The sequence below is a fragment of the Pseudonaja textilis genome, unplaced genomic scaffold (assembly GCF_049901715.1).
Source record: "Pseudonaja textilis isolate UNSWEBS1 unplaced genomic scaffold, rPseTex1.2 PTEXSCF20, whole genome shotgun sequence".
Lineage (NCBI taxonomy): Eukaryota > Metazoa > Chordata > Lepidosauria > Squamata > Elapidae > Pseudonaja > Pseudonaja textilis.
In genome coordinates this window covers 3470948-3543036 of record NW_028262864.1, presented here as the reverse complement: position 1 = coordinate 3543036, position 72089 = coordinate 3470948, and the positions used below count along the sequence as shown (strand labels likewise).

General features: G+C 44.6%; 1 protein-coding gene across 1 annotated transcript; it reads left to right on the top strand.

Moving 5' to 3' along the window:
• Nucleotides 1-42668: 42668 nt before the first annotated feature.
• On the top strand, nt 42669-62609 carry LOC113451976 (serine/threonine-protein phosphatase 4 catalytic subunit-like). The gene is made up of 9 exons (XM_087918916.1): nt 42669-42752; nt 51768-51875; nt 51980-52031; nt 52136-52186; nt 52300-52401; nt 52540-52713; nt 53083-53209; nt 60243-60432; nt 60586-62609. The coding sequence occupies exons 2-9, from the start codon at nt 51778-51780 to the stop codon at nt 60713-60715; spliced, it is 924 nt and encodes a 307-aa protein (XP_087775042.1). The 5' UTR covers nt 42669-42752; nt 51768-51777; the 3' UTR covers nt 60716-62609.
• The last annotated feature ends 9480 nt before the right edge of the window (nt 62610-72089 follow it).

Here is a 72089-nt window from a genome sequence, read left to right as displayed (position 1 = left end):
CACCCCTCCTGCTGGCGATGGAGGACAAGACAGTACAGAAAAAAGGTTTAGCTGAGAATGAGCATTTGTTGAGGCTCAAAGAAGACAAATGGAGCAAGTTCCTGGACAAGGTACAGAACCAAAAACTCATGGTGGACTTTCTAGTGAGTAACCACATTTCTCCTGGCCTTCTACCTCTCTATGGCTGAAGGATTGACTGTGGAGACAAAAGTAAAATGGGGGGAATATGGTTTAGTATGCAATTACTGTTCTTATTTGAAAATATTTCATTTTTCAGGAACACAGTCCTAGAAGGGTCCAGAACTACAAAAATGAAACTGGAAGACCACAGACTGCACAGCTACAGTATGATGTCAGGATTTTTAGGCTGTTTTTCTCACTCACTCACTCACTGATTTTCATTCCTTCATGCTGAAAGCTTTGCCAGGGGAAAAGGAAAACACCAATAACTTATTATTATGAAATTAGTTTGAACACTGCATTAAATTAAGCTCAATAAACTACCTTGTTATAGTACAGTGTCTTCTTTTATAGGACATTTGCTTGTACTTACTGAGGGCCTGACACCCCAAACTCCAGCCTTGAAAGCACGTCATTAAAAAGGTACATATTCTTTTCAGTCTACTTTTGCTTCACCTTGTCTTGTCCGCATAGAACAGACATGTCAAACTCAAGGCCTGCAGGCCACATCTGGACCGCGATGTGGTTAGATCTGGTCTGTGGGGCTGCCCGGAAGACAGCAAGTGGCCAGCCCCCACCATCTCAGCCCACCCCAGCCAAGCACGGGCACAGGAGGTGGCAAACGCACAGGTGTCATGTGATGACCACTGTCTTGCCCCACAGGCAAGTTGTAATAGAGCAGAGCATAGAGCCCCAGCAGCAGCACTGTGCCCACCACCAGCACCTTCTGTCGCCTCCATGGCCCACTTGGAAGGAAGGAAGGAAGGAAGGAAGGAAGGAAGGAAGGAAGGAAGGAAGGAAGGAAGGAAGGAAGGAAGGAAGGAAGGAAGGAGATGGGAATGAGAAGGAGGAAGGGTCTGAGGGAAGTCCTGCCTTGGAACTCGGCCACCAGCAGCCCTGCTGCCCTCTCACCATCCCCTTGCCCCATCCTCCTGGTCTCTCCTGGTGATCTCCCATCCTATTGCTGAGGGTGCTTTGTGCTTACAAAGCCGGGTCTCCTTGCATGGAGAGGGAGTGGGCCTCCCTCTCAACCATGCACTTTGCTTTCTGCTGCTGCATGTCCCTTGGCTCTGCAACTAGCTCCTAAGGCCAGGGATGGGCAGGAGGCCAGCATTGGGTCAGCAGCCTCGAGGAGGAGGTAAGCATGGCTGGATGCCCCCTTGGGGAATCGGGGCTGGTCTGGGCTGCAGGGTCCCGGTGCCCTGGGAGCTTGAGGGCCAGGCTGGGCATTTGACCTCTGCTGCCCAGGGCTCCAGGCAGCCTGCACCACTGTCCGGGGGTCCTCTGCATGGCCTGAGGAGCAGTGAGGCTGCTCTGGTGGACAAGGCTTTGGCACTTGCCCTGGTCTTGCCTTCCTCCACTGGAGACCTCCAGATTCCCCCTCCCAGTCTTGCCTGGGCCCCCACAGGAGGTGGAGGACAACACTGCTGTATGTGGAAGTGCAGAGGAGAACATTTGCAGGATGCAGTTTGTGTACGTTTGTGCATGTGCACAGCACACCAAAGGAGGCAGTTTCCTCCGAGTCCAACTTCTGCCTTGACAGATCTCTGGAGAGGAGGATGGGGTGGTGGTGGCGGGGGGAAAATGCATGAGGGAAGGCTGCCCCAACAAGCCAGCATCCTTACCACACACAATTGGAAACGGGGATTCCCTTTCGAGAAGGGCCAGCCTTCCGCATGCAGGACTGGGGAGCACTGCTCCCCTGCTTCTTCCTCTTGCTCTCCAGAGATTTGTCAAGGCAGAAGTTGGACTCAGAGGAAATTGTCTCCTTTGGTGTTCTGTGCACATGTGCACACACACATGCACCTTTCCAAGCTTGGAGACTTATCCACATTTCAGCTTGCAAACTGCCAATCATGTCTGGGCTTGTGGAGGCCTTCTCCTTCCTCCATGGATAAAGGTCCGCAAAATCAGAATGTGATGTCTATGTGCATGTGCATGTACTTGGCTGCCAGCAGTTTGGGGAGGCGAGGAGATTGTGGGGCATTGAATTGTCCCCACGTTGAGTTAGCTGGTGCAATTTGTTCTGTCTCAACCCAGCCGTCCCAAGTCAGCTGCGCCCTGTGAGCGACGTAAAGCCAGCCATGCCCAGCCAGCCATGCCCACCTAGTTGGGGCAACCTGGTTGTGACCACCCAGCCATACCTACCCAGCCATGCCCACCTGGCCACTATGAGTCATCATAGTCTTACATGCTACTGGTCCTTTGAGGGCAACCATAATGCTGATGCAGCCCTCAATGAAATTGAGTTGGACACCCCTGGCATAGAAACTCAGAACAGGAAGCTGATAGCAGCTTCACTAGACCAGAACAAGGTCTACACACTTGATAAGAAATGCTGAAAGCAGATGCTACAGAGAAACTATAGCTAGATGCACAGGATGTGGTTAGGAAAATACCTAGAATTTTGTTGCAAGATGACCAATTGCTGGAAAAGAAGTGATAGCCAAATCTGACCCTAGGTTCTGCCTTGGTTTACCTTTCCCAATAAGCAACTGAGTCAGAAGATCATTTAAAAGCAAATTATTAGAGTACTCTGATAAGTGGGATCTCCTTATGAAAAGGGAGAACCCCAAGACTCATCTTACATTACCTTTTATAGTTAAGAGCTTAAACAAAAAGAGCTGTGGTGGTGCAATGGTTAGAATGCAGTACTGCAGGCTGCCAGCAGTTCGATTCTCACTGGCTCAAGGTTGATTCAGCCTTCTATCCTTCCGAGGTTGGTAAAATGAGGACCCAGATTGTTGGTGGCAGTATACTTGACTCTGTAAACCACTTAGAGAGGGCTGTAAAGCACTGTGAAGTGGTATATAAGTCTAAGTGCTATTGCTAAGACATCAAACAAAATGCAAGAGAAAATGCAAGATTGAGGACTTCCGGTGGTGACATCGTGGTGGAGCGGAGCAAGGAGAGCAGTCTCTGCTCCTTTGTATCCAAATTTTCGTGTTCGAGAGGCCATTAGGGCACCATGGATCTTGGAGATAAACGTGAATTAGAGGGGAAGCCCTGAGGGTAGCGAGGAGGAAAGCAACCTCCCTCTATAACAAAGGGAAACCCCTTGAAACCAGCGTGTTAGAAACCCAGCAATTATGGTGGGTCCGAAGCCGTGACAGCCAGCTGTGATTGGAAAGCAGAAGAGTGAAGATCAACATGAAGGCAACAGAGGAGAAACAGCGGACTTTGACAGCTTGGAGAGGTGAGAGAAGAGAGTCCTGTGAAATGTGACTAGCAGAGAATGTCGCTGGTGAAATAGACTGTGACAGCAGTGAATTGGTGGTGAGAGCAGAGCAGAGATTGACAGAAAGCGGGACATGTGACTTAGCAGTTGGAAAGAGGTGGTGGCTCAGAAGAACAGAAGAGGATTGAATTATATGATGTTCAAATCTTTAACAAACATTAAATATACGCTAAGGAGAAACACCAGATAAGAGTTCTTCTGAGGGGAGGAAATGGACAAGAGGAACCATTTTGGAATAGGACAGTGACTGTGCAAATTGATAGAGAAAGAGACTAAAGAGTTAAACACAGCTGACAAAGCAGAAGAAGTGCGGAGAGCAGTTTGACGACGAGTAAGGAAAGAAGAAGTGAGAACTGACTATATATTTGCAAATCAATTAAATATTTAAGTAAACCTCATAATTATTATATATTCTATGTCTTATATCTGATGAACTGATTAATATATTAACTACATATATTTATATCTATATATTTACTTATTTATATATTTATTCTATTTATATTACATATACTAAAATTATTAATTGCAATTTTTACTATTTATATAAGGTACTCATCCTATCTATATTAGCTATATTTTCCTGATAATTACTTGATAATTACCTACAGTTTTATATATATATGTACCTTAGATTCTTATTTAGCCTATTCTAGAACTATATAACCAAACAAAGATAAGGCAGCATACAGTGCATAGACTGACATATTATTGATATCATTTTGGATAATATTTTTATATTACTTATATTTATATAGATACTTTATATATACTTTTAATTAGTTTATATTAGAACTGTAGTGTTACATAGATAATACAACATAGACTGATGTTATTTAGATTGAGATATTTAATATAAATTGACACATTGTGGAGATTGACTGATGTAATTGATGATAGTATTGAAAGACATCTTTAGAAACTTCAAAATGTCATTCCGGTGGTGACGTCAGGACAAAGAGAGGAGACGAAGAATGGGTTCGTTTCTTCATCCCCTTTCCTTGGTGCTGGAGCGATCCTGTGGGGAACACAAATCCTGGAGAGAATCGTGATGGTGTGGGGATACTCTAGGAGCGAAGTGGCGGAGGGTGACTGCCCTCACGACAAAGAGGAAACCTTTGAGCCCAGCACGCAAGAGGCTGTCATCTGTGAATGGTGGTCCTGAGGTCCTGAAGTCCAGACAGCCCAGCTGTAAGGGAGACGGAATATAGGAGACAGGCTGTTGCAGAGATCAATTTGGACGGCACAGAGAGGGAATGTGGAGAACTAGAATAGTTTGGAAGGAAGTTCCTAAATTGCAGAGGCTGAAGGAGACAAGAAAAAGACGAATCAGAGTTCCAGAGGAAGTGAACAAGCAGAGGTGAGAGCGATTGGAGAGAAATGGAGCAACAGACTGTCCAAGAGAGGTATTAAAAATTGTGACAAACCAAAAAGGGGCAAAGAAAAGGAAAGCGAAGATCCGAGAAAATTTCTTTAACTTAAAAGAACAAAAGAACGTGATTGTGTTAAGTGTGGACAGTAATCATTGAACTCTGCTAAGGAAATGATGAACATAAAAGAAATGGCTGGAGTAAAAGAGACAGCAGACGTCCATTGAAAAGAATAGCTACTAGTCAGCATTTTGACTCTTATCTGGTGAACTGTTGGATTATTAACACGTTTTTTGTCTGCCTATGTTTTTCTTTTTCTCTTTTTCTCTTTTTCTTTCTTCTGATTACAAAAACTAGATTTAACCAGGAGATTTAATGAAATAAGTGTTTATATTTGTTAGGAATCTGTCCACCAATTAGTTGGGTTGGCAATATATAAACCAACAATGTATGTTTGTAGCTTTAAGACAAAAGCACCATATTGATTTATACTATATTCCAATTGGTTGATTATATTGCAAATTACCATAAGAGGGAGCTAGAGATCATAGCTTGCTCTCTCTGACATTCTGTCTCTCTGACATTCTGTTGCTATCTAAGATTCTCTGTTGTATTTATGCTGTACTTATACTTTGATATCTTTGTTTACTGTAAATGACAAAGGCAACCGGTAAGAAGACTTTGTAATTGGATATTTTTTGGACTGTTAAACGTATATGACCTGGACCGTTTATTGGACTATGCTATTTCTTAAAGTAAACTTTAACTCAATTTAGTGTATCTGTGTGTGGCTGGATAATTATTCATAACTATTCTCATAAATGTTTCCATGTGCATATCCATGTTACTCAAGGGTTATTCTGTACATATCATAACAATATTTATACAAATTGCTAGGAGAGTGGTTTTTACAAGTTATCCAAGAGAAATTAAGAGTAGATAAATTTAGTAAGATTTGATTATACTTGTATATAAAATTCTATATTAATTTAGATTGTATTCATTTAATTGTACTTAATTGTAGCCAATATAGCAAACTTATTAATACTTAGGAGATTGTACTCCTATCTAGTAGAGCTATAATTAATACCTATTGACACATATTATTATATATATTTGAACAGATAAATTAATTTTTTACTTAATTAAAAAGGGGGGATTGTCATATATCTATTTATTATATCTATTATACTTATAGTCAATATATTATTTATGTATATTTTTATATATCTATATACTGATTCATTTAGATAGTTATATATATTTATAGGGACAAGATAAATTGTGTATTTAAGATATTAATACAGGGTTGCTGATTGTGAAAGAACTGGAAAATCTATAATCACTCGAATAAGCATCCAAGAATTGGGAGAATTATATTGGTAATTATAAATCCTAATAATAATTTTAACAATCCATATTAGTTAATGCCAATTTGGGATAATGTGTATCATATTTTAGGAAAGCAGACTGAAATACTAAAAGAAATGACAAGCATCACTACTACAACTTTGAAGACTGGGAAAAAACCTACACCAGTAGCAACAACTTCAACGACAGTAGCTTCACCCGCGATACAAAAAACAATTGATGAGATGCTAATGGCCCCAAAACAGAATACTGCTTCTAACATCAGCATACAATCTACATTATTTACATTACAGGAAACGATGCTAAAGCTTCAAGAAACAATGATGAACAATCATACAGAAATGAGAGCGGATATAAATGAAGTCAAAGAAGCAATGGGAAAACTAAAAAATGAAATGAAATTGGACATATCTAAACTTGATGAGAAAGTTGGCTCAATCCAACAAGCCCTAGAAAAGAATGAACACACAATAAAAGAAGTCGGAACAAACTGAAAAAGGATTAGAAAGGGTCGGTCAACAATTGAAAATAATAAACAAAGAAATGGAAGACTCCTTGATTCATATTGAGATGGACCGGGCAGCATCATATGTTAGATTCCAAAATGTGGTGGAAACCAAGGAAGAAGATCTGGAAATGGTGATGGCCGAAATTTTAGCAGATACATTAGGAAGAGACAAAAATGAAATACTGAATGAATTGGATGATATGTATAGGGTAAGCACAAGTTATGCCAGGTGACATAAACTCCGAAAAGAAGTACACATAAGGTTTACAAGAAGAAAGGTACAAGACATTGTTTATAGAATATCGAGAGATGAACCTGCTGTCTATAAGGAAAAGGAGATTCAGATATTGAAACAGGTCCCAAGAAGGGTGAGGGAGCAGAGACGGGACTATAGATTTCTTGCTGCGCAATTGAACAAAAGAAACATTCTCTTTTGGTGGTTGATTCCTGAAGGGATGTTTATTATGTGGGAAGAAAAGAGAATTAAAATTGACACTCTAGAGAAGGCACAGGACTTTTATGACCAGCTAGTCGGCCCAGAAGATCAGAGCAGCAAGGAGGAGTTCTAATCAAATACCCAAGAGGAATATCAGCAACAAGAGAATAAAGAGGAAGAGCAAAGAATGGGAACGACAGTCCATCAACAACAGGAACAAGAAGACCAAACAACAACAACCAGAACACAAAAAGAGATATGGGAAACCAGAAGACAAGGAATTAGGTACAATTAAGAGAATGGGAGAAGAAATAAATCTACTATCAATTAATATAAATGGCTTAAATTCAGCAATAAAGAGAAAAAGAACATTAGCAAAATTAAGTAAACAAAAAGTAGATATAATATACTTACAAGAGACACATATTCAAAAAACGGGTGAAAAATATTTAGAATACCCCCAAATTAGGGAAATTATACACTGCTCCAGTAGATAAGGGAAAAAAGAAGGGAATAGCTGTATATATTAAAGAGGAAATAAAAGCAAAATTAATTTTTGAAGATTCCAATGGAAGAATTTTGATGATAGAAGTGTGGATACCTCTCAAATCAGTATTATTAGTTGTAATCTATGAACTCAATGAAATCCAATAAGAATTTTACAAAATGTTACATAAGAAAATTATTGAATTAGAACAAAGAAATACCTGTATCATAGGAGACTACAATGCAATAGTAGACCACAAAAAAGACTATAAAGGTGAAAAGAAAAAAGGAAAGAAAAGAAGAGAACTACCAAAAGCATGTTTTGAAATGTTTACAGAACTTAATTTGATAGATGTTTGGAGAAAACTAAACCAAGAAAACAAACAATTCACTTTTTATTCCAATCCTCACCAATCGTGGTCACACATTGATATGGCCTGGATGGGAGGAGAAATAGGAGAGGAAGTGGAAGACATAGAAATTTTACCAAATTGTTGGGCTGACCATAGCCCACTTAAAATAAGCTGGAGAGGTAGAAAGAAAACAAGACATAGGTGTACTCTAAACACACAAATATTAAAAGAAACCGAATTTGTTCAGAAATTGGGAGAAGAACTAACATATTTCTTTAAGGAAAATAATAGACAACACACGTTGACACAGAATTTATGGGATACCATGAAAGCAGTTACTCGGGGGATCATAATATCATTTACAGCAAAAAGAAACAAAGAAAAATTTGCTCAACAAAATAAGTTGCAGGAAACAATTAAGAAATTAGAGACTAAATTACAAAACGCTCCACAAAATTTTAAATTAAAAGAACAATTGATTTTAATTAAACACAAACTTAATCTAGTAGACCAAGAAAAAATGGTGAAAAATCTAAAAATAGCTAGACAAACATTATTTGAACAAGCTAACAAACCGGAAAGGTGGCTCTCTCATAAGCTTAAGAAAGAAAGAGAAAAAAGAATCATCCACCAAGTACAAGATGAAAATGGAAAATATCATCATACAATAGAAAGAAAGAGAAAGATTGTACACCAATATTTTGAGAATTTGTATAAGAGAGAGGAGACAGACGAAGAACAGATAAGGAAATACTTGAGAGAGGAATGAGGCCCATCGATAGCAGAAGACCTGAAGGAAAATTTAACCAGAGATAAAACAACAGCAGAATTAAATCAGGCAATTAGAAACCAGAAAAACAATAAAACACCAGGGCTAGAAGGTCTCCCGGGGGAATTCTATAAAATGATGGAAGACTTACTAGAACTGCTGATGCTAGACCTTTATATTGAGGTTATGATAGATGCTAAGATGCCGGATACATGGAGGGATGCACTCATCTCTCTAATCCCGAAGGAGGGCACGGACACAAGACAAATCCAAAATTATAGACCAATATCGTTATTAAACGTTGACTATAAAATATTTACAACCATCATAGTGAATAGACTGAAGAGACTTCTGAATGAATACATTCACCCAGACCAAAATGTATTTCTGCCAGGCAGACAAATTAGGAACAATTTGAGGACAGTAATAGATATTTTAGAATATTATGATGCTGACCCAGAGAAACAAGTATCAGTTGTCTTTTTGGATGCTTAGAAATCATTTGATAATTTGAAGTGGCAATTCATGATACAGCAAATTTATAATGTGAATTTAGGAACTAAATTCGAGCACATAACAACAATATACTCCAATCAGAAGGCAAATATTATAGTGAATGGTGAAATGACCCAGAGCTTAGAAATAAGAAAAGGAGTTAGACAAGGTTGCCCACTCTCTCCTCTGCTTTTTATATTATCACTTGAGACTCTACTTAAACGAATTAGGCAAAATCCGGAAATAAAAGGACTAAAAGTCAGGAAAGAAGAATACAAATTACAAGCTTTCGTGGATGATATGGTCTTCTTTATTGAAGATCCGATAGAAACAGGAAAGGAGCTAATTAGCAAATTAGAAAGATATAGGGAAATAGCCCAATCTTACCCAAATTTTTATATTTATTTCAAACAATCCCTATTAGACTAGAGAAATCTTTTTTTAATGAACTCAATAAAATTATGCTGAAATTTATTTGGTAAAGCAAAAAACCTAGAATAATGATAAAATCATTACAGGATGTAAAAAGCAGAGGAGGATTTGGTCTTCCAAATTGGGAGTTATATCACAGCGCAGCAGCACTAACCTGGATGAAAGAGTGGATCAACTTAACTAATAAAAGGAAGAAAAGAAAGAGAAAAGGGAAAGAAAGAAAAAGGGACAAAGAAAGGGGTCACGGAGGGATGGAGGGGGATGGAGAGAGAAAGAGACAGAGAGAGAGAGAGACATGATACATCAGATTGAAATGAGGCCTAGTTTAGAGTCCTTTTTCCACATTGAAACATCTTTGCCAGCACATTGAAACATCTTTGGCTTCTATTAATTAAAGGTTTTGTGGACAAAACATGGCCAAGACTATCAGGAAGCTCTCACATTTTGTTGAAGCTTTAAACAGGATCCATTGGACCAGATCTCCACCTTAAAAAATTACTTTTCCCCAATGTATTACAGTGCCAATTCTGAAGAAGGCAAAACCAAAATGTACTGGTATCTCATTATCTTTCTCCTCCCTCCCTCCCTCCTTTATTTCTTTTTCTTTCTGTCCCTTCCTTCCATCCCCCCTTTCTTTGTCCCTTTTTTTCTTTCCCTTTTCTCTTCTTCCTTCTCTCTTTCTCTCTCTCTTTCCTCTCTCTTTCCCTCTCTCAGGCTCACCCCATTGACTTCGTGCACCACTCCGTTCGGACTTGCTTGGGCAAGTGCCTCTGGTGCAAGGGGCTCAATGGGGTGGGACACGGTGGCGGGAGGATGTTTGAAAAGGAGAGCTCTCCTTTCCCAATGCTGCGTTCAGGGCACCGCCCTGCTGCCCCGAACACGGCAGTGAGATTTTTTGAAAAGGAGAGAGTGGCTTTGCTCTTCTTTCCCAATGCTGCGTTCGGGGTGCTGCCCCGCCGCCCCAAACATGGCGGTAGGATGTTTGAAAAGGCTTTCCTCTCCTATTCCCAATGCTGCATTCAGGGCACCACCCCGCCGCCCCGAACACGGCGGCGGGATATTTGAAAAGGAGAGCAAAGCCATTCTGGCTTTGCTCTCCTTTCCCAACGCTGCATTCGTGGGCGGAGCTCCTTGCACCAGAGCATGCAAGTCAATGGGATGATCCTGCGGGGCCTTGCCTCAAATGCGGCAAAAGCGGCAGCGGCATTTTTCTCACCTCTGAATTGTGCCCTGCCGCTCACCTCCAGCGCCCCCCTACTGCCTCTTAGCACCCCCCTGCGGGCCCCCTTGCCTCTCAGTGCCCCCCTAAGGCATCCCACTGCCCCCCCAGGGGGGGTACTGCCCACATTGGGAACCACTGATTTAAATAAATACTGGTGGTTTTTAAGTGAAAAGCATAAGCTTTTTGCAATTTGGTGCTGTTTGGATGGGGATTGTGAATTTTCTTGCATGCTTACAATGCATGCTTACAATGACTATGAAAACAGATTAACTGATGCATACCCAGTGGCATACGTGTTGCAATTACTAAGGCCGATGCTAGTGTTTTGTTAACATTTTTATTGTTTGTGGCCCTGAAAAGGACCATTTTGGTAACCAAACATGGTTACTGATATGAAATTGGCCAGCCCTTATTGCTTATCACCAGGCGGCATCATTTCGGCATAGACTGTATAAGCCTTTGCACATGATCTTTGGTGACAATGTGGTGCCAGGCTGCAATAATGGATTCAATCAGCTCCTGCTTGGTCTTTGGATGCTTCTTGCTTATTTCGTAACCAATCTTGGCCCACAAGTTCTCAATTGGGTTCAAATCTGGGCTCTGACCTGGGCAATCCAGGAGTCAAACACCATGCTTCTTCATCCACTGCTGGATGGACTTGGCTCGATGACAAGGAGCGTTGTCATCCTGGAAGTAAAAGTCCTTCCCTACAAGTTGCTGAGCTGAAGGAAGCATGGTCTTTTCCAGGACTTCAACATACTGCTTGGAATTCATGATTCCCTGCACGATTTGTATCCGACCAATACCAGAAGCAGCGATACAGCCCCAGATCATCATGTGCAATGGATGTTTCACAGATAGATTCAGGCAGCACGGCCTAAATTCTTCAGCTGGAAATCTTCTGACATACTTATTGCACTGATTCTCAGTGAAGTAGAAATTGCTCTCGTCACTGAAGATGACCTTGGCCCCCTGTTCGTTGGTCCACTAGGCATACTTCTTGGCCCACACATGTCGACGAGAATGGTAAGTGTCTGTGAGCAAAGATTTACTTCGAGCCCTGCAGCCTTTGAGCCCTCTGGCAAGCAGTCTGTGATGCACTGTGCTTGTGCACACTTTTACATCACATGTTTCACCTCAAATTCTTGTAATCTGAGGTGAGGTGAGCTTCCTGTCAGCCATTGAAATGCATTGCAGAGCCCAATCTTGCCGTTTTGTCGACTTTCTTGGTCTTCCAGTGCAGAGCCTGTCATCAACTGAACCAGTTATTTGGTATTTTTCAACCACTCTGCTCACTGTGGTGTGATGGCATTTCACTCTCTTGGCTATTTCCGTACAGGAGTAACCCTCTTCATGAAGCACAATGATGCGATGCCACTGCTCAGTACTGGTAAAAGCAAAGGCCTTCATCCTTGCCCGCAGCCAGAGCTAAATTAAATTTCTCAATGCTTTTCATGCCTATTTATAGTCAGAGAGTATGACACCATTGATTGGCTCATAGATTTATCCTCTGTGCATTTTGATTGGTCAGCCAAAGCTCACTGCTGATTGGCTACTTTCAATCCTAACATTCTCAAAAATGCAAGTTGTGTTTGTTTTAGCACATAAACTCACTCAAAACCTTAAAAAGACTTTGGTTATATTAATAAAAATTATGCATCTCAATCCAACTACAGAAATTTTCATCAAAGTACTAATTTTGCGTGGTTTCTATGAGTGAAAAGTTAATTAAACATGTAAATACAGCTTAAAACTGAAAGCGTGCAGGACTTTTTCACACAGCTGTAGACTCCTTGCAGTTTTTTGTCTCCTCTCAGCAAGAGAAGGGACTTTATTTCGATAGCTAACCTCAGTTTCTGCTGTGGATGTCCATGAGCTCAGTTAGGCAAGGAAAGTGAAGCAATGTACTATTCTGCTTTTGACCTGGGACAAGTCTTACTTCTCTCACAATGATTTTTCCTCCCTTACAGGCCAACAGCCTTGCCTGCCAAGGAAAATATGTTTCATCTGGCCAAACGGGAGCATCTTCCAACGAGTCTCTCTTTGTTTCCAACCATGCTTATTAAAAATCAGAGGCTTGGTTACATTGTCTGGTTTCTTGTTGCTATATTGTGCCTGGACTACTGTGATGTCTGCTGACTGTTTTTCACCTGTGCCCCTCCTCCCCTCACCCTCCCTTTCTCACACATCCCCAACTTTGCAAGTGAAATCCAGCTGCTTCTGGTGAATGACACTCCCGGTCTGTGGCCAAAACATCAAAATGTCTGTGGAGCAGGGACGTCTGACTCGCAGACCTCTTGAAATAAAAATCTATTTAAACATTGCAAGTGCCATTTTCTTGTCCCTCTGCAGAACTTGAGCAAAGTGTCTGCTTTCTCCACTACCCCAGTGAGGAGCTGCCTTTTTCCAGTTAACAAAAAATTAGTCCCATCATCAGGTGGAAGGATGACTTAGAACCATTTGATTAATGGCAATTCAAAATTACAACAGTACTGAAAAAAAGTGAATTGCAACCTGTCCTCACGTTTACAACCATCATGTTATCCCTGTTAGATCGGGTAGATCGGTTCACATTAAGAGGAGAGACACGGGAGTGAACATTCAGCTCTTTATTGTAGTTTAAGAAAGGAACGGAAAAGGCTTGCGAACCGCTTGGCTTTATACAGCCGGCCGGCGGCTCGGCGGCCAATGGCAGCGCTTTGAATCTCCCGCGATTGGCTCGGCCAATCGCGGCAGACTCTCAGCGCTCCAATCACAGGAGTTCAGTCAACCAATCACGTTGCGGTCCGGGTGGACCAATCAGAAGGCGAGTCTTCAAGAATGTTAATACAGAACACCCCTCCCCTCATGGTTTTGTCCGACGCAGCGTGGTGACGTAGTCGCGCAGGTAGGCGGGGCTACGTACCTGCCTGGTTGACCTGTGCGGCTCAGTCTGTGTGTGATCGTCGGCCGGTTCGGCTGGGCTCCGTGTCGCTCTCAACCCTTCCGATGGAACCGCCTGGAAGGGTGAGCCGGGCCTGTCGCTGCAGTTCCCGCCCAGACTACCTGGGTTGGTCGAGCTGCAGTTCCTGCTGCTCCCGCCTGGTCTTTCTGGGCTGGTTGAGCTGGCTTGGCTGTACCTTCCAGGTGAAGCTCCTGTCTGCGACAGCTCGAGGTCTGCTGGTGAGTATGGTTGGTTTATTTGGACGCTGCTATCTTTTGGTGGGGGTGTTCGGCTTGCGTTTGGGGGTGTACCGCTGGCGTTTCCGGCCTTTTGTCGTTCCCCTGCTTGGTTGTTGTGGTTCCCCCTCCCTCTCTGCTTTCTGTGGTTGTTGTTGTCGCGGTGTCGGGGGTGTTGGTGGCTAGCCTGGACCGTAGCTGGTCGATGTGACACTTCCAGCTTCTTCCGTCTGTTGTTTGGAGTCTGTATGACCGGGGGCCGGTTACCTGTGTTATTTGCGCAGGTACCCAGAGTGGGTCTCCCGTGAAGTTCTTTGCGTAGACTGTGTCCCCGATGTTAAATGCCCGGTGCCGGCTGGAGGAATCTGGGGGTTTCTCTGGGTTGTAGGTGGGGTGTAGCCGGTCCAGCGGGGACCTCAATTTCCTGCCCATCAGTAGTTCTGCTGGGCTTTTGTTCGTGGTCGTGCTGGGCGTAATGTGCTGTATGAGTAGCATTCTGTTTATCTTTTCTTGGATGTCGCCGGTTTCAATTTTCTGGATGGTTTTCTTTGTGTATTGGACCATCCGTTCCGCCCGTCCATTCGCCGCCGGGTGAGCCATCAAGGTTAGGGTGTGTCTGATGCCCCGTTCGGCCAGGTATCTTTCAAATGTCAGTGCCGTGAACTGCGGGCCGTTATCCGACACTAAGACATCTGGCAACCCGTGTGTCGCTAAGAGTCTGTTGAGCTTATCGATGACTGCTTCTGTTGTTGTTGTCCTCATGGTGCTTACCTCCAGCCAGTTGGAGTAGGCGTCCACGGTGATGAGGAATGTATGCCCCTTGGTCGGCCCGGCGAAGTCTATGTGTATTCGCGACCACGGTCCTCTGGGGGTTTCCCATTCCAGGACTGGAGCGGCAGGGGGGGTGGATCTCGCCTCTTGGCACCTGTTGCACCCGGCAACCCATGTCTCGATTTGCTTGTCCATCCCTGGCCACCAAGCATAACTTCTGGCCAGGGCTTTCATCTTGACGACGCCCGGGTGCCCCTCGTGTAGCATTGCCAGCACTCTTTTCTGTAGTGTCTCTGGTATAACTACCCGGTCTGCCCAGAGTATGCACCCTCTTTGTGTGAACAGCTCGGTTTGCCGGTTTCGGAAGGCTTTGAACTGTTCGCTGCCCTCATTTTCCGGCCACCCCGCTCTACCCAGCTCAATACCCGCGCCAGCCGTTTGTCTTTATTTGTTTCTCGGGCAATGTCTGGCACGGTTAAGAGTGGGCTGGGTAGAGTCTCTATTTGCAGGGTCGTTGTTGTGGGCGCTGGGTCATCGTCTAAGTCTGGTAGGGGAGACCGGCTTAGTGCGTCTGCGTGCGGGATATTCTTGCCGGGCCGGTGTGACAGTTCATACGAGTAAGTGGCAAGGAACTCGGACCACCTTGTCATCCGGGGTGACAGGATGTTTGGGGTGGCCTTGTTCCCTGTGAGTATTCCGAGTAAGGGTTTGTGGTCCGTAATGATCGAAAAGGTCCTACTGTAAAGGTACTTGTGGAACCTTTTTACTCCGGCGACGATGGCGAGGGCTTCTTTGTCCAGCTGGCTGTAATTTCTTTCCGGTCTGGCCAGCGTTCTTGAGAAGAAGGTGATGGGTGCTTCCTTCCCGTTGGGTAGGGTGTGGCTGAGGACTGCTCCGATGCCGAAGGGCGACGCGTCACATGTCACCGTTAGCGGCAGGGTCTCGCTATACTGGATCAGGACTGCGTCTGATGTTAGCAGGTTTTTTGTCTGTTGGAATGCAGTCTCCTCCCGCTTCCCCCAGGTCCAGATGGCTGCTTTATCAAGTAGCCAGTGCAGGGGTTCCGCCACAGTCGCCTTCTGGGGTAAGAAAACATTGTAAAAGTTAAGCAGTCCCAAGAACGCCTGTAGTTCCGCCTTGTTTGTTGGTGTGGGGGCTTCTTTGATGGCTCTGAGTTTCTTTCCGGTTGGGTGTATTCCGTGCCGGTCTAGGAGGTACCCCAGGAATTCGACCCTCTCGGTGTAGAGTTGGCATTTGTTTTTTTTGACTTTAAGGCCGGCGTCTTTAAATTTGTTAAGCACCATCCTTAAACGGGTTTCCAATTGTTCCTTGTTGGCGGCTGCGACCAGCACGTCATCAAAATAGGGGAACCACTCCTTTTATTCCCTGGAGGAGTCTTTCCATGAGGCTTTGGAAGACTCCTGGGGCGATGCTGACTCCAAATTGGAGTCGGTTGCATCAGAAAGCCCCCCGGTGTGTGACAATCGTTTGCGCTTCAGCTGTCTCGGCATCGACCAGCAGTTGCTGGTAGGCTTGCGCCAGGTCGAGTTTTGCGAAGACCCGGCCACCCCCCAGTGAGTGCAGAAGGTGCTGTACTACTGGGACGGGGTAGGCGCTTTGCTGTAGCGCGTGGTTGAGGGTGGCCTTATAGTTACCGCAGATTCTTATGGAGCCATCGGGTTTGATGGGGGTGACTATGGGTGTTTCCCAGCGGGCATGGTCGATTGGCTCTAAAACCCCTTGCGCGACGAGCTTGTCTAGTTGCTCGTCGATTTTCAGCTTGAGCGCGAATGGCACTCGCCGTGGTTTGAGGCGGATCGGGGCGACATTAGGGTTAAGGTTGAAGGAAATAGGGGCCCCTCGGTACTTGCCTAGAGAGTCGTCGAAGACCTCCTGGAAGTCTCTCATGAGCGTCGCTTCCCAGTCAGCCTCGTCTGTGTGGTGGATGCCCGTCACTTCTATTCCCAGCGGGGAGAACCATTGCAGGCCGAGCAAGCTGGGGCGGTCTTTGTCCACGACTGTGAGTGGCAATACCTCGGTGTGGTTTTTGAAGGTGACTTTAAAATGTCCGATGCCGGCCACAGGGATGCGGTTTCCCTGGTAGTCCTTCAGGATTAGTTTTTGGTCGTCTAGCTCATTGGGGCGGATGGTTGGTACTAGGCGCTTGATTGTGCACCAAGAGACCATGGAGAGGTAGGACCCGGAGTCCACTTCCATCTCGCAGGGCTGGTCCTCGATGCTCACCTCCACGTGTACCTTTTGGGCGTCCATGGTCGATGAGTGGCCGATGACGACCGTCTGGTGGGTTTCTTCGCACCGCTGTGCCTTGCTGAGTCATCTGCTGTGGCCGTCGTGGCTCCACCGGCTCTCGGTTTGGCGGTCTCGGTGTCTGGGGGGGGTGCTGTCTCGTCGTCGGGGGCTGTTGCCTCGTCGTTGTGGGCTGTAGTTTTTCTTGTTCTGGCACACCTTGGCGATGTGCCCCCACTTCTCGCAATGCCGGCAGATGGCATCGAGGAAGCGGCATTCGGAGAGGGGATGATCGCCGCTGCAGCCGGCGCAATGGAATCCCGACTTACGTCCCCTTCGGTCCCGCCGGTCGTGCTCAGCCTGTAGCCGATGGATCTCCTCTTTCTCGTCCTCGGTGTCGGATTGGGGGTCGATGTCGCCATGATGTGTGGTTGTTTCTCAGCGGCTGGCTTCTCCGGGCTTCGCTGGTGCCGGGGTCGCTTCGTTGTTTGGTGGCCGTTCGGTTGTGTTCGCCTGCCGCATCCGGGCTGCTGATTGGCGGGTGGCCTCGGCTGCAGTTGCCTCAGCAAGGGCGTCAGCGAGGGAGATGTCGCCCTTGGCCATCAGCCGGCTCTGCAGCACAGGGTCTCTGAGTCCGAGGACGACTCGCTCACGTAGTGCCTCGTCCAGGTCGGCAAACCCGCATAGACCTCCTAGGTTCCTTAGCTGGGCCACGAAGTCGCTGGTAGAAATTGTGCCTATGGATGAGTATGGGCATGGCAGGGGCATAATGGCGGCGCAAGATGGGCTCGAGGTCAGCCCAGTCCATTTCTTTTACGTCGGCGGGCTTGGCCAGCGCCTTGGCCATCTTGAATACCGCGGGGCCACAGTGCGTTAGGAACACGGCCCGTTTCCTCTGCCCGTTGGCATCTTTGAGATTGCTGCATTCCAGGAACATCTGGAAGCGATCGGTGTACGATTCCCAGTCCTCGGTGGCTGGGTCAAATGGACCAGGTGGCGGGGTGCTGCTGGCCATCTTGTGGGTCGTTGCGCGCCGTTTGCCACGTGCTGGTTGGTTCCTTGCCTCACGATCCCACCTTCGTTGCCAGTGTTAGATCGGGTAGATCGGTTCACATTAAGAGGCGAGACACGGGAGTGAACATTCAGCTCTTTATTGTAGTTTAAGAAAGGAACGGAAAAGGCTTGTGGAGCCACTTGGCTTTATACAGCCGGCCAGCGGCTCGGCAGCCAATGGCAGCGCTTTGAATCTCCCGCGATCAGCTCGGCCAATCACGGCAGACTCTCAGCGCTCCAATCACAGAAGTTCAGTCAACCAATCACGTTGCGGTCCGGGTGGACCAATCAGAAGGCGAGTCTTCAAGAATGTTAATACAGAACAATCCCCACAGTCACATGCTCAAAATCTGAGTGCTTGGCAACTGGCATGTATTTACCAGGTTGCAGCATCCTTGGGTCACATGATCGCCGTTTGTGACCTTCCCAGCTATCTTCCAGCACACAAAGTCAATAGGGGAATCTAGATTCACTTAACAACTGCATGATTCAGTTAACAAGATGCAGTGATTCACATAACAACCATGGCAAAAGTCATAAAAATGGGTGCGACTTCAGGAAAATTCTGGTCCAAATTATAAGTTGAGCACTAGCTGTAGGTTCTGGTTCTCAGTTTCTTCATCTCAGCTTCTAAAACAGCCTCTTGTTTAGGTTCCAAGGCACAAGACATTCTGAAGATACCATACTCTATTTCATTACTCGAATGGGGACCCTCATGCCCATGTGAAGTGGCCCTGCCAGAGTGAATGATGAGAGGTGCTGCAGGCACAGGGTAGCATGGGAATGGTGGATCCTTCTCCTTCAGTGATTAGTCATTTTGACCATCTGCTTATAAGTCAGCTTCAAGCTTAGTAAATTGTGGCATCCTGGATTTAGACTTCTCACAGAATCATAGGGTTGGAAGGGACGTTGGAGAGCTTATCCCCCCAAAATGGCTGTCCAATCTTTTCCTGAAAACCTCCAGCAATGGAGCACCCACAACTCCTGTAGGCAAGCTGTTCATTGATTGTTCTCACTGTCAAGAAAATCCTCATTTCTCAACCAGCAATGTGGAAATTTATAGTCCTAGCATTAAAATTAGGGGAAGTCTAATCTTAAATTCTGCCAGAGAAGAGCTCCCTTTAATTTTGGTAAATCGGTAGTTCATCTAGCTCCTTATGATCCCAAGATCTAGGTGGTTTTTCTTTGTCCAGGGACAACATCCACGGACCCAGCCCGGAAGGCATAAGGGTAGTAAAGGGAGTCCTTGGGCTTTTCTGCTCAACAGCTGCTTGTAAGCAGGTGAGTTTCAAATTTATAACCTTACTAGGGAGGAGAGTGGAAGCGTGAGTGGACCAGGTGTGTGAGTGTGGGTTTTCTCTGCAGAAACAGTGGGACCTCACCTCCTCCGTGATTGCCAGCCGCACCCCAGCCAGCTGCTAGCTCCAAAACGAGCCGTGACCGGCTGGATTTGGGAACGCAAGGGGTGATCACGGAGTGTGAGTCCTTCTGAAGAACGTAAGAAAAACCGAGCGGGCTGAGAAAGGAACTGGTGTTGTGAAATAAATAGAAAGCAGAAAAATAGTCCCGGTGCATCCCGCAAGCAAAGCCCTGTGCATTTAAGAAGAGGCCCATACCGGCTGCTGGCAAACAAAATTGGAAATAGTTTGCCTTAAAAAAAAAGCAGCAAAGGTCCTTCCAGATCCCCACCTTTAAGGGAGATCTGAAAACTGATGGCTGAGTGTAGGAAGGGGCCCGTACCAGAGCTGCTAGGGGGCAGACGGTCCTCCAAGATCCTTGTTTTTTAGGGGGGGGTCTTAAAACTGACGGCGGAGTTTCCCTAAGAGAAAGGGGCCCGTACTCTGTGTGTAGGGAAACCAGAGTCCCTTCCAGACCCTTTTTGTCTGAAAACTGACAGTGGTAGCCCGGCTAAACCAAAGTAATCCCCACATCAGGCAGGGAATATGGGAAGTTGTAGCTCGAGGGAAATGGAAGAGACCCCCTTGGATAAATTATTTGAGGCTTGGAATGAAAGGCAAGTGCCTGTCCTAACTGGAATGAATAAAAAAGAAGCAAAAAGGATTCGCAAAAAGTGGGCTTTATTGCGAGATGACACGGGTAGACAAATTTGGCCTGATAGCGGTACTTTAGATTATAAAACCCTGAAAGCACTTAGAACACGCATTAAGCCCAGCCAAATACCCTATTGGTACTGCTGGGCTGAAATGGCGAGGACCAAAGACCTGACCGAGGGAAAAAATGAGGAAAAGCCAGAAACCCATTTCAGGGAAGGGAATACTGAGGCACGGATTATGGCTCCCCTTTTAAGCAAGCCAGTGCCAGGCAGAAATAGGGGACAACTAGAACATGTTTTTACCCACACCCCCTTCTCTGCCTCTGACCTAGTCATCTGGAAAAAGGATACCCCAGCTTTCAGGGCTGATCCTCAAACAGTTATTAAAACCCTGAAATCTATCATAGACAGCCATAATCCATCTTGGGGTGACATGACTCAGCTATTACAAGTCTTTCTAACGAAAGACGAACTATTAAAACTGTTTGAAAAAAACAGACCAAATAGCTAAACTACCAACTATCCCTGGACAGGCAGCCCCAGCCCGCATCACATGGCCAGTACATCACCCTGACTGGGACTATAATGATACCAATCATTGGGATGAATACATGAGAGCAAAAGATAACTTACTAGAAGCTCTAGAGGAAATAGGAAAAAAACTTTTAAACTGGTCCGAATTTCAAAAAACAACACAAAGGGAAAAGGAAAACCCTGATGTCTTTTGGGTCCACCTGTCAGAAGCAGCTATTGCATATGCCCACCTAGACCTTAGCTGCCTGAAGGACCAAAGGATTTTAGCTTCAGCCTTCGTGGATCAGTCCACCTTAGATATTAAAGAACATTTCCACCGCTTCATCTCTAACTGGCCAACCTTAGACATAGCAGAGTTGTGCAGGATTGCTAACTTTGTCTATGATCAAAGAGACAAATTGAAAGAGGAAGAGAAAGATAGAAAGAGACGAATAGAAAGACAGGAAGACTTAAAAATGTTTGCTGTAATGAAACATGATGCCAGACAAATGCCAGGTAAAACCCCCTATAATTCAAAGAAATGCTGGCATTGCGATAAAGCAGGATGGTCGCAAGGCAAATGCCAGTATTGCTATAGGTGCGGACAGGAAGGTCATTTCAGCAGGCAATGTAGGCAACACCCTTCCCACAACTGGTATCACCCACCACCTAGAAACATGAGGCCAGGCAATAATCCAGTCCATTACACTGAGCAACAAAGTTTCAGTCACCAGGCATCACCCAGCGCTCCCTTTCCTCCAATAAATAATAACAATAGACATCAATGGGAGCAAAGAAGAGAACATGATTTACCCCTTTCCTGACTAGAACATGACAATGAAAGCACTGAATTCATGGTTACCTTTAATGGGCTGGCTATCCCCCTAAAAAATGGCCCAGAAGGGGAACCCTTTGTCACCATTCTTATAGGAGGAAAGAAATACAATTGCTTAGTTGATACTGGGGCCACCTCCTCATTAATTACTGAACCACCATATAAAGCTTCAGTGGCTGAAGGGATAGCATAATGGGAGTGGGGAGGAAAGTAATCCCTGTAGAATTTACCCACAACGTAACAGTAGAACTAGGACCTTTCACAGTAGACCATGCATTCACTATTTGCCCCCAGTCGCCACTATCCCTACTAGGAAGGGATCTCCTATGTAAAATGGGAGCTACCATAACATGTGGCAAACGGGGGCTGCAATTGGAAATCCCAGGAAAAGGCACACACAAGACAATCATGCTGATAACCAGCAACACGGGGCTTCATGAAGATTTAAAAAGCCTGCCACCCTCCTTATGAGGCTGGGACGCATCAGAAGTGGGACTACTTAAAGGAGCAACACCTGTTACTATCCAAGTAAAACATGGAGCACCCCCATGCGTTCCCCAATACAAAATCCCTACAGAGGCAATTCTCCCCATAAAGAAATTAATACAAGCAGACCTAGAGCAAGGAGTTCTCTTTAAATGTACCTCTCCCTGCAACACCCCCATTTTTCCGGTGAAGAAATCTACAGTAGACAAAGATGGAAACCCCATCTTTAGATTTGTGCACGATTTGAGGCTCATAAATAATCACGTGATACCAAGAGCCCCCATAGTACCTAACCCATCAACTATAATCACCGAGGTGCCAGCCTCAGCCACCTATTTTTCTGTCATAGATTTGTGCTCTGCCTTTTTTAGCATTCCGGTAGACCCAGCATCCCAATATCTATTTGCCTTTACTTGACAAGACCAACAGTATACTTGGACTCAATTGCCACAAGGCTACACTGAGTCCCCCACCCTATTCTCACAAATATTAAAGGCAGACCTCTCCTCCATTTCCCTACCACAACAGTCCATTTTGATCCAATATGTTGATGATTTATTGCTGTCATCTCAAACAGAGCTAGCATGTAAAACAGACACCCTATATTTACTTGAAGCCCTGGCAGAAAGGGGACACAAAGCCTCCCCTTCCAAATTGCAATATTTAAAACAAGAAATAACATATCTGGGCTACATTATTGCACCAGGAATTAGAAGACTGGCCCCTAACCGGGTAGAAACCATTTTAGCCATGAAACACCCCAGACAAAACGACAGGTCAGAGCCTTGCTGCGAGTACTGGGCTTCTGCCACCCATGGATTCCCTCCTTTGGAGAATTAGCCCAACCTCTCATTCAACTAACAGCCAAAAATATGCCTGACCCCATTGAATGGTCCAAACCTTTGGACAAAACACTTCAGACCATAAAACAAATCCTGGCATCAGCCCCAGCACTCGGGCTACCTGACTATAGGAAACCTTTTACCTTATTCATCCATGAAAAATTAGGTGTTGCTTCTGGCGTTTTGACACAACTTTTTGGACACACACATCGACCAGTCGCTTACTATTCTGTAACCCTAGATCCGGTAGCTCAAGGGGCTGTCCCCTGCTTAAGAGCCGTGGCAGCTACAGTCGAACTGGTAAAACGATCTAAGGATTTGGTACTAGGACATCCACTATTGCTAAAAGTCCCCCATGAAGTTTTTGCGATTCTCTTAAAAAGCCAGACACAAGCTTTCACTCAGCAGCGTTTGGCTCAATATGAAGCTGAACTTTTTACCTCTGATCACATTACATTTGAAAGATGTAATACTCTAAACCCAGCTACCCTGCTCCCCACAGAACAGGAAGAAGGCAATCTCCATGATTGCCCCCATTTAGTGCATGATGCTGAACTACCCCGCTCTGATTTAACAGATACCCCGCTACAAAACCCCGACATTGAACTTTTCACAGATGGTTCCTCCTACATGCACCAGAACAAAAGAGTAACGGGAGCAGCTGTAGTATCCCTACAAGAAATCATCTGGGCTTCCTCCCTCCCACAGCGCCCAAGCAGCTGAGCTTATAGCTTTAACAAAAGCTTGCGAAGCTGCAAGGAACCGATCTACCAACATTTATACAGATTCTGTTGTGTCTTTGGAACTAACCAAAGTTCCCAACCAAGTCCGTCTATACTGCGGGGGCGTTTACAGCTCCCATTGGCTGGCTCCCTTCGACAGCCGGCTATAAAAGCCGGCTGCTAGGTTGAGCCAGTCGCTGTTCGCTGAGCATGTCTGCTTGTTAGTATGCAGACGCGACAGCCCTTTATTCCGTTGAATAAAGCCATTACTTGTTAATGCTCTGGTTTAGTCTCTCATTCCTGGATCTATAACACTGGCGACGAAGGTGGGATGGCTAACCAGAAGCATTCCATTGAGCTGAAGTCACGATAGGCAACTGAACCGCAGCCGCGAAGCAGAGAGCTCAGTCAGTTCGCTAGTTAGCTAAGTGAAAGTGAAGCGTCTGTAGCCGCCGCACAGGAAGCTACAGAGAGAGTGAAGTCAGGCGCTGAAGCTACAGCCGCCCCGCTCGAAAAAAAAAAAAGAGCGCGAAATTCAAACTGCTGTCGTTTGAATTCGAAACTCAAGTGAAGCTCAGCGCTGTGTCCACAGCCGCCAACGCACCCAGAGAGCGCGAAATTTGAATCTCTGTCAGTGCATCCGCCAACGCTGTCAGGGAGCGCGAGATTCAAAAGATTGCTGATAAGTCACAGCGTTACAGCAAGAGCCTCTAACGCTCACTAGTTCAGAGCTGAAGTCATTGAGCCAGGTGAATCGCTGCAGCCACAGCCGTCTGCGCTCACGTGAGCACTTATTGGGCCTCATATACCCAGAGAGAGAGAGAGCAGTCTACCCTTGACTGAGGCGCCAATATGAACGCTAACCCAGCATTTCCGCCTTTTAAGCCGGATGAAGAGAAGTGGGACTCTTATAGAAACCGCTTTAATCACTATATTGATGCCATCGGTCTGGCTGATGCAGCGGAACACCAAATCAAGTCATATTTCCTCAGCTACTGCGGGGCTGCAGTCTTCGATACCGCAACAGCCCTCCTTGCTCCACGAGAAATCAAGAGCGTTCCATGGCCAGAGCTGCTGGAAACACTTTCTAATCATTACTCCCCTAAACCGTCGCAGATCGCGAGACGTTTTGCCTTCCGGATGAGGAAGCAAGCTGATGGGGAATCCATAAATCAATACATGGCCGCCCTGAGGACAGCAGCTCTCCACTGTGAGTTCAAAAATTACCTGGACGACATGTTACTCGATCAACTCGTATGTGGAGTCAAAGACTTAAGACTACAGAGGCGTTTGCTCGCCAGAAAAGATCTCAACCTCTCCCAAGCGGTTGAAGAAGCCTTAGCCGCAGAACTAGCGACCCAGTCAGCCGCTGAAATCCAAGGGGCCACCCCCAAGCCCAGTTCTGCCACTGTTCACTCCGAGGAAGCGGTGAGTGAAGTAGACCCTACTGAACACTCGGATGTTCATCGTCTCAAACCCTTGAGGCAATCACAGGTAGGGGCAAGGCACGGGAACAGCAACGCACCAAAGCACATCCTGTTATGCCTGTCCTGCGGGGGCCCCCATGCCCAGACGCCTTGCAGGTTCAGAAACGCTACCTGCAACAACTGCAGCAAAAAAGGTCATATCGCCAGAGCCTGCCAGGCAGCACACGTGGCACCACAAAGGTCTTCGTCCTCTTACTCTCCTCCGGAGCCACCAAGGCAAGTAGAAAACTTATACTTGCTACCAAGCTAATCACACTTTTCTGACACCTAATAAAATCACACTTTCTATTCATTTAGAAGGTAAACCTTGTCTCATGGAAGTCGATACCAGGTCAGCGCTCTCGATCATCTCGTGGAACACACTTAAGAAAATCCGGCCCAGCCTGTCTAGGAGCCAACTCCAGAAGAGCCGCCTCACCTTGAGGGACTATCAAGGAAAGAATATTCCAGTACTCGGAAAAGGCAAGTTCCTCGTTAAATTCAAATCCTTTAAAGGCCATCTGCCTTTAGTGGTTGTTGACGGTGCCCTCCCTAGCCTGTTGGGGTTGGATTGGTTCCCCTATCTCGGTCTTAGCTTAACGGGAGTCCATGCTGTCTCAACTCCCGATATTGACTCCCTATTTGCAGACTACGCTGATGTGTTCAGCAACGAATTAGGGTGTTACAATGGCACGCCCATTTCTTTTTCAGTGGACCCCCAAGCAGTTCCCGTCCGTTTAAAACCGCGTAGAGTACCATTTGCGCTACGCCCTAAACTGGACGCGGAACTGGACAAATTACTCAAACAGGGGGTGATTGAGCCCACGGATTTTGCTAAGTGGGAGACCCCAATTGTCACACCCCTTAAGAAGGATGGCAGTTTAAGAATTTGTTCTGATTATAAGACCACAATTAACCGCTACCTACAGGTTAGCGCTTACCCAGTCCCGGTAATCCAGCACTTACTCCACACATTTGAGCCTGGCACCATTTTCGCCAAATTGGATATGTCACAGGCTTATCAGCAGTTTCCTGTTGACAGTCAAACGGCCGATTTACAAACTATTGTCACTCACAGAGGGGCATTCAGGTGCAGGCGTCTCCAATTTGGCGTTAGTGTCGCCCCAGGCATTTTTCAGTCATTAATGGAACGAATACTCCAAGGCCTCCCTGGCGTGGTTCCTTATTTTGATGACATATTGGTCTCAGCCAGGGACAGACCCCAACTTTTCCAAAGAGTCAGAACGGTTTTAGACAAGTTCAGACAGCATGGCCTCAAGCTAAAAAGGGAGAAGTGTGCCATCGCCACTAAACAGGTGGACTTTCTTGGGTATAGAATAGACGCCTCTGGCATCCACCCGGTGGAATCTAAAGTCAAAGCAATTCACGAGGCACCCACGCCTTCCACAAAGTCTGAATTACAGGCTTTCCTAGGCTTATTAAATTTCTACGCTTCGTTCCTACCCCACAAAGCGTCAGTAGCCGAACCGTTACACAGACTTCTAGACAAAAATGCACCGTGGCATTGGGGACCCAAAGAGGATTATGCCTTTAAAGCAGTCAAATCGCTGCTCACCTCAGACGCTGTCCTAATCCAATTCGACCAGCGCCTCCCTTTAGTCTTAGCAGCAGACGCATCCCCCTTCGGGATTGGGGCTGTCTTAAGCCACAGACTCCCCAACGGCTCCGAGGCACCAATCGCTTTCTTTTCCAGAACCTTTTCACCAACCAAGCGTAATTACAGCCAAATTGATAAAGAGGCCCTAGCCGCAGTTGCTGCGGTAAAAAAATTCCACGAGTTTCTTTTTGGTCACAAATTCGAACTCATCACAGACCACAAGCCGCTTCTGGGGCTACTGTCGGGGGACAAACAAACACCCCAAGTCTTGTCACCCAGGATGACAAGGTGGACCTTGTTCCTGGCGGCCTACTCGTACAAACTCGTTCACCGCCCAGGAAAAAACCTAAGCCACGCCGACGCCCTCAGCCGCTGCCCGCTGCCAGCCCCTGTGGAGGACCCGGCTCCGGTCCATGCCATCTTCAATGTCAGCGAGCTCAACCTACCTGTCACCTCAGGCGACATCGCCTTTCACTCCAAAAAAGACAAAACAATCGCCCAGGTTCTGGACTGGGTACGGAGGGGGTGGCCGGTCACTAATTTTACAACTGAATTCACACCATTTAAAACTCGCCAGCAAGAGCTTTCTAGTTTACAGGGCTGCCTGTTGTGGGGAACCAGAGTCGTCATTCCAAACTCCCTGCGCACACCTGTCCTGAAGGCGCTGCACGAGGGTCACCCAGGCATCGTCCGGATGAAGGCGTTGGCTCGGAGTTACGTCTGGTGGCCGGGCATGGATGACGAGATCGCCAAATGGGTAAGCTCTTGCCGACCCTGTCAGGAATCCAGGCCAGCACTGCCAATCACCACCCCAACCAAGTGGGAGAGTGCCAACGCACCGTGGTCACGGCTGCACATTGACTTGGCCGGGCCAATGCACGGCAAGACCTTCTTGGTGGTCGTGGATTCGTATTCCAAGTGGATCGATGTGGCCCTACTACCCACGACCACCACCCGGGCAGTTGCCCAAGCCCTGACCCGTTTATTTGTAACACACGGGCTGCCTGACACTCTAGTCTCGGACAATGGCCCCCAATTTACGTCTACAGAATTCAGCCGGTATGTCACCAACCTGGGCATCAGGCACATCTTAACGGCCCCCTTTCATCCTGCCAGCAACGGGTTGGCAGAGAGAGCCGTTAGGTCAACAAAGGAGGCGTTGGCCAGATTCAATCAAGAGGACTGGCACTCTAGGCTCTCCCGTTTTCTCTTGAGCCAACACACGACCCCCTGTACGGTTACAAACAAGTCTCCTGCCGAGCTCCTAATGGGCAGACGCCTGAGAACTGTGCTAGACAGGCTGCATCCCCATTATTGCCCTGACACTCCTATCGGGTCTGATGGCAGGGTCAGAGATTTTGTGTTGCAGGACCCAGTGTTTGTCAGAAACTACGCCAGTGATCCGCTATGGGTACCCGGGAGAGTCGTGGCCATCACCGGTCCGAGGTCGTACCAAGTTCAACTGGAGGACGGGCGAGTTTGGCAGAGACATCTGGATCAGATAAGGAAGCGCCAGAGTGGTCATGCCAATGCTGAACCATGGACTCCAGTAGATCTCCAGTTGCCACACCAGAATCCGATCGGGGACCATCTGAGGGGCCTGTCACCACCGACCGAGCGAGGGGAACGGATGGTAGACCGGGACCGTCCGCCAGAGACACCAGCTTTGCCGACCAGCGATGCCACCGGGTTGTTGGACAATGACTGTACTACAAACCAACCCGATGGCAGAGACTATTCACAGACGCCTGATCAGGTCCCAGAGCAACCCCGCTCTCCAGCACCCACCAATCCTGATTCTCCGAACTCTGTGCCACTCAGTGACTCACCAGAACTGCGCCGGTCCGGGCGCCCGCACAGACCACCGGCATATTTAAAAGACTATTCATGTTCGCATCTGGGGGGAAGGGGTGTTATGTCTTTGGAACTAACCAAAGTTCCCAACCAAGTCCGTCTATACTGCGGGGGCGTTTACAGCTCCCATTGGCTGGCTCCCTTCGACAGCCGGCTATAAAAGCCGGCTGCTAGGTCGAGCCAGTCGCTGTTCGCTGAGCATGTCTGCTTGTTAGTATGCAGACGCGACAGCCCTTTATTCCGTTGAATAAAGCCATTACTTGTTAATGCTCTGGTTTAGTCTCTCATTCCTGGATCTATAACAGATTCCAAATACGCTTTTGGAGTCTGCCATGCAACAGGAGCTCTATGGAAACAACGGGGTTTTTTAACTTCAGCAGGACAACAAATAGTACATGCATAATTAGTAGCCAAACTGTTAGAAGCCATCCAATTACCACAAATGCTAGCAGTCATCCATTGTAAAGCCCACCAAACAGATGACTCTACAATAACGAAAGGAAACCAATATGCAGATGCAACAGCCAAATGGGTGGCAACCAAACCTCTACCTCACACCATTATAATACCTGCCTTAACAACAAAACCAGAAATACCATACGAGCAGTTTCTAGATAAAGGGGAATCTGAACAATGGAAAAAAAAATTTCAGCAGTTTTTGAGCAAGGATTTTGGAGAGTCCCAGACGGCAGACCTATAGCCCCACGACGTCTCCTTAGGTTATTTTGCCAAAGACTACATACAAAGGGACATTGTGGCACACAAGCTATGGTGGATGCCATTAGGAGGGTATGGTATGCACCTGGAGCCTATAGTGAGGCTACAAGAATAGCCACGACATGCCAAACCTGCCAAGCAAATAATACCTCCTCCAGGAAAACCATTCATGAAGGAGGAAGACCCTGGGCACAGAAACCATTTGAAAAGATCCAAATGGATCATATACAATTACCTAAGGCAAATGGGTACCAATATGTTCTTGTCTGCAAGGACCAACTAACCCACTGTGTAGAGGCCTTCCCATGCCGCCATGCTACTGCCCTAGAAACAGCCAGACACCTCCTCAAGGACATAATGCCTAGGTTTGGGATCCCCACCATTCTGGACATGGATAGGGGAAAACATTTCATAGCACAAGTCCTCACACATATATTTCAGGCTCTAGGCCAGGCTTGTCCAACCCACGGCCCACGGGCGGCATGCGGCCCAGGTCGCCTCGTAATGCGGCCCAGTGCCCACCCCAACCTTCATGCCAGAGCCAGCGAGGAGGAGGAGGAGAGGCAGGCGCGAGGCAGGGCAAGGCGAGCACCAGGCCAAGCAGCAAGAGAAAAGGCGGGCGCCGTCAAAGCGCCACCTCCTGCTGTTGCCCCCGCCGCCGCCGCTTCTGCCCCCGCTGCCGCTTCTGCCCCCACTGCCGCTGCCCCCGCCGCTGCTTCTGTCCCTGCCGCTGCTTCTGCCCCCGCCGCTGCTTCTGCCCCCGCCGCCGCCGCTTCTGCCCCCACTGCCGCTTCTGCCCCACCGCCGCTGCCCCCGCCGCTGCTTCTGCCCCTGCCGCTGCTTCTGCCCCCGCTGCCACTTCTGCCCCCACTGCCGCTGCCCCCGCCGCTGCTTCTGCCCCTGCCGCTGCTTCTGCCCCCGCTGCCACTTCTGCCCCCACCGCAGCTGCCCCCGCTGCCACTTCTGCCCCCGCCACCGCTTCTGCCCCCGCTGCCGTCGCTTCTGCCCCTGCTGCCGCTGCCCCCGCCTCCGCTTCTGCCCCCGCCGCCACTTCTGCCCCACCGCCGCTGCCCCGCTGCCACTTCTGCCGCCGCCGCTTCTGCCCCCGCCGCCGCCGTCGCTTCTGCTCCCGCTGCCGCTGCCCCCACCGTCGCTTCTGCCCCCTGCTGCCACTGCCGGTTCTGCCCCGCCGCCACCGCCGCTTCTGCCCCACCACCGCTGCTGTTTCTGCCCTGCTGCCGCTGCTGCCCCCGCCACCGCTGCTGCTTCTGCCCCCACGGCGGGGGCAGTAGCGGTGGTGGTGGTGGGGGAAGAAGCGGTGGTGGGGGTGGCAGCGGGGCAGCAGCGGTGGCGGGGCAGCAGCAGTGGCAGGGAAGAAGCGGTGGGGGCAGAAGCGGCGGTGGGGCAGCGGCGGGGGGCAGAAGCAGCAGCGGTGGTGGGGGAAGAAGCGGCGGCACCGGTGGGGGCAGAAGCCACGGCGGGGGCAGAAGCAGCAGCGGTGGCGGGGGAAGAAGCGGCGGTGGCGGTGGGGGCAGAAGCCACGGTGGGGGCAGAAGCAGCAGCAGTGGCGGGGGAAGGCTTCTGCCCTCACCACTGTTGCTGCTTCTGCCTTCCAGATCCTGCCTCATCCAGCCGAGCCATTTGCAGGAGGAGAGGTAGGCGCGAGGCGGGTGAGCTTTCTCCCCGCCCCCCCAAAAAAAATTTGGCCGGAAAATAAACCATGATAAAAAAACTGTGATAAAAAAACCATGATAAAAAATAAATAATTTTTAATGAATAATTAATAATAAATAATAAAAACATCTCACTAACTTCATTTCCAAATAAATTTAATATGTTAACTATGTTTTCTATGGTTTTTTTGGATGATCAGGTATCGTTACTGTTATTTTATTTTATGTGCGGCCCAAACCAAATTTTCATCTTCTAATGTGGCCCAGGGAAGGTGAAAGGTTGGACACCCCTGCTCTAGGCATTACCCAAAACCTCCATGTGCCCTATTCTCCCACATCATCAGGACCCGTGGAGAGATCAAACAAGGAGGTGAAGACCCTACTGGGCAAACTCTGTCAAGAGACACACCTCTCCTGGCCACAAGTGCTCCCAATTGCTCTCTTTTATATCAGGACTAGACCAAGACAGGACATAGGTATTTCCCCTTTTGAGATCCTTTTTGGTCGGCCCCTCGATACCCTACAAGGCCTTGATCCTCATTCCCTCTACCAAAATGAATGACTATAGATTTGGAGGTGAAGATGGAGGTACCAAATGCAGTAAGGATTGTACAACAACCCCAGTATGGAAGTATAAGTAAGTAGAAGAAATCCCCCTCTTATATTCAATTGTGTCCCAACTCTCAGAGACTGGACAAGTGCCTGCAGTTTTCTTGGCAAGGTTTTTCGGAAGTGGTTTGCCATTGCCACAAGACAGGGATGTCCACTGTCCTCTCTACTATTTATATTGACCTAGGAAGTGCTAACTAGAAATATTAGACAAGATGAAGAAATAAAAGGTATGGAAATAAAAAAGAGACATATAAGTTACAGACGTTTGCAGACAATTTGGTTTTTATATTAGAAGACCCACTAGAAACTGGACTGAAGTTAATTAAAAAAATAGGAAGAATATGGTGAAGTTGCAGGACTGAAAATACAAAAATACATGTTAAAAATCTTACAGATACACAGAAAAGAGTGCTAATAGAAAAAAATTGATATACAGATAGTCAAGAAAGTAAAGTACTTAGGGATATGTTGTCTCCAAAACTGAGCTCTTGCTTGCTGTCGAAGCCGATAAGTCACCAGACACAAGGTGTGATACAGAATTATATTTTTATTTTGGTACCAAGATATAAGAACCTTGGACTAGAAAGGTACCAAGGCCCTGATTACAATCTTACAGCAATTCTTATAGTCAAGGGGTGGTCGCATTCAACCCTTTGCCCTTTCCCTAATAATGCATGCATAATAGATAATATTGGTTGTTCGGGTTTCAGCCCCCTAAAACCTTTATGTTTGTTATGCTAAATAGCTAAATGTCACGTCACCTGTGTTTCACCCCAGGTCACGGGTATCTTGCAAAGTGTCCTAGTTTCATGTGCCAGCTATGTGGTTTGGGGGGGTTTTCTTGTAAGCGAGCTTATTCCTGTTATTATTCTTATTCTTGTTCCTAATATCTGATCCTTCAGATACAACTAACAGCAAAGTGTGCATCGATTAAAGATTAAATTATATGAAACTGATGCAACAAATCAAATCAGATTTGAAGAAATGGAAAAGTCTGCAATTGTCGTTGACAGGAAGAATAGCTACTATAAAAATGAATATTCTCCCAAGGCTATTATATTTATTTCAAACAATTCCAGTAAAGCTGGGGAAAAATATTTTGAAGAATTAAATAAAATAATAGTAGGATACATTTGGCTAGGGAAAAAAACAAGAATAAGCCTGAAAAGGTTGCAAGATTCCAAAAGGGGGGGCTTTGCGTTGCCAGATTGGGAATTGTATTACCAGGCCTCGGTACTTACATGGGTAAAAGAATGGATTAATCTGAGGCATAAAAGACTATTAATTTTAGAGGGACACAACCTTCAATTAGGTTGGCATGCTTTCTTATGGTATGGGAAGAGAAAGATACATAGCTATTTTCAAAGACACCATATTAGAAATGCACTGTTATCAGTATGGGTAAAAATTAAAGAACAACATTATCTGAAAATACCAGTCTGGTTTTCCACAATGGAAGCATTGATACATCCTAATGTTATCAATATGGAAAGAAATATAAGATATAAAGATATTTTAAATGAAAAGGGGGGATTAAAAACTAAGCAAGAACTGAGTAGTCAAGGGATGGATATAGCATGGTGGCCACAAGTGCAGATACAATCTCGATATGAGAAAGATGCTAAAATGTATGGTTTTAATAAAGAATTAACAGAATTGGACCAGACATTAACTGGAATGGATGAAAAATTAATAAAGAAAATATATAGCTATTTATTAAGCATCAAATTGGAAAGTGAGCAGGAGAAGAAAACAGTTAAGGAACAAGGGTCAACTCAGGAGTAAAGGCCCCTCCCATAGGGAATAAATAGGAGCGAAAGGGGAGTGGTGTTTGCAGGAGACAATTAGTTTGTTTAATTAGTGTGAAGATTCGTGTATCTAAGTTCGTGGCTCACAGAGATGCCTTGCCAAGTATTTCCTTGGACAGCATTGCACTTGGAAGCTATCAGCCTGGCAACTTTCCAAGTCTGATAAGGTCTGTGGTTGCAATTTACCCTTGAAAGACTGTTTGCTGGGACTTTGCTGGATGTGAATGATAGGAATTCACATTAGCCAAATAAAAAGGGGTTTTGTCCGGACAAGGAGTCTGTGTAAGGCATCCAGAAAGTATCCATGATATCAGTCACTCCAAGACATCTCTCTCCAAGGTTGAATTTATTAGAAACAGATCTGGCATGTCAAAGGTAATTTCCCAAGTGAAATTATTTTCGCGCCTTACACAGAATCCACCTTCTCTCCTCCCACTTCTACACTTCATAAATCACGAGCACCAATTAACTGCCACTGGAATTACTTAATACGACATACAGAATAACCTTGAACTTTTCAACTCTCTAAAAGGAAAAAAAAATGTGGCAGCTGAATTTTAAAGCTGACAGTCTGTTTTGTGCTTTTGTGAAGCCTAGGTCAGAACAAAAGGACTGTATATTTGATTTTACATGTATTAACTGCAGCCAGAATTGTATTTGCACAACAATGGAAGAACGATGAGATCCCGACAGATGAAAGTGTAATTAAGAAAATATTAGAATGTGCAGAAATGGATAGATTAACGCTTACTACGGGTGAAACTCAAAAAGTTAGAATATCGTGCAAAAGTTCATCTATTTCAGTAATGTAACTTAAAAGGTGAACCTAATATATGAGACTCATTACATGCAAAGCAAGATAGTTCAAGCCGTGATTTGTCATAATTGTGATGATTATGGCTTACAGTTCATGAAACCCCTGAATCCACAATCTCAGAAAATTAGAATATTGTGAAAAGGTTCAATATTCTAGGCTCAAAGTGTCCCACTCTAACCAGCTAATGAAGCCATAACACCTGCAAAGGGTTCCTGAGCCTTTAAATGGTCTCTCAGTCTGGTTCAGTAGGAATCACAATCATGGGAAAGACTGCTGACCTGGCAGTTGTGCAGAAAACCATTATTGACCCCCTCCATAAGGAGGGAAAGCCTCAAAAGGTAATTGCAAAAGAAGTTGGATGTTCCCAAAGTGCTGTATCAAAGCACATTAATAGAAAGTTATGTGGAAGGGAAAAGTGTGGAAGAAAAGGGTGCACAAGCAGCAGGGATGACCGCAGCCTGGAGGATTGTCAGGAAAAGGCCATTCAAAAGTGTTGGGGACTTTCACAAGGAGTTGACTGAGGCTGGAGTCAGTGCATCAAGAGCCACCACACACAGACGGATCGTGGACATGGGCTTCAAATGTCATACTCCTCTTGTCAAGCTGCTCCTGAACAACAAACGTCAGAAGCATCTTACCTGGGCTAAAGAAACACAGAACTGGTCTGTTGCTCAGTGGTCCAAAGTCCTCTTTTCTGATGAGAGCAACTTTTGCATCTCATTTGGAAACCAAGGACCCAGAGTCTGGAGGAAGAATGGAGAGGCACACACTGCAAGATGCTTGAAGTCCAGTATGAAGTTTCCACAGTCTGTGTTGATTTGGGGAGCCATGTCATCTGCTGGTGTTGGTCCACTGTGCTTCATTAAGTCCAGGGTCAATGCAGCCGTCTACCAGGAGATTTTGGAGCACTTCATGCTTCCTTCCCACAGATGAGCTTTATGGGGATGCTGACTTCATTTTCCAGCAGAACTTGGCACCTGCCCACACTGCCAAAAGCTCCAAAACCTGGTTCAATGACCGTGGGATTACTGTGCTTGATTGGCCAGCAAACTCACCTGACCTGCACCACATAGAGAATCTATGGGGCATTGCCAAGAGAAAGATGAGAGACATGAGACCGAACAATGCAGAAGAGCTGAAGGCTTCTATTGAAGCATCCTGGTTTTCCATAACACCTCAGCAGTGCCACAGGCTGATAGCTTCCATGCCACGCTGCATTGAGGCACTAGGGGCCCAGACCAAGCACTGAGTACATATGCATGCTTATGCTTTTCAGAGGTCTGATATTGTTTTATGTACAATCCTTGTTTTATTGAATGCATGTAATATTCTAATTTTCTGAGATTGTGGATTTGGGGTTTTCATGAGCTGTAAGCCATAATCATCACAATTATGACAAATCACGGCTTGAACTATCTTGCTTTGCATGTAATGAGTCTATCTCATATATTAGTTTCACCTTTTAAGTTGCATTACTGAAATAAATGAACTTTTGCAGGATATTCTAATTAATTCCTGTATTAAGGAAAAAGAAGAAACTGAATATTTCTTGATAAGGGACCTATTTTACCAATGGTTAGATAATAAAAACAGAAGTTAGAAATCTGGGGATATAAAAAGGATAAATGTTAAAACAGAGATTTGTTAAAGTAGATAAGTATTATTGTTATTGTAGTATTAATATTATTGTGATGAATACTACTATAAACATTTTGAATATGATTGCCTAAAAACAATTGTACAACATAGTTCGATTGAAATTGAATTTTTATATGTTATATAAATAAAACAAATAAAACATTTTTTAAAAAAGCTTCCTCTCACCGTAACATGCAAGACGAGGCAAGGACTGGCTGGGAGAGGAGGGGCAAGGAGAGGCCAGGCGAGGCACTCCTCAGTGTGAGTGGCATCAAGTTGGCCATGCCCACCCATTAGGGGAGAGAACTGGCTGTTAAATTATGTGAATCCCACCACTGTGTGCACTGTAAATTTGTGTTCCAAAAAAAAGGGGATCACTTAATTCAGTAATGCAACATACCACTGCTGACCTACGGTTTTTCAATTTTTTTTAATTTTACATGCAAATTTGTTTTGCATTTTTCTCCTCTGTAAAGCTAGTTACTGTGTTTCTATGCCCACCCACACCCATAAAAATGAGAACATGAAATAGAAATTATTACAAATCCAGCATATCAAATGCACCAATGCGCGTATTGCCAATTGTTTTGAAGGCTCATTTCTCTTAGCGGATATGGGATTTTTCATCTGCAATTTCCATTGCAGTACAAGCAGTCCTCAACTTACAACCACAATTGAGCCCAACATTTATGCTGTTAAGTGAAACATTTGTTAAGTGAGCTTTGCCCCATTTTATGACTCTTGACATATGTTAAGTGAATCACTCAAGTTAAATTAACACGGTTAAGTGAATCTGGCTTCCCATTGACTTTGCTTGTCAGTCGCAAAAGGCAATCACATGACCCCAGGACACTGCAACCGTTATGAGTCAGTTCCCAAGCATATGAATTTTGATCATGTGCCCATGGGGTTGTGTGAAGAATGGTCATAAGTCACTTTTTTCAGTGCTGTTCTAACTTTGAATTTGGCCCGCAGAAGCTCCATTTTGGCCTGCAACAGGCTGGGGGAAGCCCACGGAGGCCCAAACAGAGCCTCGGAGAGCCGGATTTGCCCCTCAGAAGCTCCATTTCGGCCGGCAACCCACCGGGCGAGACCTGCGGAGGCCCGAACAGAACTGCAGAGGGGCACACGTGGCTGGAGAGGAGACTGCTTACTAGATCTTCACAAGGTAAGTAACCAGGTGTAGCAGGTTGGGGGGAGGAAGCAATTGTGGGGAGCATGAGATATTTCAGAGGGTCAGGGTGGCGGCCTTGGGTGGTTTTAGGCAGGTGGCCTGTTCCATCACTAGGCTCCCCATGGCCTTTCCCACCCTGAAATACCTCATGTGCACTTAACGAGCCTTGTATTCGATTAACAAATGCATGGGCGAAAGGAGGGAGTGATCCTGTTCAAGGTATAAGATTCACTCCCACAAATCCTCAGGTTACAAATGGAATGGGCAGGCTCCATTCCATTCGTAACTCGAGGACTACCTGTACTTAAAAAGAAAATGGAAATATATAGGAACTTTTTTTTCTTCCTCTGTCTTCCATGCAACCACGTAATATGTTTGTTAAGATTTGTGCCTTCCCTAATTTGAATTAACTGAGATTTATGATGGGAATGACCAGAGTGTGAATACCTGAGAGTTCTGTTTTTCTCTCCTTTTCTCTTTTCATTGTCTTTGTGTGTGCGTCTAAGTCTTTGTGTGTTAGGTAAATGTAACTGTTAAATGTCTCTAATCCAAAAGACAAGAATTTTAAATTGTTAGGGAAAAAATGTTAAAGCAATGAAAAGAAAAATACTTTTACACTAGTTTGCCTGGCCAGCAAAACAGGGTGAAGAGAACTGTGCTCCTTTTTTTTCTTCTTTCTTTCCTCCCTGTAACATTAAAACAGCCCCGGTTTGTCAGGAAAGAATGTTGAAGCTCATTCAGAAGAAAAAAATTGTTTGTTTTCATTTACTGTATGTCTTATAAGGGGATTTTATCTGTCCATCCTTTTCCTGAAGCATGTGAATCCAGGTACTTTTTTCTCATCTGTGGTGTCCCCATTTTTTTTATAAAAAGTTTATTTTTAACAACAAACATAGACAAACATAAACATAAAACAACAAAAAACTTTCAATTATACAGTGTTTCGGTTGGTACATATTTCTTGTGCACAATATCTATAGTCTTTTCCTCTTAGATTTAAGTTGACATTCATGTTACATTAATCAACTTTCCATGTCACATAATATTATTACATCATCATTAGATTTTAGTTTCAAGTCTGCATTGTCCTTTAGAGCACTGGTCGCCAACCAGTGGTCCGCGGCCCACTGGTGGTTCGTAACAAAATTTTGGTGGTCCGCAGAGAAATGTCACCCCCAGAGCACCCCCCAAAGCAATTAATCCAGGCTGCGCAGGAACACAAGGCTGCGCCACCCACATGGCCCGCGGGAATCCTCCCTGCCCACTCACTCCTTACCTGGCAAACTTGCCTGCTAAGTTGCTATTTTTCCCTTTTTCTTCCCAACCATCAGCTGTTCTGCTGTGCCGGGAGATTTAGATTATCTAGAAAGCAGGAAATAGTTGGATTTCTTGCTTTCTAGCTAATCTTTAGATCTTCAACTCTGCTTTTAAGCAGAGCTGAACCTTCTTTAGGACTGAAGCAGTGCAGACTAAGGTAGCCGATGTCAGAAACACAGATCTCTAAGTGAATCTGTGATTCTGTGAGCAACTCAATCTGCCTGCCTGCTTTGCCTGATTTTGGGTAACAGTTGCTCTTTTTTTTATAAAAAATTCAATATTTACATACATGGTGTGTTGTGAGTTAATTTTGTGAGTTTGCTTGCAAGCAAATTTTATGTGACAGACTCAGGTAGCCGATGGCAGAAACATAGATCTCTGAATGAATCTGTGATTCTGTGAGCAACTCAATCTGCTTGCCTGCTTTGCCAGATTTTAGGTAAAAGTTGCTCTTTTTTTGTAAAAAAATTCAATATTTACATAAATATTTATAATATTTATATACAAGCCATGCCCAGCCAGTCACATGAGCAAGCCACACCCACAAATTAGGCCACACCCAAGAACTGGTTGTTTGCCTGTGTTTGTGTGTGTGTATGAGAGAGAGAGAGAGAGGTTAGATCAGATCTCTCTCTCTCTCTCCCACCAATGTCAGCAAGCCACCATCAGTCAAAATTCATATTAGTGGTCCCCGGGATTTAAAATTATGAGTTTGGTGATCCCTGAGGTCCAAAAGGTTGGCGACCCCTGCTCTGGAGTTTTGCAGACCAGAAATGATGGGCCTTCTGCAACCATTCAACATTATTGACCAAAGTAAGCTATGGAATAGATTGGAATTGTAAGGTCCCAAAATGTACTTGAGTCACCAGAATGCCAAAGGGAGAGACTCAAGAAGAGGCTTGAAATGTAAGAGTTTTTATTTTGCAAAACAAAATCCTGGGTGGATAATTTCCCACCACATACAAGCAGAAAGCATGCAAGGAAAAAAGCCACACCTTGGGGAAGGCATGGCATACTTTTTATAGACATCAGCTTAGTTCCCAGTTCTGTCCCCCTGGTTTCCTTTGGCAGTACAGCAAGGAAGGAGGGGGGGGCTGAGTGCTTAGCAACAGAGGGGCTAGGTCAGGGGTGAAATTCAAAACTTTTCCCTACCAGCTCTGTGGGCGTGGCTTGGCATCAAATCGTCCCTACCACCTCTCCTGAGGTGGGCCAAGGTGGTTGAATTTCACCCCTGGGCTGGGTGCTTAGCAACACACGGATCTGTCCTGTGTAAGCCTGCCAAACTATGACAGATTCCGTTCCATGCACCCAGTGATACAAAACAACAAAATAACAGACATTATATCACTGGTAGAAGCAAATGACAGAGGCAATTCCAATTCTTAGCAAAGCAATTCTTGCAGAAGCAAAACAGCAAGTCAAACCAATTCTACTGACTCTACATTATGTCCCACTAATTCTACCCATTCTACTATTATGTCCCTACAGAATGAAAGAAACATTTCCATACTGCTGCCAAGAAAGTACATGAACTTTATCAATCAGAAGACAAACTCAACTGGAAGACTTTTTGACTTTGCTCTGAGCAGTATAAAAATTGTATTAGTATTTCAGTGAAGAGAAGGACCAGGGGAGACATGATAGCAATCTTCCAGTACTTGAGGGGTTGTCACAGAGAAGAGGGAGTCAACCTATTTTCCAAAGCACCTGAAGGCCAGACAAGGAATAATGGATGGAAACTGAAGGAGAGATTCAACCTAGAAATTTTCTGACAGAATAATCAACCAAACTTGCCTTCCGAACTTCTGGGAACTTCATCATCATTTCAAGAAGAGATTGGACTGCCATTTGTCAGAAATGGTGTAGGGCAGGCTTGTCCAACCCGCGGCCCATGGGCCGTATGCGGCCCAGGTCGCCTCGTAATGCGGCCCAGTGCCTACCCCAACCTTCATGCCAGAGCCAGCGAGGAGGAGGAGGAGAGGCAGGCGCGAGGCGAGAGCCAGGCCAAGCAGCAAGAGAAAAGGCGGGCGCCGTCAGAGCGCCACCTCCTGCTGTTGCCCCTGCCACCACCACCGCCGCTTCTGCCCCCGCCGCCACTTCTGCCCCCGCCGCCGCTGCTTCTGCCCCCGCCGCCGCTGCTTCTGCCCCCGCCGCCTCCCCCACTGCCGCTTCTGCCCCACTGCCGCTGCCCCGCCACTTCTGCCCCGCCGCTGCTTCTGCCCCGCCGCCGCTTCTGCCCCGCCTCCCCGCTGCCGCTCCTGCCCCCACCGCCGCTGCCCCTGCCGCTGCTTCTGCCCCGCCGCCGCCGCTTCTGCCCCGCTGCGCTTCTGCCCCCGCTGCCGCTTCTGCCCCACCGCCGCTGCCCCTGCCGCTGCTTCTGCCCCCGCCGCCGCTGCTGCTTCTGCCCCCGCCGCCACTTCTGCCCCCACTGCCGCTTCTGCCCCCACCGCCTCTGCCCCCGCCACTTCTGCCCCCACCGCTGCTTCTGCCCCGCTGCCGCCGCCGCTTCTGCCCCCTCGCGCCTCCCCGCTGCCGCTTCTGCCCCCACCGCCGCTGCCCCGCCGCCACTTCTGCCCCTGCCGCCGCTTCTGCCGCTTGCTTCCCCCCGCGCTGCGCTTCTGCCCCGCCACTGCTTCTGCCCCGCCGCCACCCTCGACGCCGCTTCTTCCCCGCCACCGCTGCTGCTTCTGCCCCGCTGCCCCGCTGGTGGGGAGCAGTAGCGGTGGTGGTGGCGGGGAAGAAGCGGCGGCGGGGTGGCGGCGGGCAGCAGCGATGGCGGGGAAGAAGCGATGGCGGGTGGCGGCGGGGCAGCAGCGGTGGCGGGGCAGCAGCGGTGGTGGGGAAGAAGCGGCGGCGGCGGGGCAGAAGCGGGCGGCGGGGGCAGGGGGCGGGGCAGAAGCAGCAGCGGGCGGGAAAGAAGCGGTGGCGGCGGCGGGGCAGAAGCCACGGCGGGGCAGAAGCAGCAGCAGTGGCGGGGAAGGCTTCTGCCCTCACCGCTGCTGCTGCTTCTGCATTCCAGTCCTGCCTCATCCAGCCGGGCCATTTGCAGGAGGAGATGTAGGCGCGAGGCGGGTGAGCTTTCTCCCCGCCCCCCAAAAAATTTGGCCGGAAAATAAACCTTGATAAAAAAACTGTGATAAAAAACCATGATAAAAATAAATAATTTTTAATAAATAATTAATAATAAATAATAAAAACATCTTACTAACTTCATTTCCAAATAAATTTAATATGTTAACTATGTTTTCTATGGCTTTTTTTGGATGATCAGGTATCGTTACTGTTATTTTATGTGCGGCCCAAACCAAATTTTCATCTTCTAATGTGGCCCAGGGAAGGTGAAAGGTTGGACACCTCTGGTGTAGGGTCTCCTGCTTGGACGGGGAGGGGGTTGTTGGACTAGATGACCTACAAGATCCCTTCCAACACTGTTAATCTGTTATTTTCAGCTCCAACTGGGTACTGGAGTATCTCACTAATAAATCACTCTACTCACAATTGGTATGGTGAAGTTTATTACAGCAGTAAAGTCAGCACTGAAACGTCTGCCTCTCACTGCCTTTTATGCTGTGCTCTAGTCCCTCCCAGTTAACAACCTGACATCCGCTGCTGCATTATCTACTCCCGCGCCTCCTCCCCGTGCCTGTTTTTCATCGCCTAATCTTTATTTACATTCCTTTCTCTCCCCGTGCTATCTATCCCTTCTGTATCCTTACCCCCATCTATCTGAATCAGGATCATAACCCCCCACCAACTGATATCCCCAAGTCCCCACATCAATGCACGACCCCGAAAAAAGCCTGATGACTGATTAGTGTCCATGTGCCTCTCAGCTGTCTAGCGTCCATGGCAACGAACACAGTTCCGGGTGGCTCCCATGCTTCTCGTTTCCCGTTTCAACAATTCAGCACAAACAACAGTCGTCCATACGTCCATCAGTCCCGCAGCCCCAGCGACGTGTCGGGCTCCGAGCGAGTGCCAGACGTGAGTAAATTCCCAGAGCCCGACAGTTATCTCACCGGATGATACGAGGAAGTTGAGGAAAAGGATGAGGAACAGAAAGTGCATAACAGAAGCAGCACCCGGAAGGTTTTTGTATTACACATACAATGTAAAAAATAGTACTTGTTATCTTGTACATGTTTGACAAAAAAACTCTCCCCCATGCTCTTTCGTTTCTTCCGTTTCCTCATTTCCGGCACTGTGTCCCCTTTTAAAATCCTTCCTGGAAGGAAGACATCATCTTTTCCATGTTACCTTACAAAATTAAGCCACTAGGTATAAATAAATATCTACATGTATGTACACAGACGTGCAATTCCTTCTCAGGCAAGATCCCTCCGCTTTAAAGAGCCAAGGTCCCTCCGCCTCCCCCACTTGCGTCTAAGAGGAAGCGGAAGTGACGTCCTGTGCTTTAGTAGTTAGTGGAAAGCCGAAAAGAGGGAGGGTGAAGGCTCAGGTCAGTGAGCCGCAGAGCAGCTGTTACTGTCTCAGCCGTAGCTGCTCTGACCCTCCAGGTACGCGGTGGGTTTTTTTATCGCGCGCATGCGCGAGCCTTCCTCCCTTCGCCCCTCGTGACGGGGCCGCCTGGGGAAGTTGGTTGCCACAGAGACGGGAGTTCGGGGGATGGGGAGACCCGGCAGCGCCTGCGGGGAAAGAAGGAAGCCGTTGAAGCTATGCCTTCTCGTCAGGGAAGCTGCAAGGCTCCGTGGCTGGCGTTCCAACAGGACTGCCATATCGAAGAGGGGCAAGCTCTTCCCCCACGAGTGCGAGGGAAGGGCAGAGGTGGTCCCGGCGGGCTGCTTTTCCGAAACGCGGACTCGGGTGAAGAGCGTGGCGGCGACTCGGGGGAGGACCATTTCATTGCACAGAGGCAGGGCGGCGGCGGGGCGGTTTCTCCGATAGGTATCGCCTGGGGAAGTTAGAGATGGGAACAGATATTTTGGGGGCGGGGGTTGTGGTAAAGGAAGAAGGGTCCTCCTTTATGCTGCTTCCTCCCCTCATCCTCTTATTTGTTCTGTTAAAATTAGGGTGAAGCAACAACCTGGCCCACATGGGGTGGGAAGATTGGGTTGAGGGTCCTTCTGACGTATTGATTGATCTGCCAGCTTCACTGGTGGTGGTGGTGGTGGTGGAAGTCTTGGGGATGTCACACCCGCTTTTACTTTCTCTTTCCTTGCCCTCCTTTTGATAAGGCATCTTAAAAGTTCATGTGACTTTTCTCCACCGAGTATGTATGAACTTTGCAGTGATGTTTGCTTCCTCCTCTCTTAATTTATGTTGCTGTCTTTAAGGATGTTGAATTGCTGTTTTGTTTGCCAGGGTTTGGAATGGGTGGCAGTTGTATATTTGTCTTGAAAGCACCAGGTTTAGGTAGGCTGTGAACTGAAGGGAGCTTGGGTACAGGAGTATTGCACAAAGGGCAAAATGAACAGATGGTGCATTTTGCAGGAACCTGTTGCATATTTTTTAAATAAACTTTATTGATTATAAAACTAAAATATCAAACAAACACATACACAACACAGAAGAAGAAAAAGGAATAGGAAAAAAGAAAATGATTAAAAACTAACAGTTCTACTATCGACAGTATGGTTCCTTGTTTGTTATCAATATTGGTGATATATTTACAAATACATCTTATTGCGAATATATAATTATGATTTACATTTTATGTTGTTTACTAATATATTTTCTATTTTTGTTCTATCCAGTCATACCAGCATTCCCAGCTTCTATAATATTCTGATGTTTCTTTTTCCTTAAGTGCAAAGTTTAGCTTATCCATCTCTGCACAGGCTGTTATCTTTTGAATAACCATTTCCTCTGTTGGAATATCTGCTTGTTTCCAACACTGTGCAAAGGTTATTCTGGCTGTAGTAAGAATATGCAGTATTATATATTTGACATTTTTAGAAATTTGTCTATTAAATATCCCCAATAGGAAGAGTTCTGGTTTTAATTCAGTTTGCTCCGCCATTATTTCCTCTAACCATTTTTTTATTCTATGCCAGTATCTTTGGGCTTCAGTGCAGGACCACCACATATGAAAGAATGTTCCCTGTTTCTTTTTACATTTCCAGCAATTCAGATTCATGTTAGGAGACATTTTCGCTATTCTCGAGGGTGAGAGATGCCATCTATAAAACGTTTTATAGGCATTTTCTTTATTTGCTGCTGATTTTGTAATTTTATTATTCCTTGTCCAAACCTTTTCCCATTCTAATAATGTAATGTTACGTCCTATGTTTCTGCTCCAAGCTATCATGTTGCCTTTGACTACTTCCTCTTCTAATTCCATCTCTAATAAATAATTATAAAATTTAGTTATTTTTTTTATCTGGACCTAATAGAATTTTTATCTAATTGTTGTGCCTTAGTATAAATTCCAAAATTTTTCTTGTCCTGGCTATATCTATTTTGAATTTGCAAATAAGCCCACCGGTCTACTTGTAGCCCTTGTTCTTGGAGATCTTGCCATGATTTTAAAGTTCCTTGCGCATCAAGAAGGTCTTTGTATTTTATCATTTTATTAAGATCTAGATTATTTGGATGTATCATCACCTCCATCGTTGAGATCCAGATTGGGATTTTTGAATAATGTTTTTTTTATTTTGTTCCAATTAGCCAATAAGGAATCTCTAATTATATGTCTGTGGAAATACTTCTGATTAATTTTTCCAATGTCCCATAAAAATGCGTGCCATCCCCTCTGTAAATCATGGCCTTCTAAAAATAAGATCCTTTTATTCGACAGATTTACCCACTCTTTCAACCAAAGTAAGGAGGCTGCACTATAGTATAATTCCCAATTTGGGAGTGCCATACCTCCCCTGCTCTTCATATCTTGCATTGCCTTTAGGTTTATCCTCATTTTTTCCCCTTGCCAGATATATTTGGTAATTGTTAAGTTCCACATAGTAATTTTTATGTATTTTTATTGGTATTGTTTGGAATAAGTAAATAAATTTGGGCAGAATATTCATTTTTATAGTGGCAATCCTCCCTAATAAGGAGATTTGCAATTTAACCCATATCTCTAAATCTTTTTTAACTTGCTGTAATAATTTATTATAATTATTTTCCATTAGAGTTTTGCATTGAGCCCTCAACCAAATTCCTAAGTATTTAACTTTTTTTACTATTTGTAATCCCATTATCCTTTCCAATTTTAGTTTTTGTTTTTCTGTTAAATTTTTAATTATTAATTTCATTTTTTTCCCTATTGATTTTAAGTCCTGCAACTTCCCCAAATTGATCTAACTCTTTCAGTAATTCTTGACCTGTTTCAATTGGTTCCTGTATGAAAAATACCATATCATCCGCAAATGACTGGAGTTTGTTAGTGATTGGGGACAAACCCCCAAACAGAATGTGCAGCAGCAGTCAAGCCAGGCAGCCAAATGAGAGAGGAAGGGCCCTAGAGTTTACACACACTGATGACAAACACTGTTTTTGTAGTTTAAATAGTTGTTTAATCCAATTAGAGTTTAAACATTGTCAATCAGTCCATATGTCATTCACAAATATATCCATTCAGTAACTTAGTCCATTCACTAGTCAGTTCTATATCCTTATCTGCTTGTAAAGATATCTTCTCCTCTGATACCTTTCCTTTTGAAGACAACGCTGAGTATTCACAGGATATCAGCACATCAATGAAATAGTCCTTTCGTTCAGGTATTCAAACAGTTGTAGCAAACAGTAGCAAACAAACAGTAGCAAGCAGACAAAACAAGCAGAGAGAGAGTTACGTTTCTCTTACTGCCTTTTATTGCCGTTTGTAACCGCACCCTTAATTAGTTAATTACAAGCAGTTTGGTGCTTAAAGCTACAAGTTACAAACACCCAAACCTTGGTTTTATATATTTATTCACCCAAACTTAGTTGGTGTATCAATGTTATACCCAACAGAGTTTATATTCTTTTTAAATTTTTAGTCCTTTTATTCCTGGGTTCTGTCTAATTCGTGTAAGCATTGTTTCCAAAGATAATATGAAGAGCAGGGGGCTCTCTATTTTTATTGAGAGCGTGTACTCTCCATTAATTATATTTGCCTTTTGTGAATCATAAATTGTAGTCACGATGTTTTCAAATTTAGTGCCTAAATTCATATTGTAAATTTGTTGAATTAGGAATTGCAAATTTAGATTGTCAAAGGCCTTTTGTGCATCCAAGAATACAAGGGCTATTTGTTTTTCTGGATGGGCTTCGTAGTATTCCAAAACATTTAATACTATTCTTAAATTGTTCCTAATTTGTCCATTAGGAAGAAATCCATTTTGATCTTTATGTATATATTCATTCAATATTTTTTTCAATCTATTTGCTCTAATTGTGGTAAATATTTTATAATCAGTATTTAACGGGGAAATTGGTCTATAATCTTGTATATGTCGTAAATCTGAATCTTCTTTCGGAATCAAGGATATCAGTGTCTCCTTCCATGAATCCGGCATTCTTGCCGCTAATAGGACCTCATTATATACTTCCACCATGAGAGGTCCTATTTGTTCTCCTATTTTCTTATAAAGTTCCCCTGATATCCCATCGGGTCCTGAGGTTTTATTGTTCTTTTGGTTTTCTATTGCTGCTTTTAACTTGGGCCACGTAATAACTCTAATTAACATTTCCTTCATCTCCTCCTTAATTATTTTATCTTTAGTAATACCCAAATAGTTTCTTATCATATCCTCATTTACCTCCTTCTTTTTATAAAGATCTTCAAAAAATTTACATGCAATTTCTTTTTTCTGTTCTATCCCTTGTTGGGCATCCCCGTTCTCATCTATTAATTGGTAGATCAATCTTTTTTGTTTTTCTTTTTTTAAGTTTATAGGCCAACCACCTTCCTGGTTTATTGGCCTGTTCAAAAAATATTTGTGTGGCTGTATTTAACTTTGAGACCATTCCTTCTTGTTCAATTAAATTAAATTTATGTTTAGTTATTATCATCTGTTTTTTCGATTTGCAACCTTTTGGGGTGTTTTGCAGCTGAATTCCTAATTCTTTGATTCTTTGTTCTAATTTATTTTGTTGGGCGTATTTTTCTTTATTTGTTTTAGCAGTATATGATATCGTTGTGCCTCTTATTATTGCCTTCATTGTATCCCAAATATTCTGTTTCGTAGTTGCCTCATTATTATTTTCTTTTAAAAAATAGTCTAATTCCTCATCAAGTTTATTCATAAATTCTTTCTCTTTAATTAGCTGTGTATTTAAGGTCCACCTTTTCCTTGGTTTCTTCTTGCCTTTCCACACTATCTGAATCGGGTTGTGATCTGCCCATTCGTTTGGTAAAATTTCAATCTCTTTTAATTTAGTAATTCACCATTCATCCACACCATATCGATTCGTGTCCATGATTGGTGAGGGCTGGAGTAAAATGTAAGTTGCTTTTTCTCAGGGTTTAATTTCCTCCACATGTCTATCAAATTTAATTCAATCATCATTTCTTCACATGTTTTTGGTAGTTCTCTTTTTTTCTTCTCTCCCCCCCCCCCCCCATGATCTTTCTGGTGGTCCACAATAGCATTGAAATCCCCCAAGATGCAAATATTCCTTTTATCTAATTCCATTGATTTGCCATGTAATTGTTTAAAAAATTCCTTTTGGTTATCGTTAGGGGCATAGATTACCACTAGTAGAATTGGAATTGATTTAATCCAAATTTGTAACACCAGAATTCTTCCATTGGGGTCTATCCAAATTGGCTCTGCTTTCGTATCGTCTTTCACATATACTGCTATCCCTTTCTTTTTCCTAAAATCTGCTGGCGACGTATACAAATTCCCTAGCTTGGGGCATTCTAGATATTTTTCTTCTTCCTTCCTTATATGAGTTTCCTGTAAACATATTATATCTGCATTTTGTTTATTTAATTTGGTTAATATTCTTTCCCTTTTTATCCTAGAGTTTAGACCATTTATGTTAATTGATAGTATTTTCTTTTCTTCATCCATCACCTAATTGACTCTTGCTCTTTGTCTTGTAGTTACTCCTGTCTCTCTTTGTGGCTGATTGTGCGTCTTTGGTTCTTCTCTCTCTTAATGTTGTTTGTTTTTCGAATTCCTACAATTCCCATCTCTTTTTTTTTTTTTTGGTAGTCTTGGTCATCTTGCAAATTCATTTCTAACTCGTCTCTTCTACTCGATTCTTCATGGCCTGTCAGTCGTTTGTAGAATTCTTGTGCTTTTTCCATGGAATCTACTTTAATTTTTCTTTCTTCCCAAGTGATTAGCATTCCCTCTGGGATTAGCCATCTAAATATGATACCTTTTTGGTTTAATTGGTTCTTCAAGAATTTATAATCTCGCCTCTGCTCTCTCACTCTTCTTGGGATTTGTTTAAAGCACCAAGATTTCTTTTCCTTTTGTGTGTAATTGTTTCTTCTCTAGAAATTTTGTATATAATATCTTCGAACTTTCCTTCTGGCAAATCTCACATGGACCTCTTTTGGATGTTTATGTCATCTTGCGTAATTTGTGCTCACTCTGTATACTTCATCTAACTCTTTCAGAATATCGTCCTTATCTTTTTCCAATAGGTCTGCTAATATTCCTGCCATCACTTGTTCTAAGTCCTCTTCTTTATTTTCCATTATATTTTGGAATCTCAGATATGCTGCAGCCTTGTCCATTTCCAAATATACCAAGGAGTCGTCCATTTCTTTACTCACATTTCTTAATTGCTGACCAACCATTTCCAGCTTCTTTTCCATTTGTTCCGTTCTTTTCTCAACCTCCTTTATTGTTGATTCATTCCTTTCTAGTGCTTGCTGTATTGTTTCAATTTTTTGATCCAACTTTAGGATGTCTAGTTTCATTTCTGCCTTTAAGTTTCCCATCTCTTCTTTTAGTTCATTTGTGTCAGCTCTTGATTCGATATGATTTTTTACCACCATTTCCTGAAGCTTCAGCATGGACTCTTGTAAAGTGAGAAGGGTCGATTGAATATTGGCATTCGTGATGGTAGGTTGTTTTTCTCCAGGTAGAGTTTCTTCAATTGTCTTTTGTGCCACCACTGAGGTTGATGGCATTGAAGTTGTTTGTATTGAAGAGGTCTTCTTTCCAGTTTTAAACGTTGTATTAGTGACAAAGGTCATTTCTTGGAAAAATTGTTTTTGTTTTTGTATTATATTAAATATGTTGTCCCAAATTAACATTCACTATTGAGAAGTATCAACTATAAATGGCCACTACGCTAATTAATATGATATGTTACAGGATTAACCTCTCTTATCAATATATATATATATTTTCTGGAACACTTTTACAGCTAATTTCTAAATCAAATATCTGGATTTGTAAACCTTAATAATATATCAAATTTTTCTATTTAAATTTAAATACTATTGACCTGTATATCTATAAGTGCTATAGAATCCCAAATCTCAAAATAGTGTTATGAAATTATATTTCAAATACTTACAAATCTAAATAAAGATATATCAACCTTACTATACAATAATTAGTTAATCTATAGTAATCACAATTAATCACAATTAATTCAATCTAATCAACACCTCTAATCAAATATCTATACCTAAATAATTATCACCTCCCTTTTTGTGTGTGTTATAACCAAATATAAACTACAATATTTACTAATGTATCAAATATATATAAATTACATGTACCATATTCAAAAATCAGTTAAGTTGATGTCAAGAAATAATTGTTGCAATCCGCAAATTTAAAAGCTTAAAGTGTCTTAATATAATTGTTCAGTTCTTCAAGATTCCTTCACCGAGCACACCGGAAACACAGAGTTGCTGAGTAATGTCTCTGATTTCACTATCTCACCACACTTTCTGCTGTAGTCGTTTCTCCTTTCGTTTAAAAGTTTAACAAGTCAATTTTTAGATTCAAATAGTCTCTTTCTTTAACAAAACTTCTCCACTTACTACAGCTCCAGTCCAATAATCCAAAAGGAGACCAGTAAATTATTCAGTTTCATTCGTGGAATATTTAAAGTTGTAATTTAATTCCTTACTTCAAGTCTCCCCCCATCTCAAGTTTGTCCTTCCAATTTTCCCCAAAGTCCACAATTCAAATCCTTCAAAGTTCCCTTAAATTAAATTGTTATTCTTTTTTTCTCTCCCCCAATTATTATCAGTCTCTCAGATCCCTCCGATTCTCTTATCTTCTCTGTCCGATTGCTCATGTCCTTACCCTCTTCCGTCTCATGAGCCCTTTCGCCGCCGCTCATATCTGCTTTGGCCGCTGTTTTTGGGCTTCGCTCTGACTTAAGATACTCCAATATTCAACGCTCAATCAGGATCACAAATTCTTTCACTCGCATTCTTCGTTCACCACAGTCTGTCACTCACTCGTTTCCTCTTGTATGCAACAATCAAGGCTTTAGGACCGCCATTGCTGACAGTCTCTTGTTGTCGGTCTCCACAGGGTTTCTCTATGTCGTGATGAGAATCACTTCCACACTGCGACTTGAGTCTCCCCACACTGGCACGCTTCTCTACAAGATACGTGCACCCCTAAGGGTCACTCCAACAGCAAGAGGAGATAGCATGAAACCCAGAGCGAGCTTCAGCACCTCCGTTTGCCCATATCTCGTCACCGGAAGTCCACCTGTTGCATATTCTATGAGCTGCTTTTCACTTAGTACAATAATTTGTATCCCAGATATTGCTTACCTTGGCTCTACTGCACGGTGTATTTCCACCTCTTTCCCAATAACGTAGATTTTCAGTAGTCCATTGGGAAGATTTGAAGAAATCATCGTCCTTCCACTTTATCAGTTTATATGGGCTACTTGAATGGTTTGGTTGTAGTGTGAAAGTATCTGCCTAGCTATGCTTCAACACAGATTCATTGTACCTGTCTTGGTGTTTCTTGTTTTGTTAGTTTCCAGTGATGAGTCTGTGAGATGAAGAGATACCCATAATTGAGACTATCCCTATAGTTTAATAGTTGTTTGGGGGGAGGTGATTTCTTTAGCTTCTCCTTTGCTTTCATCAATATTACAATCTTTATTAAGAATATACAGGTAGTCCTTGACTTACAACCTTTCGTTTACTGACTGGTTACACCAGCACTGAAAAAAGTGACTTATGACAGTTTTTCCACACTTAAAACTCTTTTAGCATCCCTGTGGTAACATGATCAAAATTCAGAACTTGGCAATTGGTATGTATTCATGGCAGTTGCCATTTCCCAAGGTCATGTGATCACATTTTGCAACCTTCTGACAAGCAAAGTCAATGGGGAAGCCAGATTCACTTAACAATTGTGTTACTAATTTAACAACTGCAATGGTTCACTTAACAAATGTGGCAAGAAAGATTGTAAAATGGGGCAAAACTTAATTGTCTTGCTTAGCAGCAGAAATTTTGGGCTCAGTTGTGGTTGTAAGTTGACTACTTGTATTTTTAACATTGCTTGGCTGTAGTTTGCTCTGGTCTGGAATCCTTTTGAAGCACAATCTCTGTGCTCATAGAAAGTCTGTGTGCAAACATATATATCCATGTGTTTGTGCACACATGTAACAGCCAACATTTCCTATTTTTACAGTGGGGAAGAGATGGCTGAAATCAGTGACCTTGACTGTCAGATTGAACAACTGCAGCGCTGTGAACTCATCAAGGAGAGTGAAGTCAAAGCCCTCTGTGAAAAGGCCAGGCAAGTGTTTGTAAACTTCTGAACAGTAACTGCTTTTATATGACAGCATACAGGTGATGTGAAAGGCAATTCCAGATGACACATCTCCCTTTTCCTTCCAACAGAGAGATCTTGGTGGAAGAAAGTAATGTCCAGAGAGTAGATTCCGCAGTAACAGTGAGTAAGGGTTTGGGGGGGGATGCTTCATAATACCTTAGACTGGCATGGTAACATCAGCAGTCTGGCAAACTTTTTTTTATTCTTGATGCATTTTTCCCTAGGTTTGTGGGGATATCCATGGCCAGTTCTATGACCTTAAAGAGCTATTCAGGGTGAGTGCTAAAACCCACTACTTCCATGCTGCCTTCTGCTTTTGGCTTGCTTTCTGTAGATTCCCTAATTTTATGGGTAACTTTTTCATGTGTTTTGTGCCTTTATGCGTCAGGTGGGTGGTGATGTACCTGAGACCAACTATCTTCTCATGGGAGACTTTGTTGACCGAGGCTTCTACAGTGTTGAAACATTCTTGCTGCTGCTGGCACTCAAAGTAAGGAAAGCCTTGATAAGTCAACATTGATTTTTTCTTTCTTATTTAAAAGTCAGTATGTGTTAGCAGTGATGCCAATTTGGCTAATACCTTTTTAAATCTGAAGACTAAGCTAAATGGATCTACTTCTTTTTACAGGTCCGTTACCCGGACAGAATCACCCTTATCCGTGGCAATCATGAAAGCAGGCAAATCACCCAGGTATATGGGTTTTATGATGAGTGCTTGAGAAAATATGGCTCTGTCACTGTGTGGCGCTACTGCACTGAGATTTTTGACTACCTCAGCCTCTCTGCCATTATTGATGGCAAGGTGAGTATGCAAGTATAATTCTTGAATCATGATGAAATAAGGATCTGAAGGAGACCACATTCTAATTTGAAGGACTAACTCTGAAAAATAGTGGAAAAAACAAATCATTATTTTACTTGCCAAGACATGTAATTATGGGATAATCACTGGTGGCATGGGGCTGATTCAAATGGAATGTCTTCCTTTAATTCAAATCTAGCACTCAGTTGTTTTTAATCAAATACATAACAATACCAGAGACTGTAAAGGAGTAGGAGGGCACATAGAGATTATGTCTCTGGGGTAGGGTGATCAGAAAAAAAGAGTGAGAGTTTAAAGATGGAGGGAGGTCCATGATGTATACTGTATAAGTGTGTTTTTTCTGTTCAGATTTTCTGTGTCCACGGTGGCTTATCCCCGTCCATCCAGACGCTGGACCAGATCCGAACAATAGATCGCAAACAAGAGGTCCCTCATGATGGCCCCATGTGTGATCTTCTTTGGTCTGACCCTGAAGGTACAATTATGAGTCTTTCTTTTTCTGTGTGTGTGAATATTATCTTGATAGTAGATACTGTAATGGCTGACGTGTACAGGTTTGGTGGAATCTGATAGGAATAGGACATGCCAAAAGTAGTGTTGAAGACTATTGTGCCTGTAATTCTGACTCAAAATTATACTACTGTGTTTCCCTGAAAATAAGACTGGTTCTTATATTTTTTGGCCCACCAAAAAAAGGCACCAGGTCTTAGTTTCGTGGAGGTCTTATAGTTTCCCCAGTTTTTTCCTGTACCGGGAAGGGTGGGGGCAGCAAGCTGCCCCTCCCGCTTAGCACCTCCATGACCTCACTAAACAGCTGATCTGCACTGCTTCAGAGCCTGAAGTCCTCCGCAAAACAGCTGAGCTGAGTCTGCATGTCTTCACTAAACAGCTCCGCAAAATAAAATTAGATGTTTAGCAAAGACATGCAGGCTCAGCTCAGCTGTTTTGCGGAGGACGTTCAGGCTCCGAAAAGGGCAGCAGCTCTGCTGATCTGAGCCCGCATGTCTTCTCTAAACAGTATTTTCCTGCCGAGCCTTCAGCCTTGCTGGGATACGCTGAAGGCTTGGGGGGAGAGCCTTTTCGATGATCGGCAGGAAAATGGGTAGGGGGATTTTCCTGCTTGTCCTCCTTTTCTCAGTCTGTGCTGAGCTTAAGAAAAGGAGGACAGGCAGGAAATTCCCCTACCCGTTTTCCTGCAGAGCCTTCAGCGTTGCAATCCTGGGGTACGCTGAAGGCTTGGGGGGGTAGCCTTACGGTAGAAGCCAGTAGTGGGATTCAAAATTTTTTGCGACCGGTTCTGTGAGCGTGGCCATGTGACTGGGTGGGTGTGGCTTTTTTTTTTTTCTTTTTTTACTGCCCCCACCCATTTTTTGGAGCTTCCTAGCATCAGAGGAGCCTCGGGGGGGTGGGAGATTTTTGCTCCCCTAAGGCTCCTCTGGGACTCTGGAAGGCAAAAAATGGAGGGGGGGGATGAGCTCCCTCCATTTTTTTGCCTTCCTGGGCCTCAGCAAGGGGAATCCTGGCACAGCTGATCTATGCACAGCTGATTGTCGGGGTGGGGGAAAGAAATACCTTAGGCGAATGTCAGGTGGGCGAGTAAGCGAGCATCAGGCGGGAGGGCGACCGGGTTGGGGGTGTGGCCAGCCAGAACTTTCTACCGGTTCGACGACCCACGTCACATTCTTACTACCGGTTTGCCCGATCCAGTGTGAACCGGCTGAATACCACCACTGGTAGAAGGAAAGCACAGCCTGTTCCTTTCAAGCAACCAAATGTCTGTGTGTGAGAGAGAGAAAGAAAGAGAAATGACACGGGAGTAACAAGAATTGCAGGCAACGCTGTTTGAAAGGATTTCCTCTCTGCCCTCTCTCTCTCTCTCTCTTTCTCTCTCTCTCACATACACACACACACACACGTTGAGAAACGGAGGGCAGGCAACTGGGTAAGGGGGTTGACCCCCGCCTCTAGCTCGGCACCTGCTCAGGGTGGTGCCCCGAGGCCCGGCACCTGTGTGGGCCCACCCCCACCTGGCCAATACGACAAATGGGCTCCCTCATAGTGCCTTCTCTCCCACGTGAAGCATCGGCTGGTGCAGGCTCCATCTGCACGGCCATGAAGCGGGATCAGCACAGCCAGTTCTTGCCCACAGCATTGGCGGACAGGATTGGGTCAGAGCTGCCGCCAGCCGAGTTTAGGCCACACTTGGTGAGCTGGAGGCACCACACACGTGCAACCACCGCCCAGGAGAAGAGTGTGCCAGAGCCCAAATGCTGAGCCTCGCCAGCCTCGGAAACCGGGGAACTTGCAGGCATACTGGCCACGTAAAGGCCGCCCAAATCCTTGGGTTGTTTGCAACTCGAGCAAGCCATGCAGCCGTCTACCCCAAACCAAACGGCGGGGAGGCTTTGGGAGTACAGGCAGGAAAAAAAGCCCCCATTTTCCCGCCGATCACCCAGAAGGCTCCATCCTGAGCTTTTAGTGTTGTAACCCTGGGATACCCCCAGCTTCCCAGCACTGCTTCAGGGCTTGCACAGCGCCGGGGGTGGGGAGGCCATTGGAGGAGCTCTGCACGCCCCCCGCCTGCTTCCGCTTCGCCTTTGCCAGGGCAGCAGGCTCTAGAAGGGTGCTGTCCTTGGCTGGGCAGTCCCCAGCATTGTCCTGAAGCCTCGCTGCCACTTGGTTTGGGGAAGACGGCTGCACAGCTCGCTCGAGTTGCAAACAATCCAGGGATTTGGGTGGCCTTTACGTGGCCAGTATGCCTGCAAGATCCCTGGTTTCCAAGGCTGGTGAGGCTCAGTGTTTGTGCTCTGGTGCACTCTTCTCCCGGGTGGCGGCTGCACATGTGTGGTGCCTCCAGCTCACCAAGTGTGGCCTGCTGATCTCAGCTGGCGGCAGATCTGACCTGATCCTGTCCGTCAATGCTGCAAGCAAGAACCAGCTATGCCGATCCCACTTCATGGCTGAGCAGATGGAGCCCGCATTGGCCGCTGCTTCATGTGGGAGAGAAGGCACTACAAGGGAGCCCATTTGTCGCATTGGCCAGGTGGGGTGGCCCAGGTGCCAGGCCTCGGGACGCCACCCTGAGCAGGTGCTGAACTGGAGGCGAGGGAGGGTCAACCCCCTTACCCGGTAGCCTGCCTTCTGCCGTTTCTCAACAAATGTCTGAGAGAGAGAGAGAGAGACACACACACAAATGGAGAGGAAGCCCTTTCAACCAGCATTGCCTGCAATTCTTGTTACTCCCTTCTGTCCTTTCTCTGTCTCTCTCATATACAAACAGGCATTTGATTGCTTGAAAGGGACAGGCTGTGTTTTGCTTCTACCCATAAGCACACACATCCCACAATCTTTCAGAATTGCCTGCCTTTTCGTCCTTTTCTCAAGCAGCAGCAGCCGGGTAGAGGCGGCGGAGGTGGGGGGACCAATTCCGATGGGCCCCATGGCTTTCTGCCTAATTGCCTGAAACATCTCCAGGCACCCGGAGAGACAGAACTCCTGGCTCTCGCTGGATCAGCTGATCCGTGGGCCATGGTTAAGGGGCCGGGGTGACCAGAGAAGGGAAGGGCTGCCTCTTGGGCTGGCCGTGCCCACCCCCTTCACTAGGCCTTAGGCCCGCCCCCCAAAATGAGGAGGACTTTCAGGGTAGGTTGTATTTTGGGGAAAAACACGGGTAGGAGCAGAATAGTTGGTGTTACTATGTACCCTGATGAGACTGAAATACCTGTTCTTTACAAGAAGTTGAAGAGAGACTGCAGATTATATAGTAGTGGCCAAAATGAGGAAACCTTTTGGGAAAAGTGTATTTTTATGCTATCACTACCAAACAGGGAGATCTTGGTCTCGTCGCTCCAAATAACACTGTCCCATTGTTCCTCTGTCCAGGTAACATGGGTTTTAGCCCAGTTTAGTCTTTTCAGCCTTTGTTTGAGAGATAAAAGTGGCTTTTTTCGTGGAATTCTAGATTTTAGGCCAAATTCCTGCAGTCTACGCTAAACAGTCCTTGCACTCAACTTCACATTGCATTGCGCCATTTCATCTTGTATACACCCAGATGATTTTCTTCTGTCATGTAGGCACAGTCTCTTAATTCTTCTATCATCACTTGCTGTTGTGCACCTTTTCCTGCCTTTACCAGTGTGGTTTTGTAGTGACTAAGCCTCCTTATACCTCTTCAAAAACTTAGAAATGCCACCCTTGGTTAAGTTCCCACCAACTTTTCTTCTAATTTCTTTATAACTGTAGCCTTGTTCACTTAATAATACTATTTTACATCGCTTTCTGGGCAACCAGTCAACTCTTTGCACCATTACACTCATGCTCATTGGCTACAATCAGATGAAGGAAAGCTACCTGATATCAACCTAAGCAAGTTGTGCTTCCATTTTCTGGTTATTTGGCTATAACTTTTATAGAATACAGATAATTGAACAAACTTTGTTGCATTACATTCTTGATTAAATTATCTTTCCATTGATATATAATTTTATGGTACTATTCCCAAAAAGTGGTGTTATTAGCCATCAAACCTCAAAAATACTCTTTTCCCAAAAGATTTCCACAATTTTGGCCACTACTGTATTCCAAGCACATTGTGATAAAGGTAAAGGCTTCCCCTGCCCAAGTCATGTGTAGGGCACGGTGCTCATCTCTGTTTCTTGGCCAAGGAAGCCAATGTTGCTGAAGACAGTTCCATGCTCATGTGGCCAGCATGACTATATGCCGAGGAATATAAAGCAAAGGCTCAGAACAAAGAAATCCAAGAAGAAACCAGCATTGCTGCACAAAGATCTCTGGCAAATTGAAAGGAAAAAAGGACAAATACAAAAAATGGAAAAAGGGACATACAACTAAGGCAGAATATCAGCAGATAGGCAGAATCTGCAAAGACGAAGTCAGGATAGCAAAGGCTCAGAACGAACGAAGACTTGCAACAAAAGTCAAAGATAATAAAAAGTTTCTTCCAACATATAAATAACAAGAAAAAAAATTAAGGAAGCAGTCAGTCCACTAAGGAGTGAAGACAGCAAGGAAGTAACAGGCAACAGAGAGATAGCAGAGCTGCTTAACTCATTCTTTGCATCAGTCTTCATGCAAAAAGAAGCTATAGCTCAACCCACCAAAAACATAACTGTAAAAGACAGACCAGAAATAAAAATTAAAGTAAGCAAAAAAAAATTAATAAGAGAACACCTGTCTGATCTTGATGAACACAAATCACTGGGGCCTGATGGATTACATCCCAGAGTTTTAAAAGCAGAGATCATCTCAGAACCACTGCACCCTATCTTTCAAAAATCCTGGATCACCGGGGAATTACCAGAGGACTGGAAAAGAGCTGATGTGGTTCCCATCTTCAAAAAAGGAAAAAAAAAAACAGACCCAGGAAACTACAGACCAATCAGCCTAACATCTATACCCGGGAAGATACTGGAAAAGATTAAAAAAAACAGATCTGCCAACATCTAGAAACGAGTGAAGTAATAACTCGCAGTCAGCATGGGTTTGTTAAAAACAGATCATGCCAAACCAATCTTGCTTCATTTTTCAACATAGTGACTAAATTAGCAGACCAGCGAAATACTGTGGACATAATCTATTTAGACTTCAGCAAGGCATTTGACAAAGTAGACCACAACCTACTTCTTGGTAAGCTAGAAAAAAGTGGGATAGATAGCACCACCACCAGATGGATTTGCAACTGGCTGACAAACCGGACTCAACGAGTAGTCCTTAATGGGTCTAAGTCTACATGGAGGGAAGTAAGCAGTGGGGGTGCCACAAGGTTCCGTCTTAGGCCCAGTACTCTTCAATATCTTTGTTTATTACTTAAATGAGGGAATAGAAGGGGAACTTACCAAATTTGCAAATGATACTAAGCTGGCAGGAATACCCAACACCCAAGAAGATAGGCTCAAGATCCAGATGGATCTTGACAGACTAGAACACTGGGCCGTATCTAACAAAATCAAATTCAGTGTAGAGAAAAGTAAAGTCCTACACTTAGGCAAGAAAAACCAAAAGTACACATATAGACTGGGTGAAACCAGGCTTAATAGCAGTAACTGTGAGAGGGAACTTGGAGTCTTAGTGGACAACCGGCTAAATATGAGCCAGCAGTGTGCAGCCGCCGCCAAAAAAGCTAATGTAATCCTAAATTGCATTAACAGAGGGATACAATCAAGATCAAGGGAAGTACTAATACCACTCTATAAAGCCTTAGCAAGACCACACCTAGAGTACTGCATCCAGTTTTGTTCACCACATTATAAAAAAGATGTTGAGACTGTAGAAAAAGTACAGAGAAGAGCAACCAGGATGAATAGGGGACTGGAGACTAAAACATATGAAGAACTGTTACAGAAACTGGGCATGGCTAGTCTAGTGAAGAAAAGGACCAGGGGAGACATGATAGCAGTGTTCCAATATTTGAGGGGTCAAGCTATTTTCTAAAGCAGGGGTCTCCAACCTTGGCAACTTCAAGACTTGTGGACTTCAACTCCTAGACTTCCTCAGCCTGAGGAACTGTGGGAGTTGAAGTCCACAAGTCTTTATAAAGTTGCCAAGGTTGGAGACCCCTGTTCTAAAGCACCTGTAGGCCAGACAAGGAACAATGGATGGAAACTGAACAAGGAGAGGTTTAACCTGGAAATAAGGAGAAACATTCTGACAGAACAATCAACCAATGGAACAGCTTGCCCTCGGAAATTGTGGGAGCATCATCACTTAAGACTTTCAAGAAGAGATTGGACTGCCATTTGTCAGAAATGGTGTAGGGCAGGGGTCCCCAAACTTGGCAACTTTAAGACTTGTGGGCTTCAACTGGCTGGTGAATTCTGGGAGTTGAAGTCCACAAGTCCTAAAATTCCCAAATTTGAAGACCTCTGATGTAGGGTCTCCTGCTTGAGCAGGGGGTTGGACTTGATGACCTACAAGGTCCCTTCCAACTCTGGTTATCTGTGGTGCACAGAGCGCTGTTACCTTCCCACCAAAGTAGTACCTATTTATCTACTCGCATTTGCATGTTTTCAAACTGCGAGGTTTGCAAGAGCTGGGGCAGGAACAAGAGCTCACCCCATCATGTGGCGCTCAGGTCTCAAACCCAGGCTGTCAGCTTTCCAGCTGACAAGCTCAGCATCTATAACTGCTGAGCCATAGTGCCCCTACATTGTTGCATGGATTTGCAAATCTTGCATGGATTTGCAGTCATCAGCAAATCAAATGAATGGTAAAACTCTTTTCAGTCTTCCACTAAAGATGGTCAGGCATTTTGTATCTCTACTTTAATTTCCTTCCCACTCCCAGAATTACTGTTTTAGAAAATTTTTAAAAGGGAGAACAACCTTGTATGGTGGAATATATGGGTGGTGGTGTGAGGTGTTCTACAGTGTTTCCTTGTCAGCTGATTGGCTTTCTTCTATTAGCTTGCAAGCCCAGATGTTTCCTTTTCCTAGCATTTGCCTGCCATTTGGTTTTCCTTGTGTCAACATTCTCTTCCTTTGCTACTTTAGACACTACAGGCTGGGGGGTTAGTCCTCGAGGTGCTGGCTATTTATTTGGCAGCGACGTGGTGGCGCAGTTCAATGCAGCAAATGATATCAACATGATTTGCCGGGCACATCAGCTGGTCATGGAGGGATACAAATGGCATTTCAGTGAGACAGTTCTTACAGTGTGGTCAGCCCCCAACTATTGCTACCGGTAAGAAACTGCAAGGGTATGCCTGTGAATAGGAAGAACTATGGGATGGGGAGAGGGAGATTGAAATCAGCTGAATGTGTTGGCCAGGGATGTGTGTCATTGATGAAATCTGAAACACGCCAATTTGACCCCTTTTCTCTCTTCCAACCACAGCTGTGGGAATGTTGCAGCCATCTTGGAACTGGATGAACACCTTCAGAAGGAATTTATCATCTTTGAAGCAGCCCCTCAAGAAACTCGAGGCATCCCATCTAAGAAGCCTGTTGCGGACTACTTCCTGTGATTGCTGCTCCTCCCTCTTCCCCCTTGTGCGGCTTTTGTTTCCTATTCTGGATGGAATGGACAGCTTCTCTTTCAGCCTTTGGCAGGGGTTCACCTCTCTATTTTCCTTCTCTTCCTTACCCTGGCCCTTGCCCAATAAATTCCCAGTTCTGGACCCCTTAGACTGAATTAGGCTTCTTTTCCCAACATTGCTGATAATTGGTATATCCCCCACCCCCCCCATCATTTTTTAGGATTTCTGCCTGTGGAAAACCCTGGAACTTTGTCAGCTCTTTCCATAAAAAGAAGTATCAGCCCAGGAACAAAGAAAAGTAGTTCTTTAAAAATCTGTAGATAAGTCACTGACTGATTTCTTGAGCAACTCTTGGGGTTTTTTATTCATGAAGCAGCATTGTCCAAGCAGGTACCCTCCAAATGTATTGGCCTAAAGCTCCTATCTTCCTAACCAACTTGTCCATTCTGAATTAGATGATGGGAACTGTAGCATAATCAAATCTGGAGGACACTTAAGTTAGAGAAGGCTGCTCTAGAACAACTGGAAGTTATTGCTTAGAGAATATATACATGTTGTCAGTTGATCTTGCAACGCCATGGTTTTGGTGCCACTCTGAAAGATTTAAGCAAAGAATGGGAAGAGCTTCAAACTTTTGCTGTTTTAGGTTGCTGGAAGACCTACAGTGCTGTGGGGTTTTGGCACTTCAGTCCGTAATTTGCTTCAGTTATATGGAATAGATTGAGCTAATATAGGAAGTCCTTTGGGTGCCATCACTCCTGATTCCCACTCTGCTCCATAAAAACTATATGGCCAGTGGAAGAAAAGACTGTCTCCAGCATACTATACCAAAAAATCCTGATCTTGCAAAAATATTTTTTGTGGTCACTGGGGATCCAAATGCCCTTTGGAATCCATTCAGCTTTGGTGAATGGATTTATAAAATCTTGTATTGGCAGATCTGGTTCTTATACTTCTTCTCCGCAACTATGGAGATTGGGATCACATCATGCTAATGAATTTGACCAATGGGACATGTTTTCTCTTTTCTCCCTCTGGGGATGAGGTAGCCACACATGTAATTCCCCAGGATGATGTCTTCCCCTTCCCTTCTTTACTTTTATTCTTGTGAAGGAATGTGCAATCCAGGTATCTATTTAGAGTTAGAAGGGGGAATTTCCTGCCATCTCCCACGATCTGTCTCTTGCTGTAATTTTATTTTGTTTTCATTTTGTTTTTCCTATTTAGAACTTTTAGATAAATTATAATAAAATTAAGAAAAAGTGAGTATCTTGTGTATTTGTATTGCCACAAGTAATACATAGTACATACCAAATTTTAGAGGGGCTTTAGCCCCGCCCCTTTTTGTGACGTATTTTGTTTATAGCCCTGCCCATTTTGTGTCATTTTTGGTTTACATTGTAGCTCCACCCATTTTGTGACATCATAGAACCACCCCCTAATTACCATGGAGGGATGATGTCATAAGCCCACCCTCTTTACCCACAAACCTAAGTTTCCCGGAAGAACTGTAACGTTATTGTGGGGCGCAACCCATTGTCCCATAAACCCTCTCGGCCTGTAGGGCTGTGTCATCACCACATGACGACCCCTCTGGCCCCTGGGAACTTCCACCCAGAAGCTCTGTAACAGCAAACGCCCCACTTCTCCCTGTCCCACAATCCCTTTCGTCTTAAAGTGTTGCAACATATTAATTATTCATCTGAAGGCTTTCCCATTGGCCCATAGACATGGAGCCAGAGAGTGCAGGAAGTAAAAAGCAATAATGAGCGAAGTATGACTCCCCACCCCACCCCTTGTCCTTGTCCTTTGTTTGCAGGGGTAATGCAAGGAATGTTAGTGGTCACTTCTCTGTTCTTGGAATTTGATTTTTTTTTACTTTGCAGAGATGTAAAAAATAAAGTACTTTTTTTGCAAAGAAATCTTTTTGTAGGCCCTTTTTGTATTTTTTTCAGGAACTGAGGGGCAAATGGTAGAGTTGTAAGGGATGATAAATAATAGTAAGACTTAAAACTGATAATAAAAAGCTGGATGGTATGTGCATGCTTACGTGTGACAAGTGGCTGCAGGACAGGTTGGGGTATGTCCTGGGCAGTGGAGGTGACGTGTGGGCGGTTGGCTGCAGTTTGATAGAGGGCATGCATACTATGCTCGTGGTGTCACGTGTGACAAGCCTGTTTAGGGCATGCACGGGCCTGCCCCAGGCATGCTCTTGTACTGTTAAAAGAGAGCGGTGACAATTCAGTCGTTTAAAGTGTAGCTCGTGTTTAACAACAACATGGCACCTTGCGATGGAAATAATAAAAGGATTGTAGACCCTTCTACATCATGGCCCGAGTCAAGGCCTATTTTGAATGATTGCCATAAAATATGTTGTACTATGTTTGATGAAGACTTACAGAGCTTCAGACCTATTTTGTTTGGATGCCATCTGCCGTGTTGTACGGGATGCAGTACTACGTGAGGAGGTGGCCAACCACATCGGTTCTTACCGGGAGGGCTGGGAAATGACTAAAAGATGTTCTTTATCACCGGTCCAAGGAACAGGCATGAGTAAGTAAAACCCTGTTATATATTCAAAGGTGTAAATAATGATAACTCAGTTATCGGTGTGATAGATAATGAATATATTTTCTAGGTTCCGTTCCAGGTTACACTGTCAGTTCATCCTTAATAACAAACCTCTCAACCAGTGAAGAGACTGCAGAGGGCTGTTTAGGTAAATGGAACTAAATTGCCTTTTTACTAAATCTCCTGATAATAATTGTATATAATACAAGGTGAAAGAGTTGGTGATAGCTATAGTAATGTCCTATTTTTTTGTATATTGAAACAGAAACGGTGCCTGGATATAAACATGACAGCCGTCTGGATTTTTTAAGAAGTGAGTCGGAATCTAGAGAGTCTGGGGGAGTTTGTAGGCGTCCTACGACATCTATTACCAACATGTTTACAGCGTCTGTTAATGACGATATTAATGATGATGCTCTGAAGCGTTATGATTATCCCATTATTCTAATGAAGATAATGCTGCTGAAGGATGCTCATGCGGTGTTGCTGATTGTATATGTTTGATGACTACAGAGGTTGAAGATAGTGATGACAGTGTTTTTTGTACTGATGATGGATATTATTATTGTTGCTGAATAAGGGTGGGTGAACTTTCTGTAAATTACAAATGAAAGGCCGGTGCTAAAATGCAAAGCATGTTTATTGTACGTATTGTAAGATGCAGAATGAAGTATGAAAATATTCTAAAGGACCTGTATTATACACCCAAATGCACAGGTAGCTATGGTGGTGTAAAAGCACTACTTAAGGCGGGGAGGAAGCACTTTAAAAACCTTACCTTGAAGCATGTCAAGATGTGGCTTTCTGGACAAGATGCTTATACCCTTCATAAACTGGCAAGAATAAATTTTCCTAGGAACGCCACAATATTTTCTTGCATAGACTGTCAATGGCAAGCGGACCTCGTGGATTTATCAGGGTTTGCCTCTGAAAACAATGGCACAAAATTCATTTTTAACAGTGATTGATGTACTATCCAAATTTGCCTGGTCTGTCTGTTTATCTGATAAGTCTGGACGTGGGATTGCCAATGCTTTTGAGACTATCTTCCAATCAGGGAGGGCCCCCAGAAAGCTACAGACAGATGCCGGAAAAGAATTCTTAAACAAGCCTCTGAAGAATCTTTTGGAACGTTATGGCATACATCACTTTGTCACACATAGTGAAACTAAAGCAGCGATTATAGAGCAGTTTAATCAAACTCTGAAAAATAAAATCGAGGTATTTTGCAGCTAAAAATATGCACCGATATGTAGAGGTATTACCAGCTCTCATGCAGGGATACAAAATAGCTCTTATCATCGCAGTATCCAGACAGCACCCAATATGGTAAATCAAGCTAACGAAAAAAAGTGTGGATGCGACTATACAGAAAATGTTTAAAATCTGTCAGAAAGTTAAAAACCTTTAAGGTGGGGGAGCACGTTAGGATATCCAGACTAAAGGGAAAATATGAAAAGGATTATCATCAAAGTTTTACAGACGAAATATTTATTGTGAAAGAAAGGGTGTGGCGGGGAGAAAGGGCTGTATATAGATTAATGGATTATGCAGAAGACCCCGTACAGGGGACTTTTTACACAGAAGAGTTTCAAAAGGTTCCTAGCGACCAAGAACGTGCCTACAGAATTGAAAAAATACTTCGGAAAAGAGGGAGCGGAAAACAAAGAGAATTCTTAGTTAAATGGTCTGGCTGGCCGGAGAAGTTCAACAGTTGGGTTAAGGATACAGAAGTACAACTTCTTTGATATAGCGGAGTTTTACACCACCCTTCCCAGCAATGCATCAGCAGCAATTTTCCCCCAAAACAAAAATTCTAATTTTACTATTCAATTAGCGAGATCATTGGACCTTCTGGGATCATGGGAGGTCGGTCTGGCAGAGATTCAATATCCACATAGTTGGGGCACATTAACTTCTCTTGGCTATTTTGAAATTGCTAACAAGAGAAAGATGGTATTTTTCTTTGAGAAGTGGGGACTATAGCATCATCCAGCAACTGTTAGAAAATATGAACAAGCTTATATCAAATGTCAAGGACAGACCTAAGACAACCCTACATTACAATACAGTGGTTTGAAAACTTAATCTTAAAGGAGATGAACTTCATGCCATTCTAGTTAGCGGAGAACTTGGACACCTGTTAGGTATGTTCCCTGGATTCAGTACCTTGTATGTTTACACTGACATTGTAGAGCTCCAGATAGTGGGTGACTTCTATGTGCCATTACTATGCTGTGTTCCTGTGCGGGGGCAAGACAATGATCTTACCACAAGGACCTATGACCGTCCACATTATGTCCAGGTCAGCAAACATCACATCGATACCATTACTATAGAAATCAAAACCAACCAGGACAAAAATGTGCATTTTTATCATGGGAAGGTGATTGTCAAGCTTCATTTTAGGCCTCGGAAAAGTGAAGGATGGTCGTGATAAAGAACAGCAGGAGTCCTCAAGCCTATGTGGATTACTACAGGACTCAGGCAGGAAATGGCCTACCAGGTTTCCGAGGAGCGCCTGTTATGTATGGTATGGGTATAGGGGGCCTGTTCTGGGGACTTTTTGGAAAAGCAATGCCATTACTGAGGAGGGGTTTAGAAATCATTAAACTGCACTTGAAAGCGGCTAATAACATTGTCAGAGATGTGAAAATGGTCAGATATGAAGAACTATTAGATAATCGGGAAGTTAAAAATGATTGATAAATTAAAAGAACAAGACATAATTATAGATTGGTGGTCATACTTACAAATTCAGACAAAATTTAGGAAAGACTTAGAAGAACAAGGGATAGAAAAGGACTTACAACAACTGGACCAAATTTTGACAGGCAAGGAGATAAAATTTATAACAAGAATGTATAACTATTTGTTGGAAGTGGAATTAGAAGAGGAAATAGTAAAGGGATCAATGATTGGGCAAAAAATGTAGGGCATAATATAAATTTAGAGGATTGGGAAAAAATGTGGATTGACAACTGTAAATTGACATTGTCAACAGCATTTAAAGAAAATCAATATAAAATGTAGGTGACATCTAGCCCCAGCAAGACTGGCCAAAATGTTTCCAAACACAAAAGCAGAATGTTGGAAGTGTAAACACAAAGAAGGAACGTTCTTCCATATGTGGTGGCAGTGTCCAAAGGTTAAAAAATATTGGATGAGGGTACAAAGATTGTTGTTAGAAATCACAGCACAAATTAGAACTTGAACTGGAAGTATTATTAAGAATAATTAAGGGAAAATTGAGCAAGGTCATCCGATACATCATTATACATATTATAACTGCAGCGAGAATAGCCTTCGCACAGGGATGGAAGAAGGAAAAGATACCATCTGAACATGACTTGACACAAAAAATAATGGATTGTGCGGAACTGGATAAATTCACAATGGAATTAAGAGGCAAAGATGATTCGGACTATTATGCGGTTTGGGATAGGTGGTACAAATGGGTGGAGGATAGAAATAAGAGCTGATGTTTATGTATAAAAGGAGAGGTATGTATTAATAATGACATGTACACAATGTGAATAGAGATTTGTATTTTTGTTTTAAAAAAATATATAAAAAACATTGTCAGAGATGTGTCAGGGCAGCTTGTATCACACGTTGTTGGGGGTGGGCAGGAGGGGGCTGGTATGGCAGTTATCAGGAAGAGGCCTTCTGTTGGCCCTCCTATGCCCCCTAAAAAGAGGTTTGTTAAAAAACTACGCCATGCAGAGGAAATGCACACAAGGAAGGAAGTGCTGTGACAAACAGAACATCTAAGATAAAATGGCTTTTATCCACAAGGCTTCAGAGGAATGTGTCAAATCAGAGCTAGATCTTTTTCAATTGGCCCCTATGCAAACCAGCATTGAAAACTGCATGTACATCAAGATACCACCTTTATCGGCGCTTACCCCCAATGCCCCCTTGGAATTTTTTATAACGGGGCAGTGAGCATTACACAGATTTAAACAATATCCTGCTGTATGTAACCTGCAAGGTCATGAAGGCAGACAGCACGGATATCGATGATGGTGCAAGAGTGAGCCTTGTCAACTACCCAATAGCATCATTGTTCAGTCAGGTGGAAGTTACATTAGGCGACTGGGTGATAACAGAGTCACCACTGCTATGCATACAGAGCTCTTATTGAGCTTATTTTGAACTGTGGTGGAGACGTCTTGGGGGTACCCAGTTTTCAGCTGGTGGTTTTTACAAGGATGACGCAGATCTCATGGAGAATACCCTGCTGACAATCGCTGGTAACTCCGGGTTCATAGCGAGAGCCAGACATACAGCGAGAAGCCATAAATGGGATCTGCTAGGTCCATTGCATAGCGATCTCTTTTTTCAAGACAAACTATTGATTAATGGTGTGGATGTGAAAATTAAACTCTCAAGAAGTAAAAATGAGTTCTGCCTGATGAGTGACGGTAATGAGAATTACAAAGTACAGATCCTGTTTGCATCTCTCTTTGTAAAACGTGTTAAAGTGTTTCCCGGGGTGCAGTTAAGGCATGCGGAGGCTCTGCTTACCTCCAACGCCAAATATTGACTGTGTTGGTATGAAGGTTTACACTAGACCCACAACTGACACCCATTAGACTGAAATCGAGACGGGTGCCATTTGCATTGAAACCAAAGATTGACAAACAGCTGGACAAGTTGGTCCAACAAGGAGTCCTAGAACCTGTCAATCACACGTGGTGGGAGACCCCAATCATCACACCCATGAAGCCAGACAGGTCAATATGCATTTGTGCTGATTACAAGTGCACAATAAACAAGGCGCTACAGCAGAGCGCGTGCCCCGTCCCAGTGGCACATCTGCTACAAACCAGAATTAATGGACCGTTTACGGGCAGTACTTAAGAAGTTTCAACAGACGGGGCTTAAGGTAAAAAAGGAAAAGTGCCTGATTGCCGTGGACCAGGTAGAATTTCTTGGATATCTTATCAACACGGCCGGTATACACCCCACCAAGGAAAAGACGCAGGTGATCAAACAAGCTCCAATGCCCATGAACAGAATGGAGCTCCAAGCCTTCCTGGGACTCCTTAACGTCTACAGTGTTTTTCTGAGACAGAAAACATCCATCGCAGAACCATTACACCGTTTGCTCAACAAGAAAACTCCATGGGCCTGGGGTCAGAAGGAAGCACTAGCCTTCAAACAGCTAAAAGACTTGCTAACTTCAAACAGTGTACTAGTTCAGTACAACAAGACCCTACCCTACCGCTAACTCTGACTTGTGATGCCTCTCCATATGGTGTCGGAGCCATCCTGAGCCACAAGTTCCCAGATGGCACAGAGATGCCTGTCACATTTTTTTCAAGAACACTGTCTGGGGCAGAGAGAAATTACAGCCAGCTCGACAAAGAGGTGCTGTCTGCTGTCACAGGGATTAAAAGATTCCACGAGTATGTGTATGGACGGAAGTTTTAGCTTATAACTGACCACAAACTATTATTAGGCCTCCTCATGGGTGACAGGCAAACACCGCAAATCCTGTCCCCATGCATGATTCGGTGGACTGAATTCCTAGCGACCTACCAGTACAAGCTCATACACCACCTGGGCTTGAACATAAGCAACGCAGATGCACTGAGCAGATGCCCGTTAGCACAACAAGTGGAAGACCCTGCTCCAATCAAGTCAGTACTTCTAGTTGAAACTCCAAACGGGACTGATCACCAAAAAATCCAAAGAAGACCCGACCATAGCACAGGTACTGAACTGGGTGTGGAGGGGGTGGCCTAAAGATCCAACAAGTATGGCTTTTAGGCCATTCAAAGTGAGGCAACACGAACTATCAGTACAGAAGGGTTGCCTACTGTGGGGGAGGCGTGTAGTGATACCCCAACAACTGCAAGAATCATTGCTGCAGACGCTACACGAAGGCTATCCCAGGATCGTCCGTAAGAAGGCATTAGCTCGCAGTTATCTGTGGTGGCCATCCATGGATAAAGACATCGAACAGTGGGTGGCCTGCTGCAAACCATGTCAAAAGACGTGCCCATCACCCCCCGTCACACTGCCATGAGAATGGGAGACGCCAAGAGGTCCATGGTCCAGACTACACATTGACTTCGCCAGGCCAGTACATGGTAAATACTTTTTAATTATCGTTGACGCCTACTCCAAGTGGTTGGAAGTGGCCGTCATGAGCACTACCACTATAGATGCCACCACCAATGTGTTACACAGACTGTTCACCACCCATGGCCTGCTAAATGTGTTTGTCTCCGACAACGGGCCACAGTTTATGGCCAGGCCATTCAAACTATTCCTGGCTAACAGGGGTATCCGCCACGCACTCACCACTCCATCCTGCAGGAAATGGTCAAGCAGAGAGGATGGTCCACACAACAAAAGAGGCCCTAAGCGGAATAGGGCAAGGCAATTCACAAGAAAAGCTAGAGAGATACTTATTAACCCAGCACGTCACCCCATGCATGGCTATGGGCAGAAGTCCAGTGGAGCTGTTAATGGAGAGGAGTTGAGAACACAGCTGATACACCCCGATTACAGGGCAGACAACAAAGAGAGGAAGAAACAATCAGTTCCAACAAGGCGAAAGGGTGTACGTGTCAAGTGGTGCTCCATTCAAAATCCAAGAAAAAAACACTTAGACTCCATTAATTAGAGAAAAGATATCTTTTACTGGAAATCAAGTGGTAGCATCAAAGGAATTCTGAATCTGAGGAATTGCGCATGAAAACCACAACGTTCCCACCCACAATAGTTCAAACTGTCCATCCAGTTAAAGTCCGATATAATGTCATGTGGGGCATCTTCAGGTGGTGATGCAGGCATCTGTCCATTGACCTTGGCCTATTTTGATAAAGAATTGCACCTGCGCATAGCATAGCCAAGAAGCATAAACAAGAAACTTTTTCCCCAACTTATACAGTTTATTCTCAAAGCCTCCAGCCCATTTCCCACACCCTCAAAGCCCAATTATCTCACCCTTTCCACTGTTACTATGGCAGCCGAAAGGTGCAAAGCAAAGGAAAGAAATCTTGAAGGCTGACATTCGGCCCTCCTGCAAAAGAGGCATTAGCCCTATAAAAAGAAAGAGAATACAAGATAAAAGAATAATATACATGTTACAAGTATTACAAAATTTTAAGGTTTGTCAGGATATTTCTCACAAAATGCCCGTATGAGCCTAGGGGCTCAAACATCCCTTTCATTTACCCATTCCGACTGGGAAGGAGGGAAGTGTTTTCAAACGACTAAATACTGGAGTCGACCTCTTTGTCTCCTGGAATCCAAAATTTCTTTAACTTCAAAAATGTTGTTCACCCTCAATCAGAAGAGGGACTGGGGGTTGACCTGAGCAGGTCTCAGGTCGGAGGTATGCTCAGGTTTCAACAAACTAACATGAAAAACAGGGTGACTCCATCTAAGGGTTTTAGGTAATTGCAGTTGGACTGCCACAGGATTCACAATTCATTCAATTGGAAAAGGTCCAACATATTTGGGCCCCAATTTTTTAGACTTTTGTGTGGTTTGCAAATATCTAGTGGACAAGAAAACCTTGTCCACTACTTGATATTGTTTTTGTGGAGCTCTCTTTTTATCTGCATGTTTCTTACAAGCTTGATGAGCATCATCCAATGCTTTACGGGTAACTGGCCAGGTAAGCTGGAGTTGGGTTATCCACTCACTCAATGATTGAACATTGGGTCTCTCCTGTAGAAGCTTGGGTATGGGTACAAAGTCTTGCCCTGAAGCAACTTTAAATGGGGTAAAACCAGTACTACTGTGAACCGAATTGTTATATGCCACCTCGGCAAATGGTAATAAGTCCGACCAATCATCTTGTTGATAAGTTATATAGCATCTAAGATATTGTTCCAACACCGAGTTAGTTCTCTCACAAGCCCCATTGGTTTGTGGGTGGTGGGCGGAGCTTTAAGCCCTGGCCAGAGCCCAATAACTTCAGAAACTCTTTCCAAAAGTTTGATGTGAATTGGACACCCCTATTTGAAATTATCCATTCAGGAACACCATGCAACCTATAAACATGTAAAATAAATAGTTTAGCCAAGGTTTTTGCAAATGGGATTTTTGCACAAGGTATGAAATGTACCTGTTTGGAAAACAAGTCCGTTACCACCCAAATAACTGTATGTCCCCCGCTTTCAGGTAATTCCACTATAAAGTCCATAGAAATTTCTTTCCAAGGAGCAGTTGGCCTGGCTACATTTTGTAGCAAGCCAGCTGGTTTACCAGGTGGCCATTTGGCTGAAGCACAAATAGGACAACTAGCCACATAAGCTTCAATGTCCTTTTTGAAAGTAGGCCACCAAAATTGCAGTTTAACCAAATGTAGGGTTTTCACGAATCCAAAAGGTCCAGCAGCTTTGGAATCATGGGCTTGTTGTAATATGGGGTTTCTCAACTTTGCTGGCACATACAATTTAGCCCCCACCCATGCCAATCCATCTCTAACCGTACAGTTATTTGAGTGAGCCAGGAACCAATCATCAAGTTTCAAAGCTTCTTTTAACTGTGCAGATAAATCATTTGATAAATCAACCTGTCCTTTTTTCTGGGCTCTAGTAACCATTGGAGCGGCTAATTGTTTAGTTGGGACAATAGGGCGGATCATTTCTGGATGGGCACTATTATTTTGAGGTAACCTAGACAGTGCATCCGCCATGAAGTTCTTCCCCAGAATGTACTTCAATTAAACCGTTTGAAGTATTGAGCCCAGCGGACTTGCTTAGGTGACAATTTTTGAGGCATTTTTAGAGCCTCTAAATTCTTATGATCCGTCCACACCTCA

Excerpts from the sequence above, each read along its gene's own strand:
- LOC113451976 (XM_087918916.1), top strand. The coding sequence starts at position 51,778 with ATGGCTGAAATCAGTGACCTTGACTGTCAGATTGAACAACTGCAGCGC. Across the intron at positions 52,714-53,082 it reads CTGCCATTATTGATGGCAAG|ATTTTCTGTGTCCACGGTGG; the intron begins GTGAGTATGCAA and ends TTTTCTGTTCAG. Across the intron at positions 53,210-60,242 it reads TCTTTGGTCTGACCCTGAAG|ACACTACAGGCTGGGGGGTT; the intron begins GTACAATTATGA and ends TTGCTACTTTAG.